Source organism: Lissotriton helveticus, chromosome 6, assembly GCF_964261635.1.
Source record: "Lissotriton helveticus chromosome 6, aLisHel1.1, whole genome shotgun sequence".
Lineage (NCBI taxonomy): Eukaryota > Metazoa > Chordata > Amphibia > Caudata > Salamandridae > Lissotriton > Lissotriton helveticus.
Window position 1 is genome coordinate 2,071,354,776 of NC_136067.1, and position 72,089 is coordinate 2,071,426,864.

At 44.7% G+C, this 72,089-nt stretch overlaps 1 protein-coding gene across 1 annotated transcript; it reads left to right on the top strand.

Annotated features, from left to right (window-relative positions):
- Positions 1 to 13,790: 13,790 nt before the first annotated feature.
- On the top strand, positions 13,791 to 54,690 carry LOC144762031 (veswaprin-c-like). The gene is made up of 3 exons (XM_078647191.1): positions 13,791 to 13,932; positions 49,640 to 49,789; positions 54,568 to 54,690. Exons 1-3 carry the CDS (start codon positions 13,845 to 13,847, stop codon positions 54,648 to 54,650), a joined length of 321 nt encoding a protein of 106 aa, XP_078503317.1. The 5' UTR covers positions 13,791 to 13,844; the 3' UTR covers positions 54,651 to 54,690.
- The last annotated feature ends 17,399 nt before the right edge of the window (positions 54,691 to 72,089 follow it).

A 72,089-nucleotide genomic window follows, 5' to 3' on the forward strand; every position in this document is an offset into this window, starting at 1 on the left:
GCCTGAAGCGAGCGTAACTGCACCAGCCTGTTCTCCCAACGAAAAACTATGCGGAATGGATGACCCCATGAGTAAGTAATGTTACGGTTCCGCAAGAAAGCCGTCACAGGTCTAAACTCCCTCCGCTTCTGAAGGGTCGTCGCCGCCAAGTCCTGATATAGTTGCGGGCGGTGTTCACGGAACTGCAGAGTAGGAGCGTCTCGAGCTTTCCTGAGGATCCTCTCTTTGAGTTGAAAGTCATGGACACACACTAGAATATCCGGGGGAGGTCCGCCCCTCCGCGGCAGTCCTACTCTGTGAACCCAATCCATCCGAATGTCCTGGATATCCTCCTCACCCAGGATCTGAAGGAAGAGGGCCTGCACGTAGCCCCGCAGATCTCCCGCCTCACCATCCCACGGCACCGCTCGAATACGGATGTTATTTCTGCGGGAACGGTTCTCCAAATCCTCTGCATGGGACTGCAAGTCCAAGTTTTGTTCAGTAAGTCTCAGCACGTCCTGTTGCAACTGGTGGACGTCGTTCGCTATGCTAAGATCGTGATCCTCTAGCGTGGCCACTCTCTCCTCCACTGCATCGACGTCCCTCCGCACCTCTCGGAGATCCGACGTCAGTTGTGCTCGGAGTTCCGATATATCGTCTTTGATAGATTTAAAGAGGTCAGTCATAAAGGCTTTGGTAACTGGAGCCTCGTCGTCCGACCGTCCCGGAGAGGAACTCGGGCCAGGGGACGGCGGTTGCTGGGAATTCTTCGACTGGGCATCCTTACCAGCCTTCCTGCGCACAATATTAGCCATCGCGGCCCTCGTGGACTTCCTGGTAGACACCGACCGGAGTCCTCCCAGCTCCAGTGGAATCCAAGTAATGCACCAGTAAACCTCCCTCGGTGCCTGTAACAGAGGCAGCCCCAGTATGGTCCGGTCCAGCAGCCTTCGCAGCTCCTGATCCCACCTTGTCAGTCTGGGCGAAGCGGCGGCTCAGTCACAGCCTGCCGGTAAGCCAGGGACCAGGAGAGCAGCCTCTCGTTCCCCCACTGCAACAGGCGTCTCGGGATGGCAAATCGCGGTCCTCTAGGGCACTCTCAGTACCATTCGACAGCTCGGCCCCCCCGTCTGCAGGCGTTAGCAAGAGTCCTGATCCAGCGCTAGGGGTGGAAGGGGGGGGGGGAAACCCAGCTCGCAGGGCCTATCTCCGGTACAGCGCCAAACGGGTCCCCCCTGCAGCAGGTGTCCTGCTGTCCGACTTCTCGACCCCCAGCAGCCAAGGCGAGACCGTGGGTACTAGCTGCTCGCACCGGCACTCCTTTGTAACGTAGTGCCACTCCGGGGGTCAGGCCGCCACTCTTCCGGCTTCCCCGTGGTTAGGGGATCAGCCAAGGGTTGTCCCTCCTGTCGCGGCACCTCCGCCGGATTGCCGGAGAGGCCCTCGGGCTGCTTGCTCTCCACCTAGGTCGGAACCCAGACCCACTTCAATGCACGGGCCCAGACTCCGCCCAGTGCGTGATCCTCGGCGTCAGCGACAACCGCTCTCGGCGCTAGGCCGCAGACCGCGACCTCGACTGGGCAGCTCGCCGTGCTCTGGCTCCGGGCGCCCGGGGTGATAAGCTCCTCCCCCGTCCGGGGATCCGGGGATGCAGCACCGGTCAGGCGCCTTTGCTCCGCCAACGGCCCTCAGGTGCTTCTCACAGCAGTGCCCAGGCAGACCCGCCAGACGCCGCCTCCAGCTCCACTCCCGGCTGCCGAGGACTGCTCTCCTGCGCCACCGCTCTCGGCGCCTCTCCGGCCTCAGGCAACTCCACCGGTCCCGGCACCGCACCGGCCGCTCCCGCTCCGCCCAGGGTCGCACCCCCACCGGCGGCCGCTGTGTTCGGTCTCCGGAGCAACCCGCAGCTCAATGGGACTCCGGGGGCCCCCGCTATACAACGCTATTCAGGGCCCGGCGCCGGAGGGGACAAAAACACGTCCTACTCCGCCGCCATCTTGGCCACGCCCCCCCGTTAAACCTTTTTTGATACCTACACAAGCGCTAAGGTGTGTGGTTTAAAAGTTTCTGCGTACTCACTGACACTTTGGAAAAAATACAATTTTGGGCCAACAATGCGGGAAATCGGGGCTCGGTGGGAGGCTTGCTCATCCACGTAACCGATTTGGTTAGGGAGGTCCCTCCGCTGTAAACCTGACTCGGTCCCTGGTAGTCCCAGCTGGAATACAAGGAAAGCCACGGTCCCATCACAGATGTAGATGTTAGGGATTATGATCAGAGTAGGTTATTGCTGGGTATTCAATGAAAACTATGTGGGGGGTAAATCTGGCATACTGACCAGGTGATCTATCATAACATCGAGGTTATGTTGATGTGAATTGAAGAAATAAACCCTTGCTGAGGCATTTTGTAGATGCCAGACATCCAGGAAGTTCCAGTGGCTGAGCCAGCTCAATAAGGTGTCCACATTTGAAGATGGGGTGATGCCTGGAAGTGGGGGAAGGAACGGTCGAGGGCAACATTCAGGATACTTTTGAAGTCCCCCTGATTACCATGGGGAGACCAGCGTTTCTGGGAAGGCTGCTTGTTTGGTGTAAGAGGCATATATCACATCAAGCAGCATTTGACAGTTCTCTAGCCGGCCCTCCATGACGATTTAATGGCCCTCCGGATCAGCCACCATGGTCTCAGTAACAAAGGGGACTCTTGCTCTTATGCACACTAATACCCCACAAGCACATTTGGAATAGGTAGTAGCGAATACCTGACCTCTTCAAAGCTTCCGCAACTGCATAGCCTCTGCCCTAGTGAGATTGGATTCCTGCAGAAATGCGATGTGCGTTGCCCGTCGGCATGAGTAGGAGTATACAGCATATATCTGGGAAGGAGAGAATGTTCCAGGTAAGTCTATTAGTGTGAGTCATTATGGCAGCTGTAGTGTTATAAGGCTGGTGACAGTTTTTAGGGAGTGCAATAACCCCCTCATATCAGGTGGCAGAAAGGTGTTGGTGGAGGGTGCCCAGTATTCCCAATATGCTTAGCTTGGGCTGCACGGGGGGCCTGGCCTAACAAAGACTGCAGGGGCATATGTAAAGAAAGTTGAAACATGAAGCCAGGAGCTCACAAAGAGATTCCTAGTAGGCGTAATCTTTGTTACAGAAACTGGGAACTGCACCATGAGTGTGGAGTTCTCTGCATCCATAAATCATAGTCAAGGGTGTTTAAAGCTTGTTTTTCCTCATAAAGTTTGTGAACTCCCAGAAACCAGTAGGTTTGTGTGCATTCAGAAAGTCCTGTCATTGTCATTTCCTGCTGACAGGAGTTGCATTTTAAATCCAGCCATATAGTGGTATGAATTTGTTTCATAGGTAGGAAGAGGAATGGATCACCACCAAATTTGTTGGGGGTGTGTGGAAGAGGAAACATCTTTTCATGGCATGTAAAAAAGACACAAATTGTGTGCCTTTGCACAAAGGAATAAATCAATCAATCAAATGATTATAAAAGCAACTGCAATTTATTATTCAACATAATAAATAAAGTCCTGACAAAGCCCACATCCGTAAATGGGGACCCTACTGCCCCCATTTAAAAAAGCATGGACTTCCTACATGCAAGTTTCTGGTGTACTCATCCTTTGCAAAAACAATAACGCTGGTCTGCACTTACATAGACCCAATCACCTCAGGGCAGAGCTTAGGAAGTTGGGCCCCTCTGGGGCAAATTCCCCTCGCATTGGCCGAGTTATCATACTGCCCCGGAGAAAAACAAAGATACCATATAATACCAACTAATACACCCCAATCCTAAATTTGATTAGGTATATCCTGTCCCATGTACTGGTCATATCATCCATATATGGTTCCAAACCTAAGGTGGTTTGCATTAAGACATATTACTGATTCAGAACCTCAGCCAAATCCACAGCCTATCTTTCCAGCTACCTCCAGTCCAGATAAGATTTCTTAATCCAAGATTTAACCATTTTTGAGAGCTCACATGGCTTGGAACAAATGGATGGTCTGCCGAAAGTTGAAAACATTTGCTTTATTTAATTCACCCATGGTATGCGATGCCCCATCTCACAGGCCAAGTAGTCCTCAATCACCTCTCCATAGTAGCAATTTGGTCAGACTGATATGGTCTTCCAGGCAAGGCAAGCTCTTGGGATAACAAACGCAGGGGACCAAGGTGGGAGGCACACAAACAGCCTACAGGCTCTATTCTCCTGAGCCTGTAGGCCAGTAACATGTGTGTAACCCCACAGACCAGCCCAATAGGTTAGCAAAGGTATACACGTCCTTCAGTACACTTCTTGAAGAGGGTCAATATGCTTCTTTCCTATTGACGATTCCAGGTTGAGCACAAAGTCCACTAAGTTTGAAAAACATGTTCTTCCTTTTACAATATAAGGAGACTAAGTAGCCAACTGGAATCTATTTCCACTGTGTGGGATTATCTGCTGCAGAGAGCTGCATACAGTGGAAATGGATTCCAGACATTGAAATCATTTGATTTTTCAAGAGAGCTGCATTGAAACCTTTGCAGTGTAACTCAACATACAGAGTCTAATTAGAATGTGAAAATTCCAAAAAGTTGTAAAACAGCAATCAAACATAGATTTAAAAATCTGAACGTAGTGTCACTATTTCTGTTGTGCATTGGCCCCTCATACACTGCATATGAACTATTTTATTATTTATTTATTTAGAAGCTTGTAGAGCGCACGGCTACCTCCAGCGGAGGTGTCCCGGCGGTAAGATTACAGGAATATCACCAGAGAGGGTTGCCTAGTTCAAGTCCATCTGAAAGGAGAAATCAAGGGATGCAGAAGCTTTTAATTATCGTTTAGTAAACAGCCAGGTTTTTAGTTTGCGTCGGAAGACTGGCTCAGATTCGATGAACCTAAGGTCAAGAGGTAGGCTGTTCCAGAGCTTGGCAGCCGTGACGGTAAAAGTTCTACCGCCACATCGGGTAAGCCTGAATCTGGGGACGTTCAATAAACGAAGGCTGTTAGATCTCAGATGTCTTACAGAAGATGATATCTTGAGTCGTTTGCTCAGATAGGCCGGGCCAATACCATGAATTGCCCGGAAAGCAAGGATCAAGGTTTTAAAATCAATGCGTCAGGCTATGGGAAGCCAGTGTAGCTCATCCCGATATGCTCTAACCGAATTGCGAGCAGGGATATTTCCAATGAGCCTTGCTGCAGCGTTCTGAATGATTTGCAAACGGTCTATAAGATATTGGGGGGCACCGGCATATAAACTATTGGCATAATCAAGATGTGCTGTGACAAGTGCATGGACAACCGTTTTGCGGGATGTTTGGGGGAGGTAGGGAAAAATCTTCCTAATCATACGCAGCTTATTAAAACAGGCCCCTGCCACTTTATTGACCTGGGTTTTACAAGACAAGGTGTTGTCAAATATAAAGCCAAGGTTGCGGGCGGACTGCACTGGTATGGGTGGAGGGTTCAGGACAGTAGGCCACCATAGGGTTGCAGGGGGTGTCGATTTCTGGCTAAAAAAAAAGAACCTCAGTTTTGTCGGTGTTTAGGGCAAGGTGATTGGCAGACATCCAAGCGCAAATATTGCCAAGGCAGTTTCTGAAGTTGGTAAAGAGGGAGTCAGAATGGTCTCTGAATGAAAAAACAAGCTGAGTATCATCAGCATATGAGACCACCCTGACCCCCCAAGACTCTACTACCTTGGCAAGCGGGGCCAAGTAAGCGTTAAACAATAATGGGCTTAAGGCGGAGCCCTGGGGCACACCGCACAAGAGGGGTTTATCCTCCGATTCAAATGGATGCATCAGAACCCTCTGAGACCGTCTGGACAGAAAAGATTTAGTCCATGCCAGGACTGCACCACCGATCCCCAGCTGTTGTAGACGGGCTGTAAGTATGTTGTGGGATACAGTGTCAAATGCAGCGGATAGGTCGAGGAGGACCAACATGGCCTCCTCGCCCCTATCCACTGATTCCCTGATAATCTCGGACACTTCCAACAGCGCCGTCTCGGTGCTGTAGCCGGTTCTAAAACCGGACTGAGAATCGTGCAGCAGCTGATTTGTTTCAAGATACTGAGCCAGTTGTTTCTGGACCACTTTCTCCAGTACCTTGGCAGGTTTAGGCAGGAGCGATATAGGTCGGTAATTGCAAAATTGTGAAGGGTCAGCGTCGGGTTTTTTCAGAATGGGAAGTAGCCTAGCCTGTTTCCACACTAAGGGAAATTGACCGCGGGTCAAGGAGGAGTTCCAGATGGAGAGGAGAGGTTTGATTAAAACAGGGGCAAGATTGCCCATTACTTTAGCAGGTACGGGGTCTAAAGGTGAACCAGACTTGACTTTATACAACAGCGACAGCGCTAGGTCATGGGTTAACTCACTAAAAGAGTTGAAAGAGCAGTGAGAGGAATATGGAACATCAGAATGGTGGTTAGGTGGGGCGCTGCCAAAGGAGGAAGAAAGTTTAATGATTTTATTCTGAAAAAAGTCAGAAAGTCCGTTGCACAAGTCTTGAGTAGGAACGCATTGGGTTTTCATGGCAGGAGGATTCACAAAATCCTTCACGATGGTGAAAAGAGTTTTGGAGGAATTCTGCGCCTGTTGAATGAGATTTGAAAAATAAGCTCTCATCGAGGAACGTTTACGTTTTTGGAATTTATTTAGGGCAGATTTATAGGCCAGTTTGGCCAAAGGGTCATAGTTTTGTCTCCATTTGCGCTTCATCTGTTTGCACTTACTCTTTTCCTCACGAAGCAAGGGGGAAAACCAGGGAGCAGAGGGGCGAGATCTGGAAGAAGTCAGCGGGACAAGAGGGGCAATGGAATCCAGGGCGGAGGTAAGGGTCGAGTTATATCTTGCCGTTTCTTTGTCAAGATCTTCCAACTGATTAAATTGAAACTGAAAACGGGAATCTATGGACTCACAGGTGACTTTGGTCCATTTGCGACCACTGTCTCTGTTGAGGGAAGAAAGGGGAGGAGGGGATGGAATAGTGATAGTAAAGGGAAGAAGGAAATGATCTGACCAGGTAAGGGGGAGGGGGGAAAGGGCAGAGATACCAGGATGATTAGAGAAAATAAGATCAAGTGTGTGGCCTGCTATGTGAGTGGGGCCTTTAACTAATTGGGACAAGGTAAGTCCTTGTAAAGTTTCCAGAAGAGAGGATGCTTGCGTACAAGACGGATTATCAATATGGAGATTAAAGTCTCCCAGCAGTGTAAAGTGGGAGTGCTTAAGTGAAAAGTCCGCAATAGAGTGCGTCAGGGCATTGAGAGAAGAAGCAACTATGACAACGTCTTTAAAACTGTGCATGTGTTCATTATACTGCTGAATTTATTTATTTTTACTGAACTTACAGTTCCAGTCCTGGTTCCATTGGAAGCTATAGAAAGTAAATAGTTTTCATTTACATACTGTTTACCGTCTTGATAGATGATTTTGCAGGAATTGCAAAAGCAGTAGAAATAACCAAATACTATCACAGGGCTAGAGGGATGTTTAAAGACCAAGCCTAAGTATTATCCCCCAAAGAACTAGATTAATAAACAACAAACTTAGGGGTCTAGTAAAGAAACCCAATAATGCTTCTATATTATTGTACCCCTGTCAATTGTACATGAGGACAAACACATTGAATTACATTAACAGACCATATCACCAACAAGTGAGGCACCAGTGAACGTAAGTCACCCCTGGTTGAGGATTCCCATCAAAAATCTTGTATGGATCAATATTCTCATTTGGTAATCCTTATCGGGTATTGTATCTCTTGATCATTGAGATCGGCATACCCTGATAGCCAGTCCGGGGTAGCGACCCACAATCACTCAGTACTACCAAATGATGTTGATATGATGGAAAAGTGCAGTGCAAAGAAATATATAAGTGGTGATTAAAAAAGGATAGGAACTTAACAAAAACAATTTTAATAGAGGTTAGCCCCTTCCTCATTAAAAACAAGAACAGTATAACAACGTAATCGCAGTTCACACAAATAGCTGCGAGGAGACCAACATGTTTCAGCCACGGAATGGTTACCAGGCTTTCGTCAGGGTCTCTGTTCTATATATATGCTACTGATTAACGTGTGAAAAACTATACAAAAAAACACACTAGTGAACAACAGTAAAGGATATGATGTTCCTTCATCTGTAGAAACTCCTCACTTCGGTACTTGGTTATCTAAATACTGTATGTGGGGAACAAACGTGCAGGTGAGCCACAATTCGATAACACGATCTTTTGAAAGGAATGTAATATGTCTAAGTAAGTACCAAATAACCTTAAACAGTCAATTACTCACCCAGAGTGACCGGGGAGTGGACCTCACCTCTTCCTGGACCTGGCTCAGGATATGTGAGACCCCGCTCTACAATGATAAAAACCAACTTCAAAAGGACAAAAAACCAGAGGGATCTACTTCTAGAACTACTCTGGCAATGTACTAAGAAAAGAAGTCCCACAGTCTTTTATCAGTGGAGCTCAATAGCATAAAACACTGGTTCCCCAAAACCACCTGCTCACCATTCTATCGTTAACTACACTTAAAACATATATAAGCGTTATTCCCGCTAATTTACACAGACACAATGCAAATAGAAATGCACCAAAACCATTAAGGACGGTGGACAAAAGCTCCTACCTGTCCGTCGTTGTCTCAGACTGTAGCTGAGTCAGGGGGAGGCACCGAGTGTCATGTATGGCTCCCATTTCACCAAAATTCCGTCCCAGATCACCCAATCGCAATCCTGCACGGGTAGCATGGGGCGGATCCATGGTTTAGTATCCTCCAACGGGGTTTGAAAGCGGTGTTAATTATCGTGGAGGGGGGCGGTGTACCACCAACTCTGCCCCGCGTTTGTTTGTAAGTCAGATTACCTCGCGTGCGTAGTCTCGCGAGATTCCAAAGGCGGAACTACCGGGTGATGTCACTCCTCTACCCTGGGTAGTCCGTTGCCTTTGACTTCCGCCCTCTGAGACCGCCGCTACGGCTCAGAGAAAGAACTACTGACTGACGTCATGATCATGACGTTTGTAGTTCCCAGCGCGAGAGCTACCAAAGCCAGATATTCTTGCCCGCTCACTGCAGTCTCAAAGCGCGTGGAAAAGTATCATACCTGATTCAAAAACGAGCGAGTTTAAAGGCGTTTCCAGGCACCCCTGCAATTAGATATATAAAAGTCAAAATCTAGCGGAGTTTGACTCCTCGTGCCTTATGAGACCCGAAAATGCCTGTAAAACTGATCCAAACCTTAACTTGAGGCAACCTATTTGTGTTGTTTATTCCATAGTGAACCCGGCCGGGCTCATCAGTTCGCAGGTGGCATTGAAAAAGCGTGACCAATCTTAGTACACTAGCTTATATACATTAGTGTGCACACCGGAGTTAGTCAACACAATTTTATTTCCTCGCCAAACCTGTGCAGCTTCACTGAGTATCGCTCTGTCACCACATGCAAGTGCCATTATGATAGACTCAGCCAAGGTATGTCATCGTTCAGCCCTCGTTTGTCTGTGCCCAATTTAAAAACCCATTTTTGCTCACGCAGGAACAAAAATCTCGACACGTCGCTAACGTGTGATGGAATAAAGGGTTTTTCCAAAACATGCCACTTAAAATCTATTTCAGTGTGCTGTTGTGCGATGAAGTGTTTAGTGAGTCTCGAAACATCTTTCTTGCACCGAAACGTGCTTTTGTGCTCCTGCATTCTCACACGCACCTTCCTCGTGGTCATACCTACATATCGTTTGTTACACGTGCATGTTATGAGGTAAATGAGATTTGTGCTATTGCAGTTAGTAAACTGCCGAAGCACCCACGGCCGATCAGTGCCAATATCCACACTTGTAATCCTAGAGGTAAGTGGACAAACAGAGCACCCTCCGCAGGGATGGTGACCCATTACAGGAGGTAGGTCCCATAGTGTGCCTAACTCTCTATTGGGTGTAGCTTTGGGGCGAGTGTGTACCAAGTGATCTCTTAGATTTTTCGAACGTTTAAACGCGAAAAGTGGGAGTGCAATCTTATCTCTACCACTATTCAGAATCCGCCAATGCTTCTTGATGACTCTCTGAACATAGTTGGACTTGGTATTAAAAGTACTCACTAGAGTCAGGCGATCCAAAGGTGGTTTCGCTGTGCGTGGTTCAAGCAATGCAGCTCGATGGTTATTTGCTGCTCGTTTAAGTGAACGCTGTACCAGTTTCTTAGGGTAATGTCTTGCCATCAGTTGCCTAGATAAGTCCTCCGCATGGTTCTTGAAAGTTTCAGAAGTGGTACAGTTCCGTCGAACACGGAGGAACTGCCCAAAGGGCAGATTATCACGCAGGGACTTAGGGTGTTGGCTTTCGTACAGGAGGAGCGAATTGCGGGCCATAGGCTTACGATATAATTCACTCTCTAGGCCTGTCTCAGTGCTGTAGATTGAGAGGTCCAGAAAAGGGAGCCGATCTTTGCTCATCTCCATGGTGAACCGAAGGTAGTGGTTCTGATTATTGAGCCATTGATGGAAGCTCAGGGCCAAATCACTTGTCCCTCTCCAAACCATAAGAATATCATCAATATATCTTTTCCACCAAATTATTGATGAAAAGAAGGGATTGGTGGGATGCAACACTATGGTTTGTTCGAACTCATGTACATATAGGTTCGCTAGGGAAGGGGCAAAAATACTGCCCATGCTTGTCCCAGAGATTTGATGGTATACCTGGTCCTCATACTTAAAAAAGTTTTCTTTCATTGCCATGGTTGCTAAGGCCATGACAAACGGAACTGGAGTAATGGAGTCCCATTCCGATGCCTCCAGGATGCCCCTGATGGTGTCCAGAGTGGCATCCTGGGGAATGGAGGTGTACAGTGACTCTACATCTAGAGAGACTAGATAGTCAGTATCTCGATCAAAAGCTATTTCAGGAATTACTCTCAGGACATCAGTAGTGTCCTTAAGAAAGGTAGGCATTTTTTGAACCAAAGGTTTGAGGAAGAAATCGGCAAAAGCTGAGAGGGGTTCTAAAAGTGACCCTTGGCCAGAGATTATAGGCCTGCCCGGTGGTGGTCTCTGAGGTTTATGTACCTTAGGTAAGGTGTAGAAATAGGGCATAGTCGGATGTTTGGCCTGTAGGAATTGGGCCTCTAAGGGGGTAATCCAACCCTCACCTTCAGCCTCTTCAACCAGTACTCTGATCTCACTCATCAGCCTGGGGGTGGGATCAATGGATAAGGGTCGATATGCATGGTTATTGCTCAGTTGGAGAAGACACTCAGTCCTGTATGTCTCTATATCCTGAACAACAATGGAGCCCCCTTTGTCCGCGGGCTTCACAATTATGGTCCCGTCTTGGGTCAGTGTTTTCAAAGCCTGCCTCTCAATGGTTGAAAGATTGTTATAATTGGCTCTCGAACAGTATTTTATTTGTTCAATGTCGTTTTTAACTGCCAATTCAAATGTGAGAATTTGAGGTGGTATGGCATGTACTGGAGGTGTAAAAGTAGATTTAATCCTCAAACCAGTATTAGTGTCTCTTTCCTGTGTAGCTTCCTCAGTACTCCCATTCTTAAAGAAGTAGTGAAGCCTGAGTTTTCGAAAAAACTGAGCTAGTTCAGTTTGAAGTGTGAAAGGATCACCCTCGTCTGTCGTGACAAACCCTAGACCCTTGTTCAACAAGGCTTCTTCATTGTCGGTTAAAATCCTTTTACTCAAATTAACCACCAAGCTCTTGTCAGGCGTTAGTGTTGGTCCTGAGCACTCCTTCTCGTTTGACTCCGCGTTCCTGCGTGGGGACCTGAGGTATCCTCCCATTGGACCTGAGGTTGTCCTTGAGCAGGTCTTCTTTTGCCCCGTGACCGTCTGGGGCCACGCGCTAAAAAAGGCTGATTGTTGAAGTTGGGAAACCCAGAGAAAGGGGCCATCGGTGGCTGAAAATTACCTGGGTAGCCCCAAGGGCCTGGAGGCCACCAAGGCTGCCCTGGCATGTTGTATTGGCCCCTATGATTTTGGTATCTACCTCCTCTCCCTCGGTTAATTCCAACATTAGGTTGCTGATTATTAGCCTCAGAGTCACTCCCTGTATCCGAACTGGATCCAGAGTAGTTGGATCCATACGCTCTCCCTCGTTTATTAAAGTCTGGTGCTTTATAATTGTCGCTGGTGTAGGGATAGACAGTCTCTAGGCTGAACTTTGCTAGATCTTTTTTAAATTTTTCTAGCTTGGTCTGGAGTATAGAGTCAGAAAAGTCTTTGTTAGTTTTATCAGACTCATCTTTATGCTTTTTAAAGTTGGTGGTAACAGTTGCCTTTATTTGTCCCTCCAGAACTTGTATTTGGACCAGAATTTCGTCTGCTACCCGTTTGGCTGTGCTGATAATAAGTATAAGCCAATCACGGGTGCAGCGCCAGGCGATCATTGACCAATCCTTCAGAAATGGTTTGTCATTAAGAAAGAGTCTAGGGGCATTGGTGACTATTAGACCCGGAGGTGCGCAACTCGCTCTCATATATTCTGCCATGATAATCCCATGCGTCTGAGTACGAGAGTGTGATTTTTTTAGAATCAGAACTTTAGTCCAGTCATCGGTCGTAGTAACTGCCGGAGTAGGCAGTGTGTCTAGAAGACTAGGCATATTGTCTAGAATGGAGTGGTACATTGCGTCATCGTAGGCTAAACCGTGACGTTCAGCCATTGTAGCTAATCAATTGGCAGGGAGAAGGTGGAAAAAGGGGGGGCCAGTGAGACTGTGCTAGAGAAATACCAATTCTTGTTATTAGAATGGAACAGATCACCTTAAGTGTGACCCAACTTTAAAGCCCGCAGCTGTCCGCTGCTCCGAAACTAGAAATAACCAAATACTATCACAGGGCTAGAGGGATGTTTAAAGACCAAGCCTAAGTATTATCCCCCAAAGAACTAGATTAATAAACAACAAACTTAGGGGTCTAGTAAAGAAACCCAATAATGCTTCTATATTATTGTACCCCTGTCAATTGTACATGAGGACAAACACATTGAATTACATTAACAGACCATATCACCAACAAGTGAGGCACCAGTGAACGTAAGTCACCCCTGGTTGAGGATTCCCATCAAAAATCTTGTATGGATCAATATTCTCATTTGGTAATCCTTATCGGGTATTGTATCTCTTGATCATTGAGATCGGCATACCCTGATAGCCAGTCCGGGGTAGCGACCCACAATTTTTGATGGGAATCCTCAACCAGGGGTGACTTACGTTCACTGGTGCCTCACTTGTTGGTGATATGGTCTGTTAATGTAATTCAATGTGTTTGTCCTCATGTACAATTGACAGGGGTACAATAATATAGAAGCATTATTGGGTTTCTTTACTAGACCCCTAAGTTTGTTATTGCAAAAGCAGTGCCAGGGGTTGAAAGGGGCAAGTCAATGCTTTGTGGTTGGAGGTCGTGGTACAAAAGTCCTATGCTGTCCTGATCATCATTTCTACAGTTCTGACAGACTCAATATTTTCTCTTACAGAGGAGTTCTGGTTACTGATATCAATATCAACTAGATCTTATTGGCAGTAACCTTAAATATTGATTGTAGAAGCACAGGTATTTATTTAGCAGACAAATACCTTGAGGCAGTTCTAGATTTACATACTGTAGTCAAAAATCTATTTATTCTCTAACCATGGGAGGAAGAGTGAAGAAAACCAGTTTGTCTAGGAGGATGTATAATGCTGCAGCATGTGATAGGGGTTGCTTTGAAACATCCCTGGCCTGTGTCCAGACAGCCTTTGCCAGTGTCAGCTTTACCTCCTTCTCATCCTGTGTTATGCTATAAATCCCATACATCGGTGCAGAAGGGATTCAGAAATTACTGCCCACACCATAATGAAGACTCTAGGTGTCATCTTGCTCCTTGTCGCCCTCCTTGGGCTCTGCAAGGCTGTTCCAGTGGATAGGGAGGGCTCTCCTGAAGGTGAGTACACAGGGATCAGGCCCTTAGCCTCTGACAGCACAATTCCTATGAGGGGGTCAAGGTTGTGTCTCTTTCTGGAGAATCACTACGGAAATACCTGAATAGTCTTTTATTGTGTGAGAGACACACTACAGTGAAAGACAAGTCTGTATAAAATTGATCTGGGAAATGTGTGTTTTTTTCATTATCGAGATCGGTTTGAGTTGAGAGAGTGGGCGTAAACTGCAAGTGGATGTAAACTACATCAATTAAAGTGTTTTGTCACAGGGGCGTAAACTCCCTGTTGTACTGGGGAGAAGTCTCACCCTAAGGTCTTTCTATGTCGACTAGGTGCCAGATCTCAGGGGGGCCTCTTCACATTTTGTAGTGGGTGAAGAGTAGGTAATGCTTTCATTTATGCCACTGACATGTGTATTACTACTTAAAGCATTGAAATGGTGGATCCTTGCATAGAAGGTGTCTCTGGCAGGGTCTCGTGGCATTCAAGAACTGAGAACACGGGAGCAGGAGATGCAATAGATTCTACTGAAAAATAGCAGCAGCGACTGACAGCTCCTTCGTGACTAGCTGTTCCACTCAACCATGTCCATTTGCATTCTGGGAGTTGTAGTCTTAGTTTTATAAAAGAATAGGCAAGACTATAGTTCACTGACTTGGTAAAATTGGAAGGTGTGTGGAAGGAAATTACAACCCCTACATAAGTAAGGTTATCACTTGTTCTACGCCAAAGGAGTCCAAGCTAACCAATCCTGGATTTCCGATTAGAATTCAGTGTTTTCAGATTGTATAGTCCCACTGTAGTGTACCAAGACTACCACTCCAAGACTGCTTTAGGTTGGTAAACACAATCCCAGGACATGGATTTGTGGCTTCTGATAGTGCCATGGGTAAGACACAGTATAAGGTACAGTGTCAATGTTCTGGAACTGCCTGATGAGCTTGAAATGAGCAGTTCATCCATAACTCTCTAAAGACTGCAAGACACAGGTTTTGGGAAGTCAGGGCTGCAAGATGACCTCTCTCTGCGTCAAACAGACCTGGCAAGTGTGACAAATTCATTCGTGGATATTGAGTTAACCAATGGGGCTATATGGTGCATGTAAAACACTGCATGGTGAAATGATTTGGTCTGAAAGCAATTCATTTTGGCGGGTTGTTCTGAGAAGAATGTCCCAAAATACTCTAATAATTCAGGTTCTGACACAGTACCGAGGAGCATTATTTCTCCACTGAGATTGTGTCCCGTGTTATGTGGCATGTCTAATGCATCTCCCTATGTGTGTATAATGTATGTTTAAGAGTTACTGGTCATCTGGTTTGACAGGCATGTCCACTGATGATGAGTGCGTGGTGTTTATTGGGGGCGTGTGATGTTTCCTGGTGGTTGGATACTGGAGAAGGTAGATACATCCAGTGTACCCTTCTGGATGCTAGTGCATGTACTATAATAGCACAATATGATATTCTGAACACAGTGATAGCCCACTGTTGCACACATGTGCTTTGCTGCATGCAATGTGCTCTGTCTAACATACTTAGATGTACATTTTGCGAATTAAACAAATTGCACCTTCAGAATATGAGGCAGCCAGAGATTGGATCATATGTTTAATCCCTGACATTGAATCTATAGTTATTGTTGCCCATTCAGTGCTGTCTATGACGCACTGCTAGGATTGCAGGAAAGGTGCTATCTCTGAGTTTTATACTGTAGTTATTGTTTCATCCCCATTCACTGTCTCCTCTGATGCAATCTTTGGTGTGTAGGGAAGTGATATCTCTAAGTGGGACTCTGCGCTTATTGTTGCATGTCCATTTACTGTCTCCTCTGATGCACTGCTTGGTGTGGAGGAAGGTGCCATCTCTGAGTGTGAACCTGCGGTTATCATTCCATGTCCATTCACTGTCACCTTTGACACACTCTTAGGTGTGGAGGAAGGTGTTATTATTGAGTGCGACCTGGTAGTTATTGTTCCATGCCCATTCAACTGTCACCTATGACACATTGCTAAGTGTGGAGGACAGGTGCTACAGTGTCCAGCATTGTTCACAGCTGACGTTTGATACCGCTGCAGGATACAACACTGACATAGGGTGTTAGAACTGTGATAAAGACATTGTCTCTCATTCTGAGGCAGCACATACAGAGCATAATATGGGATTGTTTCACCTTTCCTGGGCAGACTGAAAACCCCAGAAATAAAAGGGAAGCATTTTTGCAGATGCTTAGCTGGGAATGGAAAGAAAGAAGGGACCTGTGAAGGTGAATGTTAAGGTGGCATATAACGCAAGAGGTGGGGTCAGGAAATATAATAAAATTAAGGTTTATCCAATTCAGCGTTACGATACTCTAATAGAAAAATTTATTTAAGTGATTTAAGCCCTTGGGTGTTCCAACAATAAACCGGTCTAAGGGTCCCCACAGTGAACAAAAAGAAATGTGTGCCAAGACTAGGAAGATCAGATTGTAGTATGAAAGTCCAGCAAATAATGAAAAACGTGAAAGAATGTTACTGAGGCTAGAATTGAGAATACAGTGGATACATTGTAAAATTGTTACAGAATTTGAAGACAAATAAATTGTACTTCACATGAAGAATCAAAGCAAAAAAGTCCTAAAAGGTATTGCCATTTGATAGCGTGTAAATTGGGGACAAAGTCTCCATGAACAGACAGATCCATACCTGGGAGAATCTTGTGGGATTGGGTAAAATAGCTATATGTGCCCTACACTCCTGACCTGAGAGTAGTTCCTTCTGAAACGTGCAACGTGGATGATTTAGGTGGTGATCTACGTGAACCTGAGACAAACATGACCTATGCCAATTGCTAAAATTAAATGCCTCGTTTGAGATCTCATCAGTGATGCCATTAGTGATTTCACTGATGATGTAATGACTGATATAATAGGTGAGGTCATTATGGTAAGTTATAATTAGCTCACATAACTATAACTGCTGCATTTTTATGGTTTTGAATGAGTGAAATCTGAGCTTAACTATAACATCCCTGTAACCTTTGTTTTTTTAAGGGAATTTGTAAGGGGTTTTAATTGTATTTCCTAACTATAAAGACTAACCTTTGCCACTGAGTGTGTGACTGAGTGCATAAGTGTCTCCGTGGCTGTACGATTGTCTGAGTAGGTTTGTAAGTGGGTATGAAAGAGTATGAGTGGGGCTGTGTGTGGGTATATGAGTGTCTGAGTTTGTCTGAGTGGGTGTGTGAGTCTCCGAGAGGGTCTGTGAGTCAGTGTGATAGTCTCTAATTAGATCTGTGAGTGGGTGAGAGTATGCATGATTATGTAAGTGGGTGCATAAGTGTCTGACTGTGTTTGTGACTGTGTGCACATGTCTGAGTTTGTATGTGAACTGGTGAAATCCCCTTGGCTGTTGAGAGTCGTTGGGTGCCAAGAACCCCCAGTGTTGCCACAAATAAATACCCCATAGCAGAATTGCTGAGACATCATCAGAAGCCTCACCAAATTTCTCAATCACTCTGCAAAGGGGCCTCCTGGCACATTGGGGGCCAAGAACCCATATTGTTGCAACAAGTAAGTCCCCCACAATGGGATTACTGAGACATGGTGGGAGGCCGTGTTCCCATTCTCAAGCACTCTGCAAAGGGCCTCCTGGTGAAATGTTGGTTGGGGGATAAATTCCCCTGGGCTGCCGAGGATCACTGGGAGCTAAAAAGTCCTATTTTTGTCAGAAGTAAGTCCCCCAAAGCAGGATTGCTGAGACCTTGTTGGATGCCTTGCCCCTTTCCCAACCACTCTGCAAATGCTCTGCCTAGTTTACTACTGGTTATGGAATGAAGTCACCTAGGCTGCTGGAGGTTGCTGTGGGCCGAATCGGTATTTACCAATTTGGTAATTGACATTCATTCCTTTGGGCCTTCAGGCCCATAGGAATGAATGGCAATTACCGAATCGGTAAATACCGAATTTTACAGATTCAGTCAAATTTACCAAAAAATTACCTACATACTATTTACCTACTCTTAAATACCGAATCGGTATGATTCGGTATTTAAGAATAGGTAAATAGTATTTACCTACATCTGGCCCCTATTCTTTATTTTCTTTTTTCATGTAAAGCAACAACCACAGCCTACACATTTCATCCCACAAACAAAGAAATTCCTTCAGTGCTGTTAAAAAACATGAGAGACAATTCTTAAGAATAACACTCAACATAAGACGACATATGATTAAAAACCCAAAACACTAATGGCCAGGTGTAGGTAAATTCAATTGTGCGAGTCCTTAATAGCGATTTTTGCAGAATCGCTATTAAGGACTCACAAAATTGAATATAGCTAGGAATCGCAAAAATGTTTGTGATTCCTTAATATTCCTTGATTGCGACTCGCAATTTGAGATTCACAATCAAGGAGTAACCAAGAGGCACTTGCAAATTCTGGGCGCAATTTCAAGGGTGCAAGGGTTCCAAAAGGACACCCTGTTGCACCCCTGAAATGTGCATGTGTGCACATGTGTACACATGTGGCGCACATACATGCCCTAAGGGCATGAATGTGTGCCACATGGCACTTTTAAACAAGCAAAAAAGTGCTCTTTTAAAGGAAATCGTTAACTTGGAGTTGGTGGTAATTAGCGATTCCTTAAAGCTAAAGTGCACTATCTTTTGTGCTACTAACATTGCATTTAAGGAATCGCAATTTGCAATTCCTTAACTGCAATTGCAGAATAAGGACTCACACTTTTTGCGATTCCTTATTTTGCGAGTAGGTTTAATCTTACCTACACTGCTCAAAGCCAAATTGTAAACGCAAAGGCTAAAATTCTGCAGATTTCAGCGTTTGCAGTTGCTATTTGGCTACCGCCATCTGGCCCTAAATCATTTAAGTGACCCTAAAATTATACAATACAATGTTAAAACCAAATCTTACACATAGCAGCACTCCCCCCTCCTAGCACCTTGAGACCCTCACGGGTGTGTAGTGCCCTCTACAAGTTTCCTGAATGATTGATTGATTGATAAGCAATTCAGCTGAGACAAATTTTAACAAAATGCAAGATAGCAAATGTTTTCCTAACCTAATATTGATAATGCACAAATACCGTCTTTAGTTTATTATACATTCTAATATAATAATCCCAAAACAGCAGGGAGACAAGAGTAATCATTTATCAATTATTCTACATTATTACGTGATGTCTTGTGTATAATACATTTAAAGCAATCTTATGTTTGTAAGCTAGAGGATAGGTATGAAGTTGAACAAAAATTAACCCTACAATAAACTTCCAAATAACAAAACCCAAACATGGAGTATGACATTTAATCTTACCAAAACAGTAAGGCACCCATGTGTGCCTTATCAAGTCAAGAGCAGTCTCATAATATCTGTACAAGTAATCCAGTTTGTACCTATAGTGTTATTATGATATAGAATAAATATATTTTATATCGTTTCTTTACAAAGTTGTTATTGGTAATTCGGTAATGGATGCGAAAGAGTTTAGTATTCCCAAAAATGAAAATACAATGGAGTGATATCTATGATTCTTTGGTAAATAAAAAATGTGTCAACAAATATTCAGTTGTCAACCAAGATGAAAGAAGTAAGAAAAGACATACGTCACATCGTCCCAAATGTTATTTGAGCCGTACCACATTTAGAGTTCTCCAAAATGTTGCAAAAAAAACATGCATTGTGTTTGATCCCCACCTATATTACCCAGCAAGGTAGCGGGCCATCTCAAATACTCTTATCGATTGTTTGGCAAGATGAGAATTTTATCAATGGCTATGAGAATTGTTGGCCAAAACAAGGTCCTATGTAAGAAAAATACCACTAAGTAGTGTGTCCCTAGTCAAAGAGTGATATTACTAGTGTTACTCCCAAAGAAGTTTCGAATAAAGCAATTTCCTAAGGTATATAACCCACAAACTAAGGGTGGTCTAAAAAATCCATAATTTATAAGTATAGCACATGTAATTGCACATCGCACGTTTAAGCTCTTTAGCACATACTGCCCATGTACTAGAAAATCAATTGCTTAGCAATCTACTTGAAGGTTGAGTGATTTACTTAAAGATTGATTTCAAACCTCACCCCAAGATTCCTGTCTACTCTCCAGTTGTTCAAACGGCAAACAGTACACTGCACTAGCAAAACAAGGTCAATTATTTCTGACTGAGTTTAAATAGTCGCTTGATTTCCCTAAAGGAGGTATCTGGGAGGGGCGTCCACTTCTGTACATTAAAGCCGCAATGGTAAAAAGGATAGAGAAATAGTTGTGAAAGTCGCTGCCATTTTGTAACGTCCCATATACATAGTTGGCGGATACATATTCCAAAAGTTATATGATTTAACTCATTTTCATGAAAATGTAGGATCTGTTTCAAATTCTACAGGCAGTTGTGTATAAAGAGCTTGCAATTTACTGAATCTATTCCTAATGCACACTAAGCACATCGGTCAGTTCGATGACTCAGAAAAAAGTGCAGCCATCTTTTAGTATTGTGGCTATTAAGTCAAATAAGCGTATCCAAGCTCCGCCGTAGGAAATGCGATTAGGACCGGTATCTACTTTAAAGATTGTTAATAGTTTATTAATTAAACTATATACCCTCATCAACACTAATGAATTGGCTTGCCGTCCAAAAGCAGATGTATGCAAGAAATGTGTAATTTGTGTACATTATTCACACCAGTCAGGCAGCCATCTCAGGTAGAGCTGCGTCCATATTTTAATATCACTGATATATTCAGATATTTGGAGACTTCTCTTGGCTGGATAAGGCACACATGGGTGCAGTACCTATTTCGTAAGATGGAATATCATAATTCATGTTGGGGATTTGGTATTCAGATGTTTATTGTAGTGTTCCTTTTTGTTTAACTTCATACCTATCCATGAATCGAAAAAAAAAATTGGCTTCTCAGCCATACGTTTAACCAAACTCTAGGTTAAAAACATAAGATTGCTATGAGTTGATTTTATACAAGACACCACGTCATATTATAGATTAATTTATAAATGATTACTCTTGACTCCATGCTGCTCTGGGTTTATTATAATACGATGTATAGTAAACAGAACACAATGTTTGTGTAATATCAATATTGGACACAGGTGCTATCTTGCATTTTATTAACGTTTGTCTCAGCTGAATTTATTCTTTGCAAAATTTAGTTTTAACTATGTATCGTATAAATTTAGGGTCACTTAAATCATTTAGTCTTTTGTGTTTTTAATAGTTATATCAGCTTATGTTGAGAGTTAATCTTAAGAATTTACTGTCATGTTTTACAACAGCTCTGAAGAAGTTCCTTTGCGTGTGGGTTGACACTTTTTGCTGTGGTTGTTGCTTTACATGAAACAAGAAAATAAAGAAGTCTTTAAAAATGAGACCACCTAATCTGTGTTGTTTTGTCTTGTAATATACAAAGTTTTTCCTTTTTCTTTTCTTTTCTTTTCCTCCCGGGTACTGTTTACTTCGTCTAGACAGACATAAACAAAGAGGGGGGGTTAGCCCTCATTTATAAATCTGAGCTAGAGTGCACCTTAGTGAAGGCTACATTACCCAATAGCGAAAGTGGCTTATTCACTATTAAAATAGGACCGAGAAATGTCATTTATGGGCTGTTGGTGTACCGGCCGCCGGGGGCGGCGGGACAGTTTGGCAACCAGCTTCTAGAGTACATTACCCAACCGGCGCTCCGATACAAAAAATTCCTTACTTTAGGCGATCTAAATCTCCATTTTGATGACACGGGGTGCAGGGAGGCACAGGATGTGGCTGCTGCATTAACATCTCTGGGCCTCAACCTTAAATCTACTGTCCCATCTCATCAACATGGCCATCTCCTGGACCCCATCTTTGCTAACTGGGAGGGCATTAAAGTCTCTACTCCTGTTCGAATAATTTGGTCAGATCATTTTATCATCCCGTTCACAGTAGAAAAAACCTTTCTAGAAAATAAACTTTCAAAACCCCCTCTCTTGAAACGGAGAAAATGGAAGAATTTTAACCAAGAAGTTTTTAGATGTGCACAAAATCCCCCTCCCCAAAGCAACTCTTTGGAGGAGGCTTGGAATAAGTATGAAATATGGGTGACCACTGCACTTGATGAGATAGCTCCGTGGACATCCAAGCCCCCTGCTAGGCAATGGAAAACCGCCCCCTGGTTCTCGGAAACACTCAAACACGCCAGAACCAGATGTAAAAACTTAGAGCGGAGGTGGAGAATACAGTACAATCCTGAGGATAAACTGCACTACAAAAGAGAACTTAACAAATATAAGAAATTGTTGAGAGTAGAAAAAAGTTGCCACCTCAAAAACAGAATTGACTCAGCTAACAACCCCACCAGAGAACTTTTTACTATCTATAGATAGCTTACGGTCCCTACCAGGCTGGACGCCCAAGATACCTATTCGAAAGAACTGTGCGACTCTATTGCAGACTTTTTTATAGGTAAGATTGATAAGATCCACGCCACCTTTACGATGGATGAGATCCATCCGTTTAAACATGCAGAAGCTAAAAACATCCACACGGGGACTTCTCGTCTCTCCTGTTTTGTCACACCTGAGAGGCAAGATTTAGTAAGCATTGCCAACAGCATTCAATCTGGCTCACCCAGCGATGCCTGTCCCCCGGCTCGCTTTAAAGGAGTTTTGGAGACCACAATAATAGATCAGATTAGTCTTATTGTGTCGCTCTCCTTCCAAGAATGTCAGGTATTGGATGCGTGAAAAACTGCTCAGGTAATCCCCCTTACAAAGAAATCCAACATCCACATCTCTCAGTTCCAGAACCTTCGCCCCATCTCCCTCCTCCCCTTCTGCGCTAAAATTGTGGAAAAGGTGGAGAATAAGCAGCTCATGAGTTATTTGGAGGAACACTCTCTCTTGCATCCCACTCAATCGGGCTTCAGAGCAGGACACTCCACAGAATCAGCCCTACTTTTTTCCACCGAGAGCCTAAGGAGCATAGTGGATGATGGAGAGACAGCAGCGTTGGTTTTATTAGATCTTAGTGCAGCTTTTGACACCGTGCTGCACTCAGCGCTGCTGTCCCGGCTGTCTGACATGGGAGTGAAGGGACGGGCCCTAGCCTGGATAGAGTCCTTCTTGACCAACAGGAGCTTCCAGATGCACTGCCCCCCTTTAAATCTTCTCGCAGAAACGTAAGCCATGGGGTTCCACAGGGCTCGAGTCTGAGCCCTACTTTGTTTAATATCTATATGGCACCCCTGGCCCGTATAGTTGAGACTTTTGGGGTGGGCATTGTCAGTTACGCCGATGACACACAACTGTTGCTTAAGCTCACGCCCGACCACAGAGAAGACGCCACCAACTTCTCGAACTGCCTTTCATCGGTAGCAGCCTGGATGAACCGCAACTGTCTACGCCTTAATGGCGATAAAACCGAGGTGCTGGTAGTAGGGAAATCAGCTTCAGGATGGTCGCATATGTGGTGGCCTATGGAACTGGGCAGTCCCCCTTGTCCTGTGGAGTCGGTGCGTAATTTGGGCATAACCCTGGACTCTGATCTCTCCTATAAATCCCATGTTAACAAAGTAACAGCCAGGTGCTTCAGTATACTGAAGGCTCTCCGTAAGTTCCTAGACCTCCTACCCATCGACTCTAGAAAGACTATAGTCTATGCCCTGGTAACCCCCCACCTTGATTACGGTAATGCCCTGCTTTTAGGTTTGAGCCAAAAAGGATTACACCAACTCCAGTGCGCTCAGAATGCCGCAGCTCGCCTTGTACTCAAACTACCCCGCAGAGCATCAGGGAAATCCGCTCTGTCCAAACTCCACTGGCTACCTATAAAAGAGCGTATTAAATTTATTATTATTTTTTTTTTTATAAAACCTTTATTGATTCAATCAAATCAGTACAGGCGCAGGCCTACAACCACGGGGGCCTGGCCGCAAACTCAGGAGATAGAAACAGGAGCATTGCAAATGTTCACGGTTCAAGGATTAATCACGGTGTAGTCATAATACGTGGTTGTAGCACAACGAAGCACAAGGATAAGAGAGGTTTCATTTTTATAATATTGAAAAAGAAGCTGCGGCTATATCATCAGAGGCATCACACTACACAATATACAAGAAGAGACGGGAGGGGCGTATCCCTCCACGCAATCGGGAATCGATGATGAGCAATAAGGCCGAAAACACACTACGCCCACCAAAGGCAGGCCAGGAGTAAAGGTCAAACAATGGCGAGCAATTTAACGAGAACATCATATGGAAAACCCACCCGTCCGAGACAAGAAAGTAGAGGCAAGTGCAGATGCCCGACAGAAAAAAGGATGAAAGAGGGAGATACAGCCAACCCTACTAAGAAGGAAGAGAGAAAGGGACCATAGAACAAAACAAACTAAAATAACAAAACCCCCCCAACACCCGCCACCCTACATCACCGTAATGGCTATGGCCTACCCCACCCCTGTCACCCCAGAATTACCCTAAAGAAAGGAAGTAAAGATAAGAAAGAGAGGAAAACAATAAAGAAAAAATATGAGGAGAAGAGCCGGCGATTCAGATGCCCGGTCCCGCCCACCCCCGCATACTAAAATCGTATAAACAGAAGCCATAGAAAAGTACAAATATCAGCAAGCACATAAAACGCAATCAATTACAGCCCCACAAGACGTGTCCTTGAATCACCATTGACCAGCAAGAAGTCCCTCCAAGTCCCAAGCGAGGTCACCCCTGGCCACTTCTGTTAGTAGTAGAAATGTTAAACAGCCTTGCAGTCGGGAGACACTTCGAAACAAAAGGTTAAATCGTTCCAGGCAGATCAGGTAGCGCCGCCGCCCAACATCGTCCTAGCCACCGAGAAACAACTGACGATGCATGGCGGAGGCCAGAATGCAACAATACCCAGACCACCAACAGTTCCAAGTCCAAAAACAGGTCCGCCAAGCACGGAAAGGAAAGCACAGGATGTGGGAAGCACCGCAGCGCAGCCCGGGCCCCATGTACCATGGATCGATGGAGCCTCTCCACTTGCTGGTCAGAAAAAGGCCCCGATGAGACAACCACTTGCGGAACAGGTGTGAAGACAACAAGCTCAGGAACCAAATCCATTCGCGCCCCCAAGACTGTAGACTCATCCGGGGAACATGACACTGCGGCAGAAGGAGACTCATCGGCACCGACTCGGGGGCAAACCACTACGCTACAAAATGGCGGGTCAGCAATGGCGGCGATCCTGCCCTCCAAGTCCCGGGATCTCCGGAGCAGAGCAGTCCGCAGGGCTATCAGTGCAGCCAGTACGTGGCTACACATAAGCGTTTCCCCATGTAGCCGAATTCCGGGGGTCTCAAGTTCAGCGGTTTCTCCGTCCCCGGGAGGGGTGCACTCCAAGGCGCCATCCGCCATTTCAGCCATTTCGTTCTCCGTCACTTCCCCTCCATCTCCGAGTCCAGTCCGACCACCAGAGTCAACAGGTCTCACGGCTGGACTTCGACAGTCGGCGCTTGGTGCAGAAAGGAGAGTCAACAAAAGGCCGGGTGCGCTCCCCGCAGCTCGCCGGGAGCCAACCGCCGGTTCCCGGACGGGACTATTAACATGGCCGGGCGTCACACCCAAGGGGAACCGGGCGACACGGCCTCTCTCCGGCTCGGCGATATCTCGGGTTCACGGGGCAACCCACTATTGGGAGTGGGCTGGTACCAACTCTCCCGGCTCGCGGCTCTCAGGCTCCCACTGACCGGCTTCTCATCCAAACTAGGGCCGCCAACACTACGAACACTGCCGGGCAACCTCTGCACTCGAGGCCCCGGCGTCAGCGCCACAAAGGCCGGCAAGCAGACGGGGACAGTTCTTCGGATCTACTGCACGATGGAGCCCCAGAAATAGATGGTAAGTGATCGCTTCTCTTCAACAACTTAGAGCAACAAGCCTCGCTCAGGATTATCGTCAGGATAGACGTGCGGGGAGGAAGGGCCCTCGGAGCCAAGCGTTCATGCGACTGTTCCGATCGCCATAGCGTATTAAATTTAAGTCCCTCTGCTTCGCCCATCGTATCGCTCAGGGCATAGGCCCGGCTTATCTTCAAAATCTTCTTATGATACATCGCCCCATTAGAGACCTGAGATCAGCCGGCACGATGATGTTTAAACTTCCCAAAATCACCAGAGCCAGGATGGGCGGACGCTCATTCAGATTTCTAGCTGCCAAATGCTGGAACGAACTTCCGCTCAGTCTCCGGATGGAGCCCTCTGATAATATGTTCCGGAGAAAACTTAAAACTTTTCTCTTTCCCAGGGCATAACCTTTGTTCCGTTTCTGTTCCCTTCTGATCCACCCCGGTCTCGTCCTCTAAGTTATTTTGCAGTATTCAGCGCGGGGACACACTGTTTTTGGGTAACCAGGCGCTTTATAAATGGTTTTATTAATATTATTATTATTATTTTTCTTATGTTTGGTATGAACTCATGAGCTCATATTACTTTCTATTTGTACTTCTTCCACTAATAAGTAACATTTAAGATTGTGTGGGTATAAGACGGTTGGCCCAGGGAGTGCGCACCCTTTTGATTTTTGGAAACGATACAGAGTGCAGGAATATATACCACAACCATTCTTGCTTCTTCTAATAAACCCTTTCTCAGCCATCTCAGCATCTCCTGGCATACTACTGGTTGGGGTATGATGTCTAGGGGTGAGCACATCAGTAAACTCCACTCCTCAGGTGGTTGACAGAGTATTGGCAGAACATCACATTCACAAGTGGAGTGCGGAGTGGCAAACTCATAAAACTCCGCTGGAAGAGTAAAGTTTACCACACACCACTAGTTTTCTTCCTTCATTCTACTCACTTTTGCGCTTTATTTTGCCTCTTTCTGCTCGTTGCTGACCTTTATTTTTTCTCTTTCTGCTTGTATCAGACCTGTATTTTTCTGACATTTAGTTTGCCTCTTTCCGCTCATTTCTAACTTTATCTTGCCTCTTTCAGCTAGTTTCTGACCTTTATTTTGCCTCGTTCTGCTTGTTTCTGACCTTTATTTTTTCTCTTTATGATCGTTTTGGTTCTCTATTTTACCTCCAGTCTCTTGTGCTTGTTTCTGACCTCTATTTTGTCTCTTTCTGCTCATTTCTCACCTTTCATTTTGCCTCTTTCTGCACATTGCTGACCTTTATTGTGCCTCTTTCTTCTAACTTCTTACCTTTATTTTTCCTCTTTCTGCTAATTTCTCCCCTTTGTTTAACCACTTTCTGCTTATTTCACACCATTATTTTGCCTCTTTCTGCTCAGTGCTGATGTTTATTCTGATTCGTTCTGTTCCTTTCTCACCTTTATTTAGCCTCTTTTATGCTTGTTTCTCACCACTATTCTGCCTCTTTTTGCTAATTTCTCACCTTTATTTGACCTCTTTCTGCTATTTCCTGACCTTCATTCTGTCTCTTTCTTGCCTTTTACCCCCTGACTTAGGAGGGAGCCTCAAGGCCCTCATTTTCCCAGGGAGCTTCCTGCCTCCTATGGGAGCCAGCATTGCTCTTACACACAGGGAGCGGCTAAACGAGCAGCTCCCTGTCTGTGAGAGCAATCCTTTTGTTTGTTTCCCTGGCCGTTTGACAATGGGCAGAGAATCATATGAAACCTCCTGTTTCCAACAAGCGCAAGCATTTATCAGCTCTCGCTTGCTGAAAGCTCCCACCAAGTCAGAGCAACCTAGCTACATCCCTGTGGTGAGCACCCCGGGAGATATCAGAAGCTGGCCCTGGGAGATGCTGTTTCCAAAGGATATTCATGGCTCCAGGAAAGGGGCAGCACCACCCCCTCCTTTATTATGCATGGGCTGTCCGGAGTCGATTGTTCTGGATAATTTTTGGTATGTGACCCCCGGTTGGATCCAGATAAGGATTCCTGCTGCTTAGGCTGACTATGTTGTGGCACAGATTATCCCGCACCAGCCCTTGTGTAGTTTTTCTAAATCTTCTGCTACCAGGTGGGTTTCCCGTGGCAGTGCAATATGCCGGTTCTGTCGCTTTATGTATACAGAAATTGAGTATCGCTTGTGTTGTGTGCCATGTGCATGCCTTGCACATTTAGTGTGAGGATGGAAAGGTTTCTTTATGTGCCATATGGTATTGAGGGAGTCTGGGGAGGAGTATGGTTGAGCACGGCGTCGAGTCTTTACCCACCTCCTTTCCTTAGGCTGCCCTTGCTTTTCCGGTTCAGCTGCAGCCCCTTAATGAGGTACATGTAAGAATACAGTGTGGTGATGTGGGACATCATGGGGGGAAACAACAGGCGTGGGGAACAATCCCAATACTGGGACCGATTCCAACAAGCAATACCTCCAAACTTGCTGTTGTGTAAGAAGTGGACTTAAGCATAGTGTGTGGTTGGCGGTGCATATTAGCGAGGTGGCTCTCCTTAGGGGCATTTGCAGGATCATTTCACCTTAGCTGGCCTGATGGAGGAGGATTTGGTTGCTGTGCCAGTGGTGCAATTAATCATATACCTCAAGTTACATTATAATGCGAGTTTCAGGGGTACCCTGCTTATATAGACTACTGATGCCCTTTCATATCAGGGTGTTTGCCATCTGTGATGTGACCAGTGGTGGGGTCACTGAGTCTACCCTTGAGATGGAGCCTTCACTGCTGCTTCCTCCCCTGACGAGAAGATGTGCGGGCCTCTATCCAGGTCCGTTGTGGGGTAGGAGGGTCTGAGCTCTGCGGCGGCTTGTAGGTCTTTTCGTCTTTCCTGTATAATGTGTTCTAGGTCAGGTGAGCCCATGTAATGGGTGTGCATGTCAGAGTATTTTCTTCTGTTTTGTTGTTCTGGTCAGTGTCTGCTAGTGCTTTGTCTTTGGGAGCCTTGCAAACTCGAGGTGTTTCTTGCAGTGTTGGTCTGCCTAGTAATGGGCTTCTTCTGGTCCTTAAAAAATGTGGTGGAACCTTTATGCATTATTTTGAGACGGGCTGGAAACAGCAGGGAGTATTGTATTCCTTCCAGCCAGAGACGTTGTTTTACCTCGAGAAACGAGGACCATTGGCGTTGCACTGCTCGTGTCAGTAGCGCTTGCCGGCTGCCATCTTGGGGGTCAGGCATGTCTGGCCGCAGTACTCACAGCACTTCTCCGGTCATCCAGCTTCATCCGCAGGTCTCTACTGTTCAGCGGGGCAATGGTGGATTATCTTTGCATCTCGGTGTGCCGCCTCCCGGCGTTTGTCTGGTTCTCGACTGCCTCCGTTGTTTTCTGAAGTAGGGGGAAGGGATGGATTGATAGGTCGGTTCTGGTTTGTGCCTTCCCTATTCTTGGCTACCTTTTCTGGGCTTCGAAAAAGTTTCACCACAGTATTCGTTCCGTCAATGCTCACCCCGGTCACAGCTGTGGGATCTGACATTGGGTCATGGAGCTCTCCCGGTCGAGTGTAAGCTCCGAGCGCTGGCGGTCACCATCTTGTCTACGGGTCCCAAACTCTTGGGATTGCAAAACCTGGTGTTTTCGGAATGGTGAGCCCTGTGCCAGCCTCCTGTGGTGTTCCAACACCTGTGGGCTCTTTTTTGGCCACCTAGGTTCAGTGTGGATGGCACGATTTGTGCCTGATATCAGAGCCTCAGCTTGCCACGCCCCAGGAAAATATCCAATATAGATGGTCATACCCATTTGGGTTGGCCTGTGAATTTCACAACAGAGCACATCGCATTATGGAACTATAAGAAGCTATGACACTCCTGGGCCTGGAGATGCCGAAAGGTGGTCAGACAGTGGACGTCGCTGGGGCGCTGAGAGCGAGGTCAGGGGGGCAGTGATAGCTCTCCCTGCTCTCCCAGTGGCCCCCTAACCAACAGAGGAGGCATTAAACGACTGGGAGCTGGATTCCCGCTCCCTGGTTTATTGGGTGCTCATGGTGATTGGATCTACGGAGCAAACACAAGGAGATGATAGATGGAGAGCTGAAACTTTACAGATATTCACCTCATTACAGATCTGGGTTGAATCCATCATCATTCTTTAGCTCACTTCACTACCCCAGTTCAGACACAGCTATATGCAAATCAGTCTTGGCCATGTGCCTCATGGGAACAGTCCAGCACAAACTGCCAAGCCATGTGTTCCCTGGACCGAGAACTAGTATCCTGGCACCCATTTTGGGGTCAGGGGCGAGGTCAGGAGGGGTGTGGATAGTTCTCCCTGGCTCTCCCAGGGGAGCATTTGCAGGATCGTTTCACCTTAGCTGGCCTGATGGAGGAGGATTTGGTTGCTGTGCCAGCGGTGCAATTAATCATATACCTCAAGTTACATTATAATGCGAGTTTCAGGGGTACCCTGCTTATATAGACTACTGATGCCCTTTCATATCAGGGTGTTTGCCATCTGTGATGTGACCAGTGGTGGGGTCACTGAGTCTACCCTTGAGATGGAGCCTTCACTGCTGCTTCCTCCCCTGACAAAAAGATGTGCGGGCCTCTATCCAGGTCCGTTGTGGGGTAGGAGGGTCTGAGCTCTGCGGCGGCTTGTAGGTCTTTTCGTCTGTCCTGTATAATGTGTTCTAGGTCAGGTGAGCCCATGTAATGGGTGTGCATGTCAGAGTATTTTCTTCTGTTTTGTTGTTCTGGTCAGTGTCTGCTAGTGCATTGTCTTTGGGAGCCTTGCAAACTCGAGGTGTTTCTTGCAGTGTTGGTCTGCCCAGTAATGGGCTTCTTCTGGTCCTTAAAAAAATGTGGTGGAACCTTTGTGCATTATTTTGAGACGGGCTGGAAACAGCAGGGAGTATTGTATTCCTTCCAGCCAGAGACGTTGTTTTACCTTGAGAAACGAGGACCATTGGCGTTGCACTGCTCGTGTCAGTAGCGCTTGCCGGCTGCCATCTTGGGGGTCAGGCATGTCTGGCCGCAGTACTCACAGCGCTTCTCCGGTCATCCAGCTTCATCCGCAGGTCTCTACTGTTCAGCGGGGCAATGGTGGATTATCTTCGCATCTCGGTGTGCCGCCTCCCGGCGTTTGTCTGGTTCTCGACTGCCTCCGTTGTTTTCTGAAGTAGGGGGAAGGGATGGATTGATAGGTCGGTTCTGGTTTGTGCCTTCCCTATTCTTGGCTACCTTTTCTGGGCTTCGAAAAAGCTTCACCGCAGTATTCGTTCCGTCAATGCTCACCCCGGTCACAGCTGTGGGGTCTGACATTGGGTCATGGAGCTCTCCCGGTCGAGTGTAAGCTCCGAGCTCTGGCGGTCACCATCTTGTCTACGGGCCGCAAACTCTTGGGACTGCAAAACCTGGTGTTTTTGGAATGGTGAGCCCTGTGCCAGCCTCCTGTGGTGTTCCAACACCTGTGGGCTCTTTTTGGCCACCTAGGTTCAGTGTGGATGGCACGATTTGTGCCTGATATCAGAGCCTCAGCTTGCCACGCCCCAGGAAAATATCCAATATAGATGGTCATACCCATTTGGGTTGGCCTGTGAATTTCACAACAGAGCACATCGCATTATGGAACTATAAGAAGCTATGACACTCCTGGGCCTGGAGATGCCGAAAGGTGGTCAGACAGTGGACGTCGCTGGGGCGCTGAGAGCGAGGTCAGGGGGGCAGTGATAGCTCTCCCTGCTCTCCCAGTGGCCCCCTAACCAACAGAGGAGGCATTAAACGACTGGGAGCTGGATTCCCGCTCCCTGGTTTATTGGGTGCTCATGGTGATTGGATCTACGGAGCAAACACAAGGAGATGATAGATGGAGCGCTGAAACTTTACAGATATTCACCTCATTACAGATCTGGGTTGAATCCATCATCATTCTTTAGCTCACTTCACTACCCCAGTTCAGACACAGCTATATGCAAATCAGTCTTGGCCATGTGCCTCATGGGAACAGTCCAGCACAAACTGCCAAGCCATGTCTTCCCTGGACCGGAAACTAGTATCCTGGCACCCATTTTGGGGTCAGGGGCGAGGTCAGGAGGGGTGTGGATAGTTCTCCCTGGCTCTCCCAGGGGAGCATTTGCAGGATCGTTTCACCTTAGCTGGCCTGATGGAGGAGGATTTGGTTGCTGTGCCAGCGGTGCAATTAATCATATACCTCAAGTTACATTATAATGCGAGTTTCAGGGGTACCCTGCTTATATAGACTACTGATGCCCTTTCATATCAGGGTGTTTGCCATCTGTGATGTGACCAGTGGTTGGGTCACTGAGTCTACCCTTGCGATGGAGCCTTCACTGCTGCTTCCTCCCCTGACGAGAAGATGTGCGGGCCTCTATCCAGGTCCGTTGTGGGGTAGGAGGGTCTGAGCTCTGCGGCGGCTTGTAGGTCTTTTCGTCTGTCCTCTATAATGTGTTCTAGGTCAGGTGAGCCCATGTAATGGGTGTGCATGTCAGAGTATTTTCTTCTGTTTTGTTGTTCTGGTCAGTGTCTGCTAGTGCATTGTCTTTGGGAGCCTTGCAAACTCGAGGTGTTTCTTGCAGTGTTGGTCTGCCCAGTAATGGGCTTCTTCTGGTCCTTAAAAAAATGTGGTGGAACCTTTGTGCATTATTTTGAGACGGGCTGGAAACAGCAGGGAGTATCGTATTCCTTCCAGCCAGAGACGTTGTTTTACCTCGAGAAACGAGGACCATTGGCGTTGCACTGCTCGTGTCAGTAGCGCTTGCCGGCTGCCATCTTGGGGGTCAGGCATGTCTGGCCGCAGTACTCACAGCGCTTCTCCGGTCATCCAGCTTCATCCGCAGGTCTCTACTGTTCAGCGGGGCAATGGTGGATTATCTTCGCATCTCGGTGTGCCGCCTCCCGGCGTTTGTCTGGTTCTCGACTGCCTCCGTTGTTTTCTGAAGTAGGGGGAAGGGATGGATTGATAGGTCGGTTCTGGTTTGTGCCTTCCCTATTCTTGGCTACCTTTTCTGGGCTTCGAAAAAGCTTCACCGCAGTATTCGTTCCGTCAATGCTCACCCCGGTCACAGCTGTGGGGTCTAACATTGGGTCATGGAGCTCTCCCGGTCGAGTGTAAGCTCCGAGCTCTGGCGGTCACCATCTTGTCTACGGGCCACAAACTCTTGGGACTGCAAAACCTGGTGTTTTTGGAATGGTGAGCCCTGTGCCAGCCTCCTGTGGTGTTCCAACACCTGTGGGCTCTTTTTGGCCACCTAGGTTCAGTGTGGATGGCACGATTTGTGCCTGATATCAGAGCCTCAGCTTGCCACGCCCCAGGAAAATATCCAATATAGATGGTCATACCCATTTGGGTTGGCCTGTGAATTTCACAACAGAGCACATCGCATTATGGAACTATAAGAAGCTATGACACTCCTGGGCCTGGAGATGCCGAAAGGTGGTCAGACAGTGGACGTCGCTGGGGCGCTGAGAGCGAGGTCAGGGGGGCAGTGATAGCTCTCCCTGCTCTCCCAGTGGCCCCCTAACCAACAGAGAAGGCATTAAACGACTGGGAGCTGGATTCCCGCTCCCTGGTTTATTGGGTGCTCATGGTGATTGGATCTATGGAGCAAACACAAGGAGATGATAGATGGAGCGCTGAAACTTTACAGACATTCACCCCATTACAGATCTGGGTTGAATCCATCATCATTCTTTAGCTCACTTCACTACCCCAGTTCAGACACAGCTATATGCAAATCAGTCTTGGCCATGTGCCTCATGGGAACAGTCCAGTCCAAACTGCCAAACCATGTCTTCCCTGGACCAGAAACTAGCATCCTGGCACCCATTTTGGGGTGAGGGGCGAGGTCAGGAGGGGTGTAGATAGTTTTCCCTGGCTCTCCCAGTGACCCTTTAAACAACAGAGCTGAATAACCGGGCGCTGGATTCCCGCTTCCAGGTTTATTGTGTCCTCATGGCGATTGGATCTATGAGCCTGGTGGACGGGATGTTCAGAGGCTTGGCGGGCAGTGGCACCAAAGAAACACTGTGTAGCATGGTCACGCAACTGCCACAGGGGTGGTCTGATGGCTTTCTCAACTGCATAGACAATTCACAAGGCATACGGTGATCCCTACACTGAACATAGCCAGCTGCACTTATCACTGCAAAAAAACTCACAGGATTTTAGCCAAGGCAGCGATAATGGACCGACTTGCCCTCTATCACTTCAACAAACTGCCACATCAGACTAGTTCTGGGAACTGTTGTCCCTAAAGGTTTGGTTTGGGGGGTATTTTCTTCTTTATCACAGGTATTCACTTGATAGGTGGGCATTGGACATGCTGGACATATGACGCATTTACAGGTGCAGCACAGGGTGGAGGGGCTGAAGAGAGGAAGGAGTGATGGGCGGTTAGGAAGTTTGAGATGGGTGCGGTGATTAGAGATCAACTGCCCAGGAGCCATGGAGAATTGCTCTGCCTTCTACAATTGTAGTCACGCTATAACATGGAATGTGAGGAGGCTCAATGCACTGACTAAGTGACATGGGGTGTGGAAATATCTGTTAGAAGATTACTATGATATTGTAGCACTACAGGAAACACACCTCAAGAGATCGGAGCACCATAGGATTATGCATAAGTGTTACCTCTTAATATATAAATCATCCAAATCCAACCAGGCATAATGTGGTGACATTTCTGTTCCATTTGGCGTTAAAATTCCATCCAGAAGGGTAGAAGATAGATAAGGAGGGGAGGGTGGTCATGGTAAAGGGGCGCCTACTAAGATATGCAGTGTGGTAGCGATTTATGCCCCAAATTCCAACCAGATATCATTCATAACAGGACTGTTGGCACTCCTGGGGGGCTTCGCGGAGGGGGAGATACTTCTCATGGGCGACTTCAATCTCAATTGGCACCCGGGCTCAGATAGCACACACCTGCACAGTACTCACATGGGCAGCTTTTGAAAAGCAGTGAAGCTCACAATGCATGATCCAGGCCTAGTTGATGCCTGGAGGGACTACAACCCGACAGACAGGGACTTCACATTTTTCTCAAATATCCATCTTACCTACTCGAGGTTGTATTACACATTTCTGAGCTGGACTCTGGCTCCAGATGTTCGTAAGATAGAGATCGGCCCCATAATTATCTCCGAACATGCACGTTTGGTTATATCCCCCAGGTAGAAAGACCCCACCCTGAAAACTCAAGCTGGTTCTTCCCATATGCATTACTACGAGATATACTAGCAAGGGATGAACTGGGCAAAGCTAGAAATTATTACTTTCAGATGAACAAGCCACAGGATACGTCTCCCTCTAGCCAGTGGAACCTGCTTAACCGCATGCGTGCGGTTGGAATTCTGCTGCTGCGCTGACTTTTTCAAAAGCGCACTTTACATGACGAGCTGGGCTCGTCATGAGCGTGCGAGGAGGCTACCTCATGACGAGCCCAGCTCGTCATGAGCGTCGAAGGGGTTAAAGCAGTCTTGAGGGGTCAGTGCATGGTAGTAAAGACAGCGCTCAATAAACGACCACTGAATGCTTGACATTAGAAGCAGAGCTCCATACACTGAAACAAGCACACAAGATGAAGCCAACCCTAGCCCACCAGAGCAAAGTCTTAGCTGTGAAGGAGAAACTAAATGCAATCTACACAAACAGAGCCGAACTGACATTTTTGTGACTCATGCAAACATCCTACACACAAGGCAACACGGTGGAAGCACATTTGGCATGTCAACTCAGGGTATGAAGGGAAACAAGGAACATTGGTAATATCTATTGCCCCAAGCGTGACCAGGAGAAATCGGAACAGGGTAAATCAGGCATCTTGGCACAGTTCTAGAAGTCACTAAATTATGAAGAACCCACTTACTCTCAGTCTCAACTAGATTACCTTACTAATGTTGATCTACTGCAAATTACACCCACGCAGAATGAACAACTGAGAGAACCTATTAGTGAGGCAGAGGTACCCCAAGCCATAGGCTCCCTAAAACTTTTCAATTCCCTGGTCCGGATGGGTTGACAACACATTTCTATAAAACATTTATTTGAAACTTGTTCCACATTTGACATGCCTCTTTAACCATATAGCCGAAGTTGGCAGGGATAACGAAATCCATGAGTGACGTCATCCTCACGGTTTTTGCCAAGGCTGGAAAGGATCTGAAACTCTGTAGCTCCTACCACCCCATAGCTTTCCTGAATCTCGATGCAAAACTTTACTCTGAAAACTTAACCTGGCAGCTCGAGGACCTGATGCCTGACTTGACCCATCCGAACTGCTCAAGGGTTATCAAGGGAAAATAGACCAACAAATTGTGCGGAGAGTTATACACCTAATAGACGGAGTGACCAAGAAAGGTATCCCAGTGGTCGTGCTCGGCCTGGATGCTGAGAAAGCATTTGCCCAAGTGGATTGGTAATTTTTATTCTCCACCCTGAGATGGTTTGGCTTCTGCAAGACCTTCATTACCATGATCTGAACGCCATGCTCTTGAGTATTGGTCAATGGAGTGAGCGCAGAGCCTTTCCGGTTAGAAAGGGGAACTGAAAAGGTATGCCCACTGTCCCCCCTCCTTGCCCCCCTGAGTATTGAACTGCTTACAGCAATGATAAGGGCCAACCATCTGATCAAGGAGATTTATTTTGGAGCAGAGAAGCACAAGATCGCCTTATTTGCTTACGACATCCTACTACCCCTGACTGATCCACAACAAGCATTAGCCACCCTACAAAGTGAACTCTAACAATTCGAAGGAGTGATGGGTTTATGTATAAACCTGTCTGAGTCCTTCCTACTCAACCTACCTCTTCCAGACGCAGAGATGGAGGCAATAATGTCAGCAACGCCATTCCAATGGGCAAAGAAATACCTCACATATTTAGGCATCACACTGATGCCCAGGGCCTAGCAGCAGTTCCAGGCTACCCTCCACTTTAATAGTTTGAAAGCCGACCTAAAGAGATGTGCTCCTCTTTATCATGGCTCGGCAGGATTTATGCGGTCAAGATGGTGAGGCAGCCTACGTTCCTTCATCTATTCTGAAGCCTTCCCATCGACCTAGAGACAGACTACCTGGGGGGACTTAAGATAACACTCAATGCATTCATCTGATAAAACAAGAGTGCTTGTCTCCCCTTCAAATTGCTCCAATGGCCAGGTTGGAGGGAGATTTGACCCTCCTGGATTTTAATCCCTACCACAAGCCGGCCCAATTTAGGGTCATCACTGAATGGTCCCAGAGCGAGTCTGACAACCACTGGCTCTACATGGACAGGACAATCGCAGAGAGGATCATCTGGGATCTACTTTGGAAACTAGAGGTGGACAGTCCTCCTAACACCTACCTTAGCACACAACAGGGGCCACCCTGAGAGCCTGGGATACAGTACTTAAGAAAACGGCATGGAAGACACTTCCCTCTCCCGTCACTGCAATTCACTATAATCCAGTGGTCCCTCCAGCAGTGCACCTAGGACCTTTTGATGCACCCTTTGGATGTGGAGAAGTGTGGCTCAATGGTTAGAGCGGCAGACCTTGATGCAGAGGTATAGCCCGGGACCAGGGTTCAATTCCCCGCCTCGGCGGGTCTTGGACTCAAAATTCCACGGACCTCATAATTCTCGCCTCGGTGCCTATTCCAATCATGGAGTCCCACTCTGCAACTCTGGGCAATAGCTTGCTTAATCTCCACAACGGCCCCCACAACGCTAAGGATGCCTGGCCTCCACCTTGGGGGTGCCCAGGAGTGGACACCTCACAGGGAAAGCCAGGATCGGTTCCACAGCGGTATTCGTACAAGCGTCTTGAGACCCTTGCGGGTGAGTAGTGCGCTATACATGTATCAATTTACATTTACAATTTACATTTACATGGAAGGAGGGAGGTTGCCTGATACTATCACACCTCTTTCAAAACACAGATATCCTCACCTTTGAACACTGCCAACGGGATTATAATCTTACAGGGGGGAATACTTTCGCTATCGACAACTGTATCGATGGGCATTATAACAACCAGATACATGGGATGCTGCTACGAGGGAGCTCACCCTAATGGAGCATTTTGTGAAGGTGTCTAGCGGTACTGAGGGCACCGTTGCTTGTTTGTACGATTAACTAGCACAATGCTCACTGAGCAGCATCAACATATTGCTTTTTAGGAAAACACTCAGGGTCATGACATTTCAGAGGGAGACTGGAGAGCATTATGGAGAGATATACACAGACACAACCATTCTCTAGGCCTATGGAAAGCCCATTACAAAATTCTATATGACTGGTACCGATACAAATATGGAGAAAAAAAAATTCCAAACACATGAGATTTGTGCCAGAGGGACTGCAGCCTTTTGGGTGACTTTTGCCACATCTGATGCGCCAACCATTCTGGTCAGAAACCTTGACTCAGATAAAGACATTCTGGGGTATCCAGTGCCAGACACACCAAAGTTTGCACTGCTGGGGCTTAGAACAGACTCCCTGAAATACTAAGCCACTGCAGACAAAGGTACATTGTGGCTGTGTCTGGGTGCAGCAAAAATGGCAGCTGCCTGGAAGAAGCCGGAAGCCCCAACTCTTACCCAATGGCAAGTGGTCGTAATGGAACAAATGAGTGATATATTCAGAGACGATTTCAAAAACTTTGAGTACTCATGGGGCTCTTTAATTAGCTATTTCTCGAAAGACGTCCGCTCATAGCCTGCCCATCAAAAAGACGGGCATTACATCTCTCCCTGTTTTAAATAGTCCCTCACAAAGAACCTGAATGAACTCCGGGGCCTCCCCAATCCTGTTGCTCATAACTGTGCCTTGTTTTACTCCTGTTTACCTCTTGTTTTTCTTCTGTTCATATAAGTGGGCAGTAGGGAGGGAGGAAGATTGATGATTATTATGTATAAGAAAAATGTTTGAAAACTGGTTCTAGATATAGCGATGCCATATGAAAGTATGGTCTCCCTGCTATGAATGTACTGCAAGTCCTGGTGAAGAAATTCAATAAAACAAACTTTAACACAAACTGCGGCAAATGATATTACACTAATAAAATATATTTCAGATTATTAACTTGATCCAGATCCTCTATTCCATTGCCAAGTGACAAGTGGTGGAGAATGCTGGCAATTGTCTTCTACTAATACAAAATGGATGCCTTAATTCAATACTTAGTACAAAGACAGCGTAAATTGGAATGGACCCCAGAATGCCAAATGTCTTCACCTTCATCCAAGGCTGATAGAGAAATATTTCAAGATTGCATTACAGACCCAAACTGAACATCTCAATAAACTCGCCCAAGAACAGTTACAAGTCATGACAGGCCTGGTGAACAACAGGTGACCCATAACAACCGGTCCTATAATAACCCTACAGAAATTATTACCAGAGGAAGATCTTGATTTGTTTTTATTACATTTTGAACACACGGCCAGAGCTAGTTTATTGGTCCTTGGAATTCTGACCTATTTGGCTCCTTTACTGACAGGTGAGTTGCAGGCCACCTACCAGATGGTAAATCCTCTAGGAGAATACACCTATGAAGAAATTTAAAAAGTGATATTAGATAGGGCTGGACTTAATAAAGAGGCATATGACTTAAAATGTTGACAGAGAGCAGAAAGCCTGGAGATATGCCGAAAACTCTCTACTTCAAGCAAAACAGTTTATTCAAGGTTTCATTTGTTTTTAACCATCACGTTATTCTCGGTCTTCACATTGCCTTTGTGTTCAGCATATAGAATTTGAAATACTATGCAGCTATTTATCACTAGAGAATGGTTTCACAGTAGACTTCCCTTGCCAAAATCACAATATCATCAAGGAGCATAGGTCGAAGTCTTATCCCGTTCAATACATCCTTCACAGATTCATCAGGCTCTTTGGCTTCCCTCTCGTCTTGCCAGGACTCTACTCTGTAGTACCTGGAGAGATAGTTGTTGCGGTTCTGAGACGCTGGTTGGTTCTTGATAACAGAAGAGCATTCTTGCAGCTGAAGGCCCCATTTCTCAATTCTAAATGGGAGTTTTGAAGCCTAACCTTGAAAAAGCAGGAAGAGTGGCTTGTGATCAGTTTGGACTATGAAGAGGTGTCCACATACATACAAATGGAAGTGACTACATCCCCAGTGTATTGCAATGCCCTCTGTTTCAATCTGGGAGTACCTCTGGTCCGTGGTGTGAGGGCTCATCTGTCATAGGTCACCAGCCCATTCACCTTTTTTGAGGACAAAGTAGACAGGGATCATGTCCTAGGAGAGCGTGGATTTGGTGTCCTGAAATGCTTTGTCCCCCACACGCTGGATGTGTTGACTTCCACATTGGATGGGTGAGGGCCAATGATGCCCCTGCAGCTGAGAATTGATACCAAAAGAAGCATATTGAGTTCCTCATGAACTCACATTTTTCTTTGTGCAGGTTGAGAGCATTTTCTTGCAACCTCCACTGGTTGGCCTGCTGCCTCATGTGACATTCATCCAGAGGATTACCGTCTCTGACTTTAGACACTCCTGTCAGCCCTGATATCACCTCATCTAGCATGTTCTGGAAAACCTTAGCCGCACTTGAGATCCCAAAGTTCAGGCACTTGTATTGTCAGAGTCCCATGTGTGTGGAGAACGTAGTTATGTATTGCGAGTCTGGGTGGATGAGTATCTGATGGTGCCCTGAGTGGAGATACAGCTTAGAAAACAACCCTGCTCCTCTCAGATTATTGGGTGTAAATTGTATGCCTTATTATTGCCCAATTTAATCAAGCATGTTTTTAAAATGGTTAGAAAAACTCACAAACATTTGTTCTAAGTCCTTTGTGATTTCACTAAAGATTCCAAAACGTAGTTCATATACCTAAAATACACTCCCAAAGAGGGTAGTTGGCATACAAGCTGCCCCAAAAGTGAGGAAGGCTCCCCACATCAGCACATGATCAGAAACCTGACTGCGCCCCTGGAAAACACTGGATGTTGAGTGCAAAATTCTCAATTCACACCCATCAGGAAGTTTGCAAAGCTTCTGCATATAATAACATTGTAAAGGAGATAACCTGTTTTATGTGAAATAAATGCAATGCAGAAACCTTCGGTTGGTATGAAATAAGGATAAATAAAACTTAAATTGACAAGATCACAATATTTACGGCAAGGACGAACAACTTGAAACCAGGAACTTTTGAAGATTTTCCATTGAATGAAGCAAAGGTGCCACAAAATAACTTTAATCCGAGCTACAAATAGCTTTGGGGCAGATGTACAACCAATTTTTGCAGTTGCAAATGGGAATTCGGCCCATTTGTGACCGGAAAATTGGTCAGCACCATATACAAATCATATTTTGCTATTCCCTAACATATTAGTAAAATATGCTGGATTGTGTAAAAAATAAATGTACTTTTAATGAGAAAAATTATTGAATAAAGAAGTTATTTTCTTACTCTCATTGATTCTGTGGACTTCTTGAAGCTGCGCATCCCCAATTGGTTATATGACTATTTGATCTGGAGCACAGTGACGTCACTAAATGGCTGCCGTAGGGGTAGTTTGCACAGCGACCACACTTTTAGGAACTGGCAAAGAGGAGCGTCATGAAAGGTCCGCCGTTGTTGCTTCAAAACTGTGACCGTAAAATTGGTCCGCACCATATACAAACCATATTTTGCGATTCGCTAACATATTAGTAAAATATGGTTTGCAACTCGCTTTTAGGAAGGGTAGTGCCAAGGGCGCTCCTTCTTAATAGCAAGTCTGACTGCAATGTACTATTGATTTGCAACCGCATTTGCAGTCGCAAAACACAAGTAGGTGGTAAACCATTTGCAAACAGGTTGCCACGGGGCCCCTACCTCTTTGATAATGTGTGGTGCAAATATTTTTTAATCACAGCCAGTGGTCCCAGGCACCACTGCCTGCCCTTAAAAAATTAAACTGAAAAGTTACATTTTTGCTTTTTAAATGAATCCCGTTTTCCATTAAGGAAAACGGGCTGAATTTAAAAAAAAACTGCTTTATTGAAAAAGCAGTCACAGACATGGTGGTCTGCTTACCCCAGTGGGCCACTATCCCTGTGAGTGCTAGCCATTCCCAATGGGGTCTAAAATTCTGCATACCTCTAGAATATTGATTAGGCATGCAATTTGTGACCCCATTGTGATTCCCAAACAGTGTCTGGGACACTTTTGTACATTCAGTTTAGCGAGTCGCAAATTGCGAGTTGCAATTCTGCGCAATTTTCAACTCGATAAACTGAAAGGTCATATATCTGGCCCATTATCTGATGCCATTGCTGTGTACCTGTGGAGGTTAAGGAGGACTAGTAGAGGTTCAGTAAAAAGTCCACTTATTTACCAACAGTAGCATCTCAGTACAATGGGTTCTAAAAGGAAGAAGAGGGTGGTTTAGAAAAGAACTGAGAGAGAGAGAGAGTGATAAAGAGGGAAGGAAGAGAATATCGACGCAGAGGGATGGGAGCTAGAGAGAAGAGTAATACCAACTGAGGCAGAAGAAAATGGGGGGAGGGGGTAAGAGGTAAAACGGTGAGCCAAAGTAGAGAGCGGTAGGGACAGATAGAAAAAAGAACAAGAAAAGAAAGGCAGAGAGGAGAGACAGAATTTTAAAGGCAAGTGGAAGGAAAAGCAAATGGAAAGGTAGGGGGACAAGAAAATATAAAAGGAAGGATATAAAGGGAAATAAAAGTGGTAGAAAGAGGAGAGACATTCAAAAGAAAGAAAAACACATATGTGCCTGTCAGTAGAGAGGCAGCAAGAAAAGACAAATGGAAAACTTGGGCACATTTAAAAGATGAAAACTGAAGAGAGTTTGAGTGGAAAAACTCAGACAGCAGAGAAGTAAACAGATTAGAGACTGAAAAACAAAAAGATTGAAAGGGTATAGAGAGGACTTGCTGAGAGAAGCGCAAATGAAATTCATAGAGGCAGGGAGGAGTGAAAAAGTGGTGAGCTGCAAAATAGAAGTGGAGAGCCTGGCAGAATGGAAGCTGGCCGAAGACGAGAAGGGGAAGTGAGACCAAAAGAAGAGAACCAGGGAGAAAACAAGGCAATTAGAAGAAAAGGTAGGGAAGAAGGGTTTAGTGTCGTGAATGAGTGGCATTAAAAGATGGATCCTCCTTCTAGTTAGCCATGACGAAACTTTTTCAATGAAAGCTGTAGACGTTGTTTCACCTTTATCATCAACTTTTGAAATCAAGACATGGATGACAATCAAGAGGATGATGGAGCAGTACATGTTTTGTATACCATGGACTGAGAAACGCACCACGTTTGATCGTAGTCTCAAACTCAAGGGCAAAGAGGTAGGGTAATAATACTAGTCTGATGGATACAGGCCCATCGTTGAGAGTTCCAAGAAAAGATGACCTTTGATGCATCTTTACAACCAAACTGGCTCAGAATGCCAAGTCTGCAGTGACAACAATGTACATCCCTCAAGAATAATCAGGCACACTGATGAGCTGCAAACAGCAGTCTGATAAGACCCCTACGGGATCCAAGCAAATGATATAGAGAGCCTTTTAAAATAAGTCGATAATCTATTCAAAGGCTGAGGACACCTAGAAGACCAAATTGTAAGGCTTAACCATTCACCAAACCATGCCACCAATGGCAGTAAATCAGTGATGGGTAAGATTTCACTTAAGGCTCAAAGTAGAGGCTAAACATCTGAACCTAGAAAAGCTGACATCATTGAATGTGTTGATAGGCTCACTCTGGGTATTTCATTAATTGTTGTTGCAAAGAAATCACATATCTATACATTAACGAACTAGTTTGATAAAATGCGCAAAGGTGAAGGTGGATATGGGCCTCCCAAATGCCACAAATAATAGGGATTATGGTCTCACTTCAGCTATGGATGCCCTGCTATCCATAAAAATGTGGTGCTGATGGCTTCCTAAAGTCTAATTAGATTCTGGTTATAGCCTGCTCCCTCTGGCTCAGTGTTCCAGACATATCATCATTTTTCCTACTCCCTGTGGTCTTTACTGTTTCAAAAGACTGCACTTCAGCAAATCAAGTACAGCCAAATGATTGACTAAACTTAACATGCAACATCAATGTCAGTGATGACATGCTGGTACACTGTAAAACACTGTAAGAACATTACACTTGCCTTATGTTTGGTTTTCAGAGACTATATGAATGTGAGTTCACACTAAACTAAAATAAATGTGCGGTCCAAAAGTGGTATGCACTGGAACTGGATAAAAAATGAATCAATAAATGAATGCAAGGGAGAAGGTGTAAAAAAAACAAAGTATGTTGTTTTAAGGACATATACTCTCACTCACTTGAAGGTGACATGCTTCATCATTGGGTCCCCTCCTCACAACAGGACCACAAGCTACCTGTTGTGAGCTGCAGCTTATCAGTCGGGGAGGAGCAGAGGTGGTTTCCTCAAGATGAGCTGTGTCAAGGATCTAAGTGAGGGAAAGAGTGCATAAGAGTGTAAGTGATCATCAAAACTATATCCTGTGGGCGCATTCCTTAATTTATTCTGACGTCCCTAGTGGATAGGGCTAAAAATTGAGAAAAAGGACTCGCAATATATAGCGCCTTTCAGTTATCATAAGGTCGATATGTTTCTGCCCATAAATGACTGAACTCAGGATGAGGGAACTCTGTCAAATGAGATAAATCTGAAGGACTTTAACCCATCAAAGGATGCAGAGTTATCAGTGACCAGACGTTTATCAGGATTGGAAGCCGTTCTGTCTCAGGCGCAGTTGTGGAGAGCGTATCCACCAGTAATTGATGCCACCAGTGTCTTTACTACGATTGAACAGTTACTCACTAGGCATTACACTGCATAGGACGTAAGCTAGCTGTTTTGTCCTGTGGCTGTCTTTTGTAAGGCATGCACCTACACAATCCCAAGACTCTGATCCAGTGAATTGTGAGAAGCAAGAGCAAGGAGGAAAGTATGATTTTCCAGCTTAGACCAAATTGTAGAGAACACAGTGCAGCTTTTGCCTTCATTGGAAAGCGTCTAGTGTTCCCCATTTGCCAGTTCCCATCATCCATGAAGAAATCCCACTTTATCCATGGGCGACAGCCTGTGCTTTTAAGGCTCTGCTGGAGGCAGTGCCATCTTAACGCATGAGCACGCTGGGCCTTTGCCCGGGGACCCCACAAGCATAGGGGCCCGATGATGATCCAGAATTAGTGGTGTTTTGGAGGCAGTGCACAGTGCACTGCTTTGCCCTGGGGCTTATGATGCAGTTAAGACATCCGTGGCTGGATGGTCATCATCTTCTTGCAATAATTGACTACTATTCAAAGCATCTTGTGGTGGAAATTGTGGGATCCATATCAGCAGAAGAGCTAATTCTGACAAAAACTGAAGCAACTCATGGTTCCCCACAAGTGATGAAAGAACTAAGAACTGACAATGGACTAATGTTTAAAAGTCAAGATATATCAAGGAGTCCTGCCTCTTTAAAAACCAAAGGACATATTTATCAAGGGGTTGCACTGCTTCTGGACCACGCAATGTGGTACAAAAATGACACACCTTTCGAGATGCGATTTATCAAGCCATGCAAGGCCTCATTGTGTGGCCCTAATTTGCTTGATAATTCCAGAGTAACACAATGCAGCACAAATCGCTGCGTTACGCTGCCCCAGGGAGGCATCCCATGGGAGTTGCCTGGATGTTCCCATGCAACACCCATGGATTTTGTGGCATTCCCAGATTTACCACTCCTGGTAGACCTGGGAGCGCAGAAAAATGCCTTTCCAAGGGAGGCATAACAGGGAGACATATGTTTGTTTCTCCTCATTATTTCCTCTTTCTAAAAATGCCTTATGAAGTTGTTTTGTGCAGTACGGTAATCCTTCCTGCACAAAAACAATCTTGCTTACAATACATGCAACCTTGCACCATGGTGCAAGAGTGCCTGCGTTGACTCTGGACTGCACATTTTGTGCCAGCACTGGAAAAAGGCAAGAATGCACCATTGTATGTTAAATCCAGCACATGCCTGTCCTTTCCCTATACTGCAGTGTAGTGCAGCAAGGTGGTTTGCTGCACTAGTCTGCATGACATGATGATAAATATGGCCCTAAGTATTTTAGGATTAGTGCCTGGTGGCATGAGGCAAACAGAACACTACTTAAAGACTGGGGGCCTCATTTACAAGAGGCGCGCCCTGCTGGAGTGCCATTTTTTATGATTCCCCGGACGTCTCAATCATATCTATGAGGCAATGGAAAGCCGCCCTGCATTCCGTGGGCATTGTGATGGGTTTTGTCATGCAATGCACATGGGTTTTGACACATTCCCGGGGAATGTGTCAAAACTGTGCCACTCTCCAGGGGCTGCATAACAAGTAGAAATAACTTTATTTCTCCTCATTTTTCCTCATTCTGCAGCACACATAGAAAGAGGAAAACCCCTTCATTGGTTGTTTTTGTGCAAAAAGGTGATGCTCTTTCCTGCACAAAAATATTCATACCAACAACGAAGATACTCTTGAACCATGGAGCATGGCTGCCTGCGTTGGTGATCGTCTGCCAACTGTGCACCGGTGTTTGCTGAAAGGAAAGGAAAGCAATGTAACTTGTAAATACAATGCATTTCCGCCCCTTCCAATTGGCATAGTGCAGCAGAGCAAGAAACTTTGCAGCGCTGCCCTACTCCAGATTTTTTAATAAATAAATATGGCCCTAAATGCAAGCCGATACGGATTTCCCACACCATGGCACCAAGCAAAGAGCTGGCCTTCGTTGTCTCCCTTTGAGTATGTAGATTGACCCCACATGCCACAGTCAGGTGAGGTGCCATGTGGGGTCAATGAACAATCCTCCTACAAAATGAGGAACAAGAATTCTACCATTTGTACAAGAGATCTATTGCTGACTAATGTTGGCTATACTAGTGGCAAGTTTCATGTTCTTTTGAAGTAGCCCAGTGCAAAGATGTCCAAATATGGCTGATAAAGGTACAGAGATAATAACACATAGTGTATTGTATTTCAAGAAGTTCAGGAGTGATGTTCAAGAAGAAAATTTGAGTTATTGAAACACCCAGTGATCCAAATTAATTTAGACTGTCTTGTTTTAATCTCTGGCACACCGAGATTACAATATGCCGCCTCATCAGGGATGTCTCAGGAGGTCTCTCTTGGACTCAAGTTGTGGCATACTCCCCTTTGAAAGGGCCAGTGCAGTCAACCCGTGATACTGTCTGTGCAACAGTCCTCCCACTGCTGATCTGTCAGAACCCCTACAAACACTAACAAAGATAAATTCAAAGTTCAGAACATGAAGAGCAAGGCGCATTTCAAGCCATATGTGCATAACACCAAATGGGCTACCTTTATGTGAGGTAACGCAAATAACTGATTGTGGATGTCAGCCTTGTTGGTTAGAAGCTGTGTGTTGCAGGAGCAACAACAAGGGGAGTGGAAACCCATCACCTTTGCCAGCCGTGTCTTCAAAGCGAAGGCACAAGTAGGGGTGTGCAAATATTCAGATTTATGTCTCTTGCCAGCCTTTCGGAGTGGTGACCGATCACAAACCTATAGTGCTCCCTTGTGCAAGAACAGCTCCTCACTTACCACCTAACATTGAGAAGTGGATATTACAGATTTTGAAGCACAGATTCACTTTATTATGCAAGTGTGTGCACAACAGCAGAATGGGGTGTCTATAAATGTACCCTGTGACAGATGCAACATGACCTCAGAGCTGGTATGAGCTGTTGAGGCAGATTTAGCAAGACAGGGGTACTGCTCACACTGTGCCACTGAAAGCAAGCTACATCCAGCTGAGGAGCTCTAATAATGTGAAACCGCTCTGGGGGTGCTTGTGTTCTGGTTCAGGGAGGACCTGACTTGGCACTTTGGGCTGGACTGTATCCCGTAAGATCTTGATTGATTTGCACATCACTGGGTCCAAACGGAGATGGCTTGATGGTGTGTAAAATAACAATGGAGTGGGATGCAGCCAGAGTCATTACCAGTGGCTGAGATTAAGCCAATCATTTCATCTATCCGGTTTATATACTTCACCACATCTGGCATACCTGACATGGCAAAAGGAAATGTCTGAGGAAGAGGGTTGAGCACACACCAATCAATGTCTAAAGAAAACCATTGATGCAAACAGGTTAACAGTTTCCTTGCTGTTCCTGGCCAACACACTGGACAGAGATCAAGGAAGCAGCAGGATAAAACTCTAAATGCCTATGGAGAATTGCCAGCAACCTTAGCTCAACCACAGTCAGTATTATGCAGGGGTGGGGGGTTGCATTGTTGTGCACACACTATGTAGTGTAGGTGGACCACCAAGGGCCTCAAGAACAGAGACAACTAAAGCTTGGGCTCAGAGGGAAGGTGCATGCATTGCAATGGAAGTTGGAAGAATTAACCCAAACAACCATTTGCATGAAGTGAGTGAGAAATACTACTCCCAGAAAGAACCAAAGTCCATTGTATGAATATACTAAATTATTGGTAATAATAGGTACTGCAGATGTGTGCGCAATCAATCCACAAGTAAAAGGAGGTCTATTGACTGCTATTTTTCGTGTGAGTTTTTAAAGAACTCCTGCTATAATAATTATATTTTGTTGCTTGATATAGTTTTGCTGTCAGTGATGCAAAGCGAGGGGTTTATACAACTAATACATGCAGCAATTGTTGGCTTTATGTCTACATATTATCTAAGAGGGAAAAATACATGTTTGATATTGACAAGAACACAAACATGCCTGGATTCCCAACTGATCCCTCTTACAATTATATATATGTGTGTGTAAAATACACAGTATGTTCATGGGAAACCCTAGTGCATGTTGGAGAGGATGTGAAGCTCCATGCACAACACAGCTGGTAGAATTGAACCAAGGTGCAAATGTAAGGCTTGGCCACCGTAGGATATGAGGGGGTTCTCAGTTCCAAAAAACACAGCTGCCTGTATTGGGAATTATGACTACGAAAAGGGAAGCAGTAAAAGGAGGAGATAGAAACTACTGGATACTATGGGGCAAGACTGGGGACAAGTAACAGACCCACCCAGCTTCAGGCTTTACACCTGATTGACACCTACGACATGCACAAAGATGAAGGAAAAGGGACTCCATAGAAATCACAATAAGTAGGATTGAGATAAGAGAAGGGGTGGGAAGGATTAGATGAGATGTTCACGGCTCCCAAATTAGCAACATTGTACTGCTCCTTTTCCATTGTTACTATGAGCCGGGTTTCCACGTGTGTCTACTGCTCTAGTTGTTTTATATATTTTTTTTCTTTTATTGATGTCTTTTAACTGAGAGATGCTACTCATTTTACCTGATTTTATCTGTTTTATTGGGACCCGATGTAATGGTTTATGCTTTTATGACAAATTGCCGAATAAGGCTTAATTGATGATGATAAGGTGAGATGGGAGAACATTACTTGATTTTATATTGAAAATATTTGCACAAGACATCTGATATTGCTCAGGACAATGGAAATGTAAGGAGTGTTGACTACTCTGGTGATTGTAAAGATGAAGTGAGAAATTAAATGTTGATTACTCTGTACTTGTTACATTAGCAACAAAAAGTACAAATAAAAAAGTGTTATCTATATTGTATAGTTCTGTTTGAATGTGCGACAGGGGTGTGTCTAGCTGAGACTGTGGTGAGTGTGGGACACATCTCTTTAAATGCTATGCTAGTAATCAGGGTAGGCAATGAGTATGTTGTTCTTTTCTAAGGGTTTCTGAGACTTCTAGGATGCTTTTGCTACTGCAAATCTATGTGTGAGGACATTGAGCAGTTCTCCAGCAAAGTTCACAGTTGGTGCTCTTGTTGGTGATGATTGTGCTTTGCCATCATCAACTCATCTGATATGTCGTAAACGTTGTTTTGCTTACAGAGAAGCCTGGTGTTTGCCCTGTACCAGACAGCCCCTGCTGGATCGTGATGCCTAAACCTAGAATGTGCTTTATTGACAAAGACTGTGGTGGGATCAAGAAGTGCTGCCAGCTGCCCTGTAGCTACGAGTGTAAAGACCCTGTGAGCACAGGTATAGTACCAGTGCAAACCTGTCTACAAACAGAGCACAGATCCATTGCTCAGACCCTAATAAGGCTTGTGAGACGATGCAATGCAATGAATCCCAACGGTTCACATTAAAATCTTTAGATTTACAAAAGTTGTAACACAATTCCCAAGTGTATTCCTAAATGGATCCCTGATGCAAGTTTGGGAAAGCACCTAGACATTGTGCATAGAGTATTGCTCATTTCAAAATACACACTTTGCTATTCATAGGGGCATATTATCAAGCACAGCGTTAACATTGTCGCCGTTTTAGCGGCAAAAAACTGCCGCTAAAGCGGCGATAATGGGCTTGATAATACGCCGTAGAGAATGCCCATAGAAGCCCATGTTAACACCAGAACACGGGCTTCTATGGGAATTCACAAGGGTGTATTATCAAGCCCACTATCACCACTTTAGCGGCGATAATGTTAGCACTGTTTCTTGATAATATACACCCAAATTAGTATCAGTAGAAGCTCTGCATCAGGTGCATGGCTCTTGTTGGATGCATCAACATTGTTTATTGGTGTACCTGGTAGAATTGCATCCTGAGTGGGATTCTTCTGTTAGCTATGAAAAGATCTGACCCAGAGCAAAGAGTCCCACAATTATACAAGGAAGGAAGAAGAGATATGCCCATTTCTAAACCACAACATTACACTATTCAATGCTCATAAAGCATTGCTTTCTTTACACTGACAGCAAAAAGTTATGAAGTATAGGGCATTCCATGAGTACATATTTGATTGTACTGTTTAACGTAAGACAGGGGGTGTCTAACTGGGACTGTGATGAGTTGCTTTTGTGATGTCCACATCTCTTTAGTTAATGTGTGTGTTGGAAATGGTCCATTCTGCAGGTTCCCACACAAAATGTTTGCCTTCCTACTCTCCTTCTTTGCTGAGCTCATTTTCTGTGGGCCATAGGACTCTGGGCACTCTAACACTGCTAACCAGTGCTAAAGTGCATGTGATACACCATCGGCATGTTTAATTTACTTATACGTCCCTAGTAGTGTGCACTAATCATGCCATGGCCTGTAAATGAAATGCTATTAGTGGGCCTGTAGCACTGATCGTGCCTCCCACATAAGTAGCCCTTTAAACATGTCTCAGGGCTACCATTGCCGAGCCTGTGTGTGCCGTTTTAAACGATAATGCTGACCTGCCAAATTAACCCTCAACAAACATAACAAGATGATGGATGCAGTGCTGAATCTTTTCAACACTCGCCCTCAGTCAAGCGATGTGGGTTACATCCATTATTATTTTGCTCACCATGCCAACCCGGATTGGACCCAGCCATATGCAAATCAGTCTTGACCTTGCTCCCCATGGGAACAGTTCCGCTCAAACTGCCAGGCCAGGTCCTCCCTGGACTGAAAACAAGAATCCTTGGGCCTGTTTCGGTGTATCTCCCCTCAAACAGCCAAGCTAGCTTGAATCCAGTGACACAGTGAGCATGGGACCCAAGTCTGGCCATACCCGTGGTCACTTAAGGCGAACATAGAAAAAACAACAAGATGGTGGACAGAGTGCTAAAACTTTTCAAACACTTACCCCCAGTCAAGAGATCTAGATTAAATCCATCGTTGTTTTGCTCACTATGCCATCCCACTTTGAACCCGGCCTGTGACTGGGGGTGAATGTTTGACAATGTTCAGCATTCTGTCGGTCATCTTTTTGTGTTGCAGTTAAGCCTCTTACCCGGCCCAAACCTTCCTTTTGATTACATATAAGTTACCCCTACAGTAGTCCGTGGACAGCCCAAGGACAGGGTGCAGTTTATGTAAAATGTAGGACATTTACTTTTACGTTTTACATGTCCTGTTAGTGAAAAACTCCTAAATTCATTTTTCACTACTTCAAGGCCTATCTCTCCCATAGGATAACATTGGTATTATCTTATTACATCTTAAGTTTGGTGTAATCAATTTAAAAGCATAACTTATGGTGAAGTCAGATTTTAAATTGTAATTTTGAAAATGCCACTTTTAGAAAGTTACCATTTTCTTACTTTAGCCATTGGGTGCCTGCTTCCCGTCTCTGAATGTACGCCTGGGGTGGGTAACACCTGGGCTTTGTGCATTGCCTCTAGACAGCCACACATAATGGGAGCTTAGGTGTGACATGATGGGCTTTAATGGTCCATTATCTGGCTTGATGGTTGGGGGGCAGAGCTGAGCACTGCCTCAGTTACACCCGAATAGTCTGTGTCCTGCCCACACACAAAGGGATGCATACCCCCTCTAGTGAGTCTGGAGCCGTAAAGAAAGGGCAGGGACTGTGTGCCATTCAAAGGCCTCTCCCACTTCAAAGCCACAACTGGGTATAAGTACTGAACCTCTGACACCCCTTTCTCAGTACACTTCCGGACCTGTAGATACTCTGTCAGGATGGATGACTGCTGTGCTGCTGAAAAAGCTGCCACTATGCTGGACTGCTACTCTGATGGCCTCCAGCTCTGCTCTGCTGATCTGCTGCCCCTATGCCTGGGAGTGAAAAAGACTGGACCTGCATCTCTCCAACCGGGACCCACAGTGACTTAAAGGGCTTGTCGGCTTGCCTCCTGTTCTGAATGCTCAGGGACATCAAACATTTGCAACCCATCTGCCTCCAGAGCCTGGACTCTACCATCTGAGTGTCTTGATCTGCCAAGTGGTGCCAATCTAGTCCTGGGCCCTTGGAAGTGGAGATGAAGTGCCGTAACTGCCATAATTCACACACCACCATCCTCTCACCACTCGAAACCAGAGCATCTGCTTTGATAATGCCGAACGGAAATACAGCTCCCAAAAAAAATCACCCTTTGGAGGCCAGAAGGCCTGATGAACATGCTACTGATGGTTAGAGCTGGCCACCAGGATCAAAATGAGATACAAAATTAAAATCAAACATATGGATGGGAAATATCTGCAGTTAAAGCTCAGTCTCCCTGGAGGACCAAGCATGAAATGGAGCATGTAACACTTTACTACAAAACCATAAAAACCCAAGGGAGGGTCAGGCCCCAAGAGGTCACCACCACTTTATTTTACATTACTTAAATGGAGAAGGAATAGGTGCATAGGGCTTCCTCTACTAAGCATATTCAAGCCCCTGGGTGCCACCATCTCCCTAGGGACCTGCTCATCAGGAAACCATCCTGGGGACCCATATTTAGGGACACAAATCACAGGGCAAAGTGCATTGTAAAAGCCCACCACTCCCACTCCCCCAATGCCCATGTCTGAGGAGATGGGATGCACCTGTGTTGTAATTTCTTTCTTCCCACTTGGTACCTTCCTCTCCCCCCTCCTCTCCAATATTAAACAGGATGTTCCCTCATGTGGGGTTCTGAAGGCTACCTTAGAATGTTGGGCTTGTGAGGAACCTCGAGGCTGTGTCAAGAGTGGAGCAGTGGAGATGGTGAATAAAGCTTGCTTGAACGCATCTAGAGTCTGTACTTCTCCTACTTGATAACATCATCTTAACAACCTTCTTTTTTCTTTCCTGCCTGCAACCAGCCGTACAAGGCAGATTGCATTTGCAACATCTGTCTGCTGGAGCTGTGGAAAGGTTGTGGCTCGCAATGCAGGAAGGGTGCATCCAATGTCCAGCAACTGGAAAAAACTGCTGCGGGTACCCCAGTTGAGGACAGGGTCCACAAGATAAAAGCAGAAAGTATAACACCACTACTCAAGGCCACAAAATTTAAAGCTAAGTGACGCAGAAGCAGCTCATTACATTTTAGCTGCTTGGTGCTGGGAGCACCCATAAGCCCTTGCAAGGGCACTTTCACTAGAAAATGTGCTTCCTTGTAGAGACCCACAGAGTGCAAGGGTACCACCCACATTTTGGAAAGGTATTGTGTAGGACTGCATGGAGTAGGGCAGCCCATCAGAAGAGTCCTGTAAACAAGTCACCTGAACTCTCAGAGAGAGGTTTTGCTACTTTTTAAAGCTCCCCTAGAGTGTGGGAATGTCTATGGGAGGGTCCTAGAGCTGCTGAAGCAGTACATTAAAACTAAAGATAGACTCCATGACACACATTTTTTCAATATTATGTTTTTGTAAGGAAATGTCTATTTTTGCATGATTATCCTTAACCTTTGGAACTGATGCTGCTGGTTTTTTCAACTAAAAATACACTAAGCCCTGCCTAGTCACCCTTAAAAGGTATATGCCTAATTGGTTTACCCACTATTGCCATACGTTACCTTCCTTATAAGTCACTAGTATGGATTACAAGGTGTACCCAGGTTCTTTAAGTTCAGTGTCCCTCTTGGACTGCAGAACCTATTGTGCCACTGTGAATGTGAGAAAGCAAAGCATGATTCCCAGCCTACCACTTCAGGCTGACAGAATGGTTTTTAAACTGCTATTTCAACTTTGCCATTAAAGGCAAGCCTATTGAGCCCTAAAGGCAGAGTGCAATATATTACAACTAAGGACACATGTTTAACCCCTTACTGGTGTGTTAACTGTAGCAAGGTTTGTAGTCCCATTGACAAGTATGGAGTTAAAAACTAACTACACAACAGTGCTCACTTTAAAATATGAATACTAAATACAGTACTTTGAGGTATCAAAAGCATTGTTGCATTAAACCCAACGTGATGCTCAGGTTGAATTTAATGTTACTATTTTACAATTAGTAACTTTAGAATGTTGACACTTTGTTGCCCAAAGTTTCCAGTAGAAAACTAAAAATAGAACTTATTTTTATAAATTGTGTTCCCATTTTTATTATGTTGAATTTTCTGAAATGTGCCGCCAAGACATGGAACACCCTCCCAATCCACCTGTGATAGAACCAGGACCTGCTGACCTTCATGAGACTCCACAAGACCTGGCTGTTTGACCAGTAGCTGCTCCCCCCCAGCGCCTTGAGACCCTCACGGGTGAGTAGAGCGTTATACAAATGTTTGATTGATTGATATGCATCAACGGTATCCAAAAGGTCTATATCATGTATATATGTTAGTATGAATGGTTTACACTCCCAATTTGAGGGAATAGTTAAAGTGTGGTCCACAGTTAGGAACTCTATTAGAACAAGAAGTTATTTGCAACATAGTGGGACATGTCTGTGCCTTAGAAATAAAGCAGGAAAGAAACATGCCATGGAGTCCCTGTTATGAGGTATGGAAGTGTCACATGATATAGACCAATGGTTTAATGTAGTAGTGGAATGATGTAATAAATGATGTGTGTTTTTTATTCATATGTATATTTTTTTAGAAGACAAGATTTGTTAAACTTGGGGATTTGTTCTAATTAATATTTTGGAATGTTGTATATGAATGACATCTCTGTACAGAAAAACACAAATATTTGACGATTTCGTAATATATGTCGACACAGGTGCCAATGAATATTTCATATTGACTAGAAAGAGTAAAGAAATACTGTTCTGAAGAAGGGGGTTGGAAATGGTTAAATACAGCCGAAACGCATCGACGAATATATGAAGCTAAGTTTTAAGAAAATACTACTGGCAGTGTTGAGTTTCAGCTCACTGTTTAGACAGCACCCTAAAATTTCTTGTATAGGCTATTAGCATGCATATAAAAATGAGTATGAATGACTATAAGTATGAACATTTTATCACATCAGTAGTGGCCTCATGTAGCCATTAAACAGAGAAGTGGAGAGGACAGTCCCTTGTGGAAACCTACAGCAGACTGGTAAGAAAGAAGAGTTAGGTAAGGAATACAACCTCAGACAATATGTCCTCCCCGAAAGATAACATCTCAAGAACATGATGGGAAAAACCCTACAACTTTACATGCTCAAACAGCGATACATGGCATGTGATGTAGTAAGCCTCATAGGACTGACACAGAATGAGCAGAGACAGTTTTTTTTTATCCAGGCGAACCAGAAATTTGTCGTAGACATTTCCTGAGACAAATCCCAGTTCTTTGTCCTGAAAGAAAGCCTGACTGCCGAAAGACCAAGAACCTGTGTTATTCCAAAATGTCTTGGACTTGTTTTCCAAGAGCAGTTTGTGATCTCTGAAAAGACAGATTTGCTTTCTGTCTAAAACATAATTGTATTCCTTACTTTAGTATATACTTAGAGCAAGGTTTAGGTCAATCCATGCATGTGATTGGATATCAGTCTTGATTGTCTCAGTACCCTCCACTAATTTATGGCTTTCTTCTACATTCTTGGTCTGTTCCAAGAGTAGTTCTGTACCAAGGACTCTGATTGGATGAGTCTATCCTTCCACTACTTGCACAACTAATGTGAGGGAGTACTTTATTTACTGAAAAACTTCTTACCCCACCCTTTTTGTCTTCACTACCAATTTTTTTAAGTCATGTACATTGCAACCCCCACAGGTGCTGCACATTGTTATTGTACTGGATGTTTCTCTAAATTTGTGTGGCATCCCACACATATTACATTTTGATTCACCATTCATTAATGGGAATTATTCATCATGGAACAGTAAATTAACAGTAGGTGGAAATATGAATCCAAGATGGTTGTTTGGAGGCCATCTTGGAATACTGTTGATTTATTCCCAAAACCATTCCTGGATTGCGCTTATGCCGGTGCATGTATGCTGAAGCACTCGCAGCGATCTTGTAATTATTTTATTATAAAGAAAAGGCATTTTAAGTTGCACACCTGTGCATACATATGTGATCATGTGCATGTAAATACATGGCCACTATTTGGGAATTTCTTTTTTTGCACTCTGCACGATTGCAAAGCAAATATGGTTGGCAAAGCAGTGTGCCTACTTTTAAAGGAACGTTTTACACTCAGATTTTATGAATGGCCAAAAGGTAGTAAACTTATTCAAAAGTGTAAATTACTCGAAATTGTAAGTTACCTTTGAGGATTAGGCCCATAAATCGCAGTCAAGCCTTTATAATTTAGCAGCAAGAAATGTTTTTTGTAAGTGCATTCAAGAATCATGATAGGACTACCTGAAGGGCAAAAATGCTTTTGTTGACTAGCAGAAGCATGTTTTAATGTACATATCAGAGACTTATTCTACGGCATATTTCCACCTTTTTAGCCACCTGCTGCAAATTAGACATGTCTGAAGGTTCAATCAATCAATCGAGTCTCAAGGCGCTTTGGTGGTGGGGCAGCTCTGTGTCATTCAAAGATCTAGTTCTTGAGGCTCTTCCTAAATGCTTGCAGTTTGGGGGTTCATCTGATGCTGAGGGGGACTTTGTTCCAAGTCTTGGCTGCCATGTGGAAGATGGATCGCCCCTTTCTCTGGCTTTGCGAATGAGTGGGATTTCGGCCAGGGCAAGATTGGTGGAGTGGAGGTTTCTCCTAGGTGCGTAGAAGGATATTGTTTTGTTGAGGTATTGGAGTCCGATGTTGTGGAGGGATTTGTAGGCATGAGTGAGGAGCTTGAAGGTCACTCTCTTTTTGACGGTGAGCCATTGGAGTTCTCGCAAGTGCTGGGTGATGTGGTGTTGTCGAGGGATGCCAAGGACAAGTCTAGCTGCAGCGTTCTGGATGGTCTGACGTTTGAGGAGTACAGATTTGTTTATTCCTGCATAGAGGGTTTTCTGTAGTCCAGAGTGCGTGGGTGCCAATATTTCTGGATTTGGGGGGGATCCATTTGAAGGCCTTGCGGAGGATGCAGTGGGTGTTGAAGCACACAGAAGATGCAGCGTTGATCTGTCGGTTCATGGTGAGGGAGGAGTCGAGTATGATGCTGAGGTTTCAAGCATGATCTGTGAGTGGGTTGCCGAGAGCGGTGGGCCACCAGGTATTGTCCCATGTGGAGAGGTGGATCCAAGGATGAGGACTTCCGTTTTCTCTGAGTTGAGCTTTAGGCAGCTGTTGCTCATCCAGTTGGCGACGTCCTTCATTCCTTCCTGGAAGCTCTGTCTGGTGATGTCGGGTTTGTTGGTGAGTGAGAACAGCTGGGTGTCATCAGTGTAAGATACTATGCAGAGTCTGTGTTTTCTGATGATGGTGGTGAGAGGGGCCATGTAGATATTGAAGAGCCTGGCACTGAGTGAGGTTGACCTAATTTAAGAAACAAAATACATTATCACATTTCATAAAAATAGTTTCGTTTTGTTTCAATAACTTTTATTTCGGTCACCAAGACCATAAAAAGTAAGCACAAACACAGAATACAGACATTAATACAAGTACAATATATCAGTTTAAAAAAAGATCACTCTATTTATAGTGCAAATCCCAATTTAGAAAGAGATACAATAGATGGTACCAATTAACCATAAGAGGGAGAGGGGAAACATTAAAAGGACAGTATGGAATGAGTTTGCATCAATTAATGTGGTGCAGACGGCCAACGGGTAAAGAAAATAGCAGCAATATTTGAATAAATAGTTTAAAATGACAAAGATAATTAATACCATTTACAATTCTATGTACAAGATAATCTATTACTAAAATTAGTATCTGACAAAAACTATACAGATAATGATCACAGTTAAAAAATATGCTGCTAGTACACATTTTATACGTTTTTACCCTTCTGAATAAAAGCCCACCTCCTGCGCCACATAGTGTTTAAATATCTTGAAACAGCAAACACAAAAGGTTTAGATGTGTCATATTTTAAAACTCGAAAAGCCTCCCTACAGTGCTCAAAACCCAAGTTCCGACAAAGCTGCACTAGCCAATAACGCCTTGCGTTTTGGTAGCCAGGGCAGAAAAATAAAACATGCATTTCTGTTTCTGCTTGTGTAATGCATACAGGGCAACCCTCCTCTTTCATGTGTTAATGACCGCGCGTACTGGCAAAGTACTGTGTCAGAGCTGCACATAGAGCTTTCTGGCAGTGTGGGGGAGGATATCATCCATAAATAATTCTAACTTATAATCATCCTTCACTGCAAGGAGCTGTATTGTAAGTGAACCTAGTTTAGGGTTTGCTTGCAGTGCTTTAAACTTTGAAGTACGAAAAGTCTTGGGCACTAAAGCGCGGGGGACTAATGGGCAGGTGTCACTCGGAGTGCTCCACATATAGGGTTGACCAAGCAACACTCGATTGTTCTAAACTCCTTGCATGCAAATAAAAAACATGTCAAAAATATTTTTAAATACAGACATGATCTTCTTAGCAGAACTCCAAAAACAAGAACGGTTTAGTGTTTCAGCTACATCCAACAATTATATTAAGTGCATATTAGGGTCACAACTGACCACAATTAATGGCCTAATTTTGCAGCAATGACCTTAAACCTCAAGTTAATCCTACCAAAGAATTGACCTAATCTAAAACAATGGGTCATGTTTTCACATTTCATAACAATATGAAACAAAATAGAAATTGTCCTTATACTAAAAGTTCTTGAAACAGATAATAAAAGAACCTGTTTTTCTATTTAAAAAAAGGCTGTGCACCAAAACTAATAAGTGGCTCAAAGCCTTTAGGCTGATGGTTCAAAACAGGGCTTTTTTAAGGTTTTGTAATAGGTTGATTAGTCCAGCTTTCTACCATCTTCCAGTATATAAATTCAGCCACCTATCCCAGTCTGAACTTAAGCATCCAGTGTCTAGTACCCCTTGCCTTTACATATTGTAGGTTTTGCTGCATTTTACCTGATCTTTGGTGTCCAGCATGTTGCAAGGTGAGGACAGCAACCACAGTCAGCACAATTTCTAAAATGGTTGATTCCTTAATTAGAATATTAACTATTTTCTTCCTAATTGCTCATTGATTCTGATATTGGTTTAAGGACACCATCATTTTCACAAAGCACATGATTTTGTCCAGAAATGCCGTCCTGGCAGTTAGGGCTCAGACTAAAGGTAACATTTGAGAAAGCACCTACCTATTCCATTTATTGCTTCTGAGGTCTCCCAATAATTCAAGAGTCTTTGGAAATTGTAAGATTTAATAGATACAAGATCTAAGTCTAGTCACAGTGCAGAGTTAGCTGGTTCCTGACAGACCCAAACAAGACTTCCAGATGATCATTTCGATTATTTTCAAATGTTGGATGTCCTTCTTTACAAAATCCCAGTGCCATATAGCAGCAGATTTATTTGCATTGGTTTGCTATTCCTGCAAAATGAGATGGCTTTTGAAGCTAAACGGGATATTTCCAATAAAATGTTGGAGTGCAGTTTACCTCTAAAATTGGTAATGGCACACTCTGACTTTTTTTAGACACAGGGATGCACCATATTTACAAAAATATGACGCACCCCTGTGTTTCCCTTACCTCTGGTGCTAAAAAAAGCTGCCTAGTACCAGTGAAGGCAGCCTTGCGCCATGTTGCAAGGGTGCCTGCACTGCAGGGGTGATTGTTTATGTACTGGAAGGCACCCCTTCCTACACATAAACAATCTTTAAAGGTGATTTGCTGATTCTATGTGCACTGCAGAAATTTTTAATTTCTCCTTGTATTGGTATCCTAAGTCCAGGTTTTACCTGGCCTTAGTTTTGGTGCTGCCCATCCTTGTTAACATGGGGTAGCGTCTAAAGGTAATGGGTTTTGCTGTGGATTGCACCTTGCAACATCCATTGCACGCCTCTTTCATGCCCCTTTCACTCATATCAGATACTTATTTCTGTATGTCTAATTGCGACATCATGTCGGACCTAATCTTCTTCACGAACATGAGGGCCAAATGGAGAAAATCTCTCTTATCCTTTTTCCAGTGCAAACAGATAAGGAAAACACCCCATGGATTTAGTCTTTTTATTACTTCCTCTCTTATTCACAAAGTAGGTGGTCTCACCATTACTATCCACAACAATGGGAACATCCTCATTCAAGCTTCCATTTGCAACCTAGAGCAGTTCAACAAACTCTTTCCGAAGATCAAAGTCTTTATGGCGAACAATTCAAGCTCTCTCTACGACAAGATCATGATCTAACCACCTCAAGGTCATTCCAAATCGATGCTCCTATTTCCTCCTCAGACTTGCTTCCCTCCTCACCCACTACCCTTCCCTTGCCCTTGCCGTTCTCTGATCTGCTCGAACCACATAATGCGAGGCCATTAACGCTATCACCACTACCAATCTCCTGGCCAACCTCCTCCTCTGGATTCTCCTACTACCGACTCTAACCCATCTAACACACATAGACACCCCCCCCAGAACCTCACACTCAATCTACCTCCTGGCCAAGACTTTCTGGAACTCCGCTAACGCTCAGTAACCAACCCTCTCCCTTGGAATATCCCATTACCGCCTCAGGTCCCTCTATCACACTTAGACACCCTCCCCCCTCTCCAGATTTCCACACTCAACTTCTGCCACTTTACCAACACTCTGACGTGCTGGCACGCTTGGATGATATCTCCCTCCAACTGCACCTTCTCTCCAGCCCTCTCTCTTGAATATCTGCCCTTGTTAAGCCCCCTCCTTTCTTGTCCAAAAGGGCCCAGCACCCCCACCAGTGCCATCCACACAGCTCTCCGTGACCATCCCTCCTCCCCTACCATCTCCAATATCTTTCCCCTTCATTACGCAGCTTCTCGTCCTAGGTGTTTGTTGACCTGTCTTGCGCCCAATGAAATTGACAGTCTCCTCAAGTCCTATTCTTCCAGCACGGACATCAACACAAGTCCAAAGGGAATAATTCAAATCATTCACTCTAACCCGAACAGGGAACCCTACCAGAACCTCAGAGTCATAAATATTGACAACCTCAAGAGAGTGAACATCATTCAGAATCCCCCCCCATACTCCGGCTACATTCAAATGCATACTACTCAACTGTAGGTCTACCAACAAACATGCTTCTGAGATCTTCGAACTCATACAACTTAATAAGATAGATATCATTATACTCACAGACACTTGGCTCAACCCCTCGTCCACTCCGATTTTAGACCTCTTGGTGCCCCCCACTCATGACATAATTTGGCTGGACAGAGTTAGGAAGCTGGGAGGTGGCCTAGCCTGTATACATCAAAGTACGCTTGCGGTCTCCCTCTCAGAGTCCTCTACACCATTATCCTGCAAATACCTTTGCCTCAACATCTCCAGTAAAAATCAGCTGGTTTGCAAACTACATATATTCTATCACCCCCCGGACGACAACCTCCCATTCATTGAACAATTAATGGAAATCATCGCTGACAATGCGGATTCAGTGCTGTCCCACATCTACCTTGGGGACTTTAACCTTCATTGGTCAAACCCTAATGACCAAGCCGTAGCATGCCTCAATTCCTTCTTGAAGGATCACAATTTGGTTCAACATTGTGACCAGCCTACCCACAGTAAAGGGGAAACACTTGACCTCATCATCTCCAAAGGACACACCATCACATTGGACTCCATCATACCCTACAATTGGTCGGACCATCACATAATTTCTTTCCATATCAACTCAGAGGTATCTCAGAGTAAGGCTCAAACAACTAAACCAAAGATCTGGAAAAGAGACCTCAGAGAAATCAATGCCGTTGACCTAGCAACCCGCTGTAAACGTGCCATCTCTCCTCAAGTGGACTTATCCGATGTACATGCACTCCCAGACTTTTATAACTCTTCTATTTCTAGCATCTTGGATGATATGGTTGCACTCCAACAAAAAAATGCACCCTCAAAAATATCTAAACCCTGGTTCAATAGCAACCTAAACTCGGAACGTTGCAATCTAAGGGCCATCAAACATTCCTGGAGATCCACTCCATCAGCGGACCATCTAAAAGCCCTTAGATCAGCTAGAAGATCTTATAACAAACAAATCATGACAGCCAAGACGGAATATTTCAGATCCCAACTTAATCAAGCGGCTAATCGACCCAAGAAACTGTGTGAACTGGTTAAACAACAATCTGTGGTAGCCCCTAACTGATCAGCTTTGGACATCAGCCCTCCATCATGTGATGACCTGGCGGACTTTTTTACTGAGAAAACTAGACTTATTAACATTGATCTAGAAACAAGGAGGGCTCTATTAATATCCAATGGTCTGGCACCCCCCTGGCCCTACCAGAGAAGACTGCTCCATGTAGCTGGGGTATCAAACACAACACTTCCTGGGACACCTTTACCACCCTAACTGAAAATTATATCAAAAAGGTTCTTCGGAGTATCAACCCATCTAATCACTTCAGTCACCCTTTACCACCCACCATCTTCAAAGCAATTAAGGATTCAATCTCCCCCATCTGGTCAAAGATCGTCAATGCATCTCTATCACAAGGTACAATTCCAGAATGCCTAAAGGAGGCCCAGATAAAGCCTATATTAAAAATAACTACAGCAGACAGTACAGATCTTTACAACTTCCGCCCTATTTCCAGCACCCCCACACTAGCCAAACTCCTGGAAAAATGTGTCCAGTCACAACTATGTGAGCACATTGAAAATGTCCATCTCCTGGAGCAACACCAATCTGGCTTTCGTAGTGGGCACAGCACTGAATCGGCTCTCACTCACGTCAAGGATGAGATCCTGACAATGCTTGATCAAAATGAATCCTGCCTCCTTATCCTACTCAACCTTTCCTCTGCTTTTGACACTGTCAATCATGACAACCTCCTAGCTATTCTGGAGCAAAGGATGGGCCTCTCTGGTCGGGTGCTGCAATAGTTCTCGTCCTTCCTCCAGCACAGGTCCCAAAGAGTTAAGGGGAACCACTCTCTCTCCCAGCCATAACCAGTCACCATGGGGTTCTCCAAGGGTCCTCCTTATCTCCCATTCTCTTCAATTTGTTCCTGGAACTATTACCTAATGTACTTACATCCATGCGCATTTGCTACCATATGTATGCAGATGACGCCAAACTCTACCTAAAAATATCCTCCCCGAATATCATCACTTCACTCAACTCCACCTTACTGACTACTCAAAATTGGCTAACTGAGAACCACCTCCTACTAAACACCTCCAAAACAGAATTCCTCCTCATTTCTCCCCCGAAACACACACCTAATATTGACCTCTGGATGATCCAACTCACCGCCTTCAACTGCTCACCCCACATTATTGACTCAGCTAAATCTCTAAGAATCACCCTGGACAAACATCTGAATATGAAGACCCTTATTAGCAATATATGCGAGGGAGCTAACCACCTTCTGCGAACACTCAGGAATCTCAAACCTTTCCTACCTCAAGCAGATTTCAAGCATGTGGTCCAAATGCTTGTTTTACTGAGGCTTGACTATGGCAGTGCCACGCTATGTGGCCTCCCCAAATACAATTTGGCCCCTCTAAAGGCATCATTGATCGCTGCGGCCAGACTGATTACGGGCACCAAGCGAAATGTCCACATCTCCCCGGTCTATAAATTGGCTGCCCTACGAAGCTAGAATTCAACTAAAGATTGCTTGCTTATCGCACAAAGCCCTCCACTTCAAAACCCCCAACTACCTGGCACAAAAGTTAGAACTATCCGGAGGGGGTACACAGCCGAGGAGTGCTAATTCCCTCCTCTTGAAACTCCAGATCTTCTGCAAAAAGAGAACACGTCAATGAGCCTTCTCGGGCTCTGCACCAAGAATTTGGAACTCTCTTACCCCGGAAATCCGTAGAATGTCTTCCAAGGTTGCTTTCAAACTGGAAGCAAAAAGATTCCTCGTGAACAAGCTCTTACCTTAACAAGAGGAGCGATTGTTAGCTCTAAACGCATCGGTCATACTATAAGAATGGTTGTCAATCTTGTATTTTGTTATTGTATTTTCTTCCCTTTGTCATTATGTTTTAGCGACTAGGCCATTCTACGCCTACCCCAGGTTTATAATTGGTCTTTTATGTGTGCACTATTTGATTCATTGACTATGTATATTCCTTATTTGACTCATGTACTGATCTGTTACCCTCATTTCCCCTCAAATTGTAAAGCTTTCTGATATCCTTCGGGATTAACTTTGTGCTATATAAAACTTTATGAATAAATAAAAAATAAATAAGTGAAGTGTGAAAAGGGGCCTTATTTACAAGGCAGCGTTAAACCATGGTAAGTGGCTTACTGCGGCTTTGCAAATAAGGAGAAGGGAATAGCGCCACCAGAACATCAGTAAGAGTGACGTTCTGGTGGCGATATCTCCTTGTAAATATGCCCCTAAGATTCTACGTAAAAGCCATACCCAAATATTTGTAATCCCTTACGAACTACATCCGTTGTCTGTTTAACTGTAATTTATGTCTATGTATTTTTGGGATTTTTCCTCCAGAAGGTGATGTTAGTTTTTGACACAATAATTAGCAGGTTGTTGTCATCACAATAGTTTGCGAAAGCATCCAGAAATCTCTACATTCTGAAGACTGTAAGATCCATAATAGTCATATAATCCACGTAGAATAGGAATAGTATTTCAGCTTGCCCCAGCTTTGGTGGGAAAGACCTGACTCTCATCAAAGTACTTGTGATGGCTGCTATATAAATAGAGAACAAAAGGGGAAGGGTATAAAGCCTTGCCAGAGGCCATTTGGGGTTTTACTTTTGTAGACAGTGCTCTGTTACTCCCCAACTCTATTTGCGTCCACAAACCATCTTGTAGTTGGACTGTCAGAGACAATAACACCATCGGTATACTCCAGCTTTCCACTTTTTTCAAGAGCCTTGGACAATAAACGATATTGAAGGTAGATGACAAATCAATGTAAGTCGGTGCTTCTGTAATGTATATTTATCTGCAAGAAGCTTTAATGTAAATCATCAATTAGTTAATGAGTGGCCCTTCCTTAAACCAATCTGCATCACAGGTACTATATTTTCCTCTTTGGCACAGGTGATCAAACAGCAAGGTTGCATAGATTTTTCTGATAATATCAAGCAGTGTAATCATTCTGAGGAACATTTCCTGGGCCCTTCCTATGTTTGTGACTCTGCCACTGCCACACCAGGATTGTGGGATTCTATTTTATGTTATGACTGCCTCATATAAGGTTGTAAAAACCTGGGCCCACAGTGTAAGGTGTGTCTGTAATACCGATGTAGAAAGGCCATGAGGATCTTCGGCTCTTGATTTTTTATACTTTATATTAATATTTCAACCTCCTTAGTGGATGGGATCAGATCTTCTTGTGAGATGAAAACTTGACCTTTTTCTACATCCTATGAGCACCAAGCCAACCAAACCCAACAAGCAGGCTCTTTAGATGTATACATTGTGAATATATGTTTGACCCATGTTTTTTCCTCGATGGGGTTAGCGATGATCTTTTTAGCGGTACCTACATATTTTCCTAGCAGGAAAGAAGGTTTGATTCTTTTTCTCCCTTTGGGCTCCAATAAGCGCCTGCCGTTTCTTTCCCCTTTCAGCCCACCTTATTTGCCACCCTTCTTTCCGTTATATCCTTTTTGGCTATCTTTAAAGCTACCGTTGTCTTCAATAGATCAAGATTGCAGGCATCCCACATCTTCTTATTCAAGGTACCTGTTGCGTTTTGACTCCCAGATTTCCTGTCTGAGAAAATTGTGAGAGCTTGAATTGAATTGGAACTATTTTTATGTATTTTTAAAAATCACTGTAATCTTGGAACACCTCTTAAGGGCTTCGCATGCATATGTGTTCTGACGAATATTTTGGGATTTCTTTTTTTGGACTGTGAATGATTGCAAAGCAAATATGCGTGACAAAGCAGTATGGCTATGTATTATAGTTGAAACAGCTGGAATGATCCCTAAGTGCAGCAAACAGATCACCATGGAGCAAGAATGTCTGCATGTTTTCTTCCAGCTAATGCTGGTAAAGGGTCCCCCAGCAAATGAAGGTGTGGTGAATATTCCACTGGTAAACCAGGAGGCCTATTTATGAGCAGGTTTGCATTGCTTTTGCACCACAGAAAGGGGTGCATGAGCGACGCAAAGTTTACATCTGATTTATGAAGCCAAGCAAGGCCACTTTGCATAGACCTGAGTGGATTTATGTGTAAAAGCTTTATTTTGACAACTTGTGTCATCAAGCTAAACAACAGACATGCATTTAATAAGGTTTTAAAAAGGTATAAAAGATATGAAAAACAGAATGCACAACACATACAAAAACATACAAAGAAGATTCCAGCAAATACTCCAGTGAAGAGAAACATGGGCTTTTAAGCTTAGGGACTGTTTAGAGTTTGTTAAGCAGCAGCCCCTCATGCAGATGTAAAAAGAGAGTACAAATATAAAGCTGAATTCAGAGAACAGTTCATAACACATGCCACAGAGTCCACATAAGTTCACTGATGGGGGAAGCTGATCTGCACAGCTTGGGGGCTCTTGGATGTTCGTCAGGGAGCAGTTCCTCATACAGTGTCCACAGAAAGCAACTGGTGCACATGTTAAAGAAAGTAATAACACAATTAGTAGTAGGAGGAACCTGCCTGACCTGATAAATTAAAAACAGCAATTCATCATGCGAAACATTATTATAATAAAAAGATTTACATTCATTACAAAAATTGAGATTATACCAAAATACAAAATGATTAAAAGTATAACAATCAAGATATTATCACGGTTAAAAGGGAAAATGATGCAAGAATGGGGCACCCTAAAAAGCATTTATCTTAGGTATGCCGCCCTAAGGGCCCTATGTCCTATAACTACATAATCCGACGACTCAACTGCTGAAACAGAAAATTGCTAGTGCATCACCTTGACTATTGTGAATATTTCAGTTGGGACTAATGCTTGATATCAGGGGCCAGTTATATTCTTGCGAGCAATCCACTACATTGTACGGTTCTTCTCTCTTGGGGCTTTTTCCTCATAATCTACATGGGCCCAAAGAACTTGGCTACTGCTCAGGCAAAAAAGTGCAAGATTTAAGAATACGCAAGGCATCCCGATAGTTTTGTGTGCCCATTTGCTGACAAATGGGTTTTATCCATTTGGGTCTTAGGCGCATATAGGCTGGGCATGTGAACAGCACGTGGGCAACACACTCCACTGGTGCCTTGCATCCTGGGCAGTTGCTAAGATTCAGTTTGTTGGTATGCCACCTAGCTGTTACTTCATTGACAGGTAGGGTTCCCAGCCTAAATTTTATATAGGGCTTCCTATCCAATATAACCTGGATTAAGTTGAAATAAGATTCCAAAAGTCTAACCTGAAGGTGGATGTTGAGCGACCCACTCCCAAAAGTACTGCTTTACTGTATCTTTTTGGAGCAAGGGTGAGACTGGAAGTTCCCACACTTCTCGGAGCCCTACATTTGACGCAAGCTTCCTCACATTTTTAATCCACCCCACTTTATTACAGGTATCCAATTGGACTACCTCTGTCAGGGCTTCGGCATATGGGCGAAGCTCCGGGGTCCTCCGAATTCTGGCCCAAAACAGCAAGGGACGTAGCCTGACAATGTCACTTATGGGACGTTGTCCCATGTCTAGCAAGAGAGGGGAAAGTCTGTTACTTTGGGGCAACATCACTAAATTCCTTAGGAATTTTTGCTCTGATCTAGTGAGCTTGGATGTATTATCAAAATCCCATAGTTCTGCCCTATACAAGGCCGAGGTAACTGCTTTTCAATCAACCAGTCAGGGTATTTTGAAGCATGCTACTTACCCGTGAAGGTCTCAAGGCGCTGGGGATGCGGGGAGCAACTCCAGTCAGTGGAAGAACCAGGTCTTGAGGGTCTGATGTTGTTCGGGAGCTTGTTTCAGGTTTTGGCCACGATGTATGAGAAGGCTCTTCCACCTACTCTTGCTCTGCAGATGCACGGGGGTTCAGCAAGGTCGGTGGATCGGAGGTTCCTCTTGGGAATGTGAAAGGAGATTCTATTGTTGAGATATTGGGGTCTGGTGTTGTGGAGGCATTTGTAGGCGTAGGTGCGTATCTTGAAAGTTAATCTCTTCTCAACAGGGAGCTAGTGGAGGTCACACAGGTGTTGGGTGATGTGTTGGTGTCGAGGGATGCCAAGGGCGATTCTGGCTGCGATGTTCTGTATCGTCTGGAGTTTGCGGAGCAGAGACTCGTTGATTCCGGCGTAGAGGGTGTTTCCATTGTCCAATCTGCTGGTTATGAGTGAGTGGGTGACGTTCTTCCTTGAATTGGGGGATCCACTTGAAGGTCTTTGAGTGGATGCAGAGTGTGTTGAAGCAGATGGAGGCATTTTGGGTCATTGAGAGGTAGGAGTCAAGTGCGATGCTGAGGTTTTGGGTGTGGTCTGTGGGGGTGAGGGGGCTGCAGAGGGCCGTGGGCCACCAGGTTTTGTCCCACTTAGAGAGGACCTCTGAGAGGACCTCTGACGACAAGAGAAGACAAGGACCTCTGCCCTTTCCGAGTTGAGCTTCAGGCAGCTGTCGCTCATCCAGGATGCAACATCCTTAATTCCTTTTTGTAAGCTGAGTCTGGTGGTGATGGGGTCCTTGGTGAGGAGAAGGATGAGCTGGGTGTCGTTGGCATAGTATACTATGCTGAGTCTGTGCTGTCTGACAATGGCAGTGAGGGGGGTCATATAGGTGTTGACGAGCATGCGGCTGAGTTACGATCCTTAGAGTACTCTGCAGTGGATTTCTGTGGGTTCAGAGAGGAAGGGTTGTAGTCTGATTCTTTGGGTTCTGCCGGTGAGAAAGGACCTAAGCCAGTCGTGGGTGGTTCCCTCTAAGACGGCATCATGGAGTCTGGCTGTGAGTATGCGGTGGGAGTTGGTGTCGAACGCTACAGAGAGGTTGAGTCAGATCACGGCTGCGGCATGTCCTTGGTTGAGGAGGGTGTGTATGTCTTCTGTGGTGGTTGGTGCATCGCGGTTGACAATAGTTTGATGTGGTCATCAAAATCAACAGCAGTTCAATCAATCAATCAATCAATTTTAGTTTATCGACCTGCAGAACAGCATCCACCTGTCTGCTATGGGAGGAGTGTTGTTCTTTCCCTAATACACCAGTGATGTGCTTATGAGTCAGTATCATCTTTGTGATATGCGGTTTCCAAGACATTTTATTTGAAAGTCTGACTCCTAGGTAGTAAAATGTGTTAACTCGTTGTAGGGGGGCCCCTCCTAAGATCGGTTTTCTCTTATATGACTTGTGGGGGTTGAAAGCCATATATTTGGTTTTTGAGGTGTTTATTACCAAACCCCTGGTGTCACAAAAGTGCTTGAACCTGTTAAGTAGTAGCTGAAGCCTCGCCTGGGTTTTAGACACCAGTAGGGTATTGTTAGCAAATAGAAGGGTTATTATCTTTTCCCCACCCAGCGAAGGGGCGTCAGCAGGCTCCTGAGATAGAAAACTCAAAACTCACCACGCTGTTCATATACAGGGAGAAAAGCATGAGGGGACCAGTCACAACCTTGGCAAACTCCCCTGCTGACTGGGATGCGATTGTGAGTCGGCCCTCCAAAATCCCATCCTATCAGTGCAAAGTGGCTTTATCAATCTATCAACTTAGACCTTTAAAGAGCGCCTAATCACCCATGAGAATATCCAAGCGCTAGGTTTTGCTGGGATCAGTTGAATTGCCAGCTCTTGAGCCCTTTTCTATATAAATATGGAGTAAAGCAATGCAGCGCAAATTACTGTGTTGCCTTACTATGCCCCCGCAAGGCATTGGGTGGGTGTTCCCATGCAACTTCAAATGGTATTTGACACATTCCACATTCCCAGATTTGCCCAAACTAGTTGATCTGGGAATGCATCAAAAAGATATGCCTTCTCATGTGAGGTGAAACGTTAAGAAATAGCTTTACGTCTCCATGTTACTTCCTCTTTCTCGGCGCACGGGTGCATGGTGCAAGGGTGCCTGCACTGGCGCTAGGCTGCCAAAAGGGCTCCAGCGCAGGGAAAAAGGCAGGAATGGGCCATACAGCCCTATATATAGTACTTTTCTGCCCTTTCCCTGTCTCGCAGTGCAGCACAGCAAGGGAACTTGCTGCACTCTGTGACTTTCTCATAAATAGGCCCAGGTATCCTGCTCACTGTCTCTTTTTTCAGCTTAGTCAATCAAATAATCCTTCTTTGGTTCCTACTCCGAATCTCCTTGCTGTATACCCAAGTTTCCCGTTACTAAGTTTGTAATGGATTATCAAGTGAAGTGGTTTTTGGTCACTGTCACCCTTATTCCCCACCACCATGTCTATTATCATAGAAAATGATTCGAAAATACCACCAAATAAACTAAAATTATTCGGAAAATATCACCACATAATCTATAAGTGAAGTTGTTGTCCAATTACCAAATACGTTTTTAGCAGGGCAGTCACTAAAGGACCTCCCATTTATAACCGACAGATTAAGTCTTTTTAAGGCACTGCCCCATTTCTTTCCCAGAAAGGTACTCTTCCATTTACACAATACCTGACCAGGGATAGTCAAAACCTTTCGGCATCAAGATACTTCCTGCAGGGGTTCGCCGATGGTGTGAATTTTGTATTAAAATCCTCTAAAAGTAAAATGGGGCCGGCTGATACCTTAATCTGATTTCCTCAACTCAGTGAATCAGTTTGATTAATTCTTGTCCTTGCTTCTTGTTGGGAGAGAGGTGTGAATTTACAATAACCAGCATGTTCTTAAAAGAATCATCAAACATCTTTGAAGGGTCTTTACTATCAGATACAACGATTGTTAGGAAGTTGGAAAAATCCTTGAACACACTACAGCTTCTTATGTCCTTCTGAACTGTGACTTGAGTCAGGAAGGCATCCCTTGAATGGTAGCGCAGGGTCATGAGCCAACTGAACTGTGAAAAAAAAGTCAGAAATATTCCATACCGAGCTGCCACTATGGGATAATCCAGGGCTTCCTGATATTTTTAGAGATACAATTGGTCGTGAATGGGCTAATTATGGTATTGGGACATTAGGAGACCTATATGGTACTGATGGCTTTTTACAATTCGCAACATTGAAACTTCTGTACAAATTGCCTGAGAAAATGCAATATAAATGTATTCAAATTAGGGATCTCCAATTACGTAAGATGAATTTGAAAGAAGTTAGCAGCTCAGATATATGGACTTGTTTTTACTCTGCGAATAGAAAATCATTAATTAGTTTGGGATACAAGTGTCTCAGTCAAAATAGGTTGGATGAAGCCCCTAGATTGGCCCTAAAATGGACTACTAGCTTAGGATTTATTGTGATAGCCCAGAATATCTCAGCCGCTTTAGCTAATATTAGTAAAGTAGTCCAGTCTTCTAGTTTGAAACTTCAATCATACAGGACGATTAGTCACCTTTATTACACTCTATTAAAAATTTCTAAATGGTCACAAAATAACTTAGGTAACGATCGTACTAAATGTCCTAAATGCGGTCTGGTGGCAGCAGACCTCATACATATGATCTATTCGTGCCCATCATTAACTAAGTATTGGTCGGAAATAGAAAATATCCTAAGTCAAAATCAACTGATTAATTTTCGACTGTCTGCAGCTTCTGTATTACTGTCTATGTACCCGGTTAGCTTTACCAATAAAGATTTGTTAAACATTGTCTTGGCT

Coding starts and splice junctions, on each gene's coding strand:
- LOC144762031 (XM_078647191.1), top strand. CDS start 13,845: ATGAAGACTCTAGGTGTCATCTTGCTCCTTGTCGCCCTCCTTGGGCTC. Junction 13,933..49,639: donor TAGGGAGGGCTCTCCTGAAG/GTGAGTACACAG, acceptor TTTTGCTTACAG/AGAAGCCTGGTGTTTGCCCT. Junction 49,790..54,567: donor TAAAGACCCTGTGAGCACAG/GTATAGTACCAG, acceptor TGTGCCGCCAAG/ACATGGAACACCCTCCCAAT.